The sequence below is a fragment of the Cervus elaphus genome, chromosome X, assembly GCF_910594005.1.
Source record: "Cervus elaphus chromosome X, mCerEla1.1, whole genome shotgun sequence".
NCBI classification, from domain to species: Eukaryota; Metazoa; Chordata; class Mammalia; order Artiodactyla; family Cervidae; genus Cervus; species Cervus elaphus.
The window spans coordinates 21,643,858-21,714,727 of NC_057848.1; positions in this window are offsets into that span (position 1 = coordinate 21,643,858).

A 70,870-nucleotide genomic window follows, 5' to 3' on the forward strand; every position below is an offset into this window, starting at 1 on the left:
CTCTTGAGGTGCTTGTGGTAAGGTGGTGTTCCTCTGGAGTTGAAGCCAGGGACTATCCTCTCATCTCGAGTTGATTTTTGGTCCACGGAGCTCTTTCGTGTTGCTACAGTGAACTCAGGATCCCTCTAGCCTTGAAACAGTGTTCTTGGGGTTTCTCTGGAGTGCCATCAAGGAAATCAAGGCTCCTTTCATGTTTGATGTGCAATACGGAATTGCTCTGCATGCAGTGCAGGAGAATCAGGCCTCATCTCGCGGCGAGGGGGAAGTCTCATGGTTTTTCTCGAGTTGCGGCGGGAACCTGGGGTATATTCTCGAGTTATGACGGGGATGGCCCTTCCACACACGTGTTTGTTCAGCGACGTCAGGACTCCTGCTAGTTGCGAGGGACAACTCGGGATTCTCCTCGAGGCTTGGCAGGGCAATTGGGACGCCTCTCCAGCTGAGGCGGGAGACCAAGGGTCCCTTTCCTTGTGCCACAGGAATCCTGGGACTCCTATCAAGTTTCACGAGGAGTCAGGCATCGTCTCTTTTGGAGGCACTGATCTCCGCGTACCTCTGGTGTTTTCAAAGGATGTGAGGCCTCCGGTCGCGATGAGGTGGGGAACTAGATCTTTCTCTGAGGTCTCCACAGAGGATTCAGACATCCTTTCGTCTTGGGAGATGCAAGACGCGCCTGCATTCAAGTCACTGCAGGAATATCCGGCCTTATTATGAGTCAGGGCATCGTGGTGTCCATTCCACTTGAGGCCGCAAACTCAGGGTCCCTCTCACATACCTAGAGCTGAGAGAAGCCTCCTCTTGAGGTGCTTGTGGTAAGGTGGTATTCCTCTGGAGTCGAAGCCAGGGACTATCCTTTCATCTCGAGTTGATTTTTGGGCCACGGTGCTCTTTCGTGTGGCTACAGTGACCTCAGGATCCCTCTAGCCTTGAAACAGTGTTCTTGGGGTTTCTCTGGAGAGCCATCAAGGAAATCAAGGCTCCTTTCATGTGTGATGTGCAACACGGAATTGCTCTGCACGCACTGCAGGGGAATCGGGCCTCATCTCGTGGCAAGGCGGAAGTCTCATGGTTTTTCTCGAGTTGCGGCGGGAACCTGGGGTATATTCTCGAGTTACGACGGGGATGGCCCTTCCACCCACGTGTTTGTTCAGCGACGTCAGGACTCCTGCCTAGTTGCGAGGGACAACTCGGGATTCTCCTCGAGGCTTGGCAGGGCAATTGGGACGCCTCTCCAGCTGAGGCGGGAGACCAAGGGTCCCTTTCCTCGTGCCACAGGAATCCTGGGACTCCTATCAAGTTTCACGAGGAGTCAGGCATCATCTCTTTTGGAGGCACTGATCTCCGCGTACCTCTGGAGTTTTCAAAGGATGTGAGGCCTCCGGTCGCGATGAGGTGGGGAACTAGATCTTTCTCTGAGGTCTCCACAGGGGATTCAGACAACCTTTCGTCTTGGGAGATGCAAGACGCGCCTGCATTCAAGTCACTGCAGGAATATCCGGCCTTATTTTGAGTCAGGGCATCGCGGTGTCCATTCCACTTGAGGCCGCAAACTCAGGGTCCCTCTCACATACCTAGAGCTGAGAGAAGCCTCCTCTTGAGGTGCTTGTGTTAAGGTGGTATTCCTCTGGAGTCGAAGCCAGGGACTATCCTCTCATCTCGAGTTGATTTTTGGGCCACGGTGCTCTTTCGTGTGGCTACAGTGACCTCAGGATCCCTCTAGCCTTGAAACAGTGTTCTTGGGGTTTCTCTGGAGTGCCATCAAGGAAATCAAGGCTCCTTTCATGTGTGATGTGCAACACGGAATTGGTCTGCACGCAGTGCAGGGGAATCGGGCCTCATCTCGCGGCGAGGGGGAAGTCTCATGGTTTTTCTCGAGTTGCGGCGGGAACCTGGGGTATATTCTCGAGTTAAGACGGGGATGGCCCTTCCACCCACGTGTTTGTTCAGCGACGTCAGGACTCCTGCCTAGTTGCGAGGGACAACTCGGAATTCTCCTCGAGGCTAGGCAGGGAAATTGGGACGCTTCTCCAGCTGAGGCGGGAGACCAGGGGTCCCTTTCCACGTGCCACAGGAATCCTGGGACTTCTATCAAGTTTCTCGAGGAGTCAGACATCGTCTCCTTTGGAGGCATTGATCTCCGCGTACCTCTGAAGTTTTCAAAGGATGTGAGGCCTCCAGTCGCGATGAGGTGGGGAACTAGGTCTTTTTCTGTGGTCTCCACAGGGGATTCAGACATCCTTTCGTCTTGGGAGATGCAAGACGAGCCTGCATTCAAGTCACTGCAGGGATATCCGGCCTTATTTCGAGTCAGGGCATCGCAGTGTCCATTCCAATTGAGGCCGCAAAATCAGCACATAGCTAGAGCTGAGAGAAGCCTCCTCTTGAGGTGCTTGTGGTAAAGTGGTATTCCTCTGGAGTCGAAGCCAGGGACTAACCTTTAATCTCGAGTTGATTGTTGGTCCACGGAGCTCTTTCCTGTTGCTACAGTGACCTGAGGATCCCGTTAGCCTTGAAACAGTGTTCTTGGGGTTTCTCTGGAGTGCCATCAAGGAAATCAAGGCTCCTTTCATGTGTGATGTGCAACACGGAATTGCTCTGCACGCAGTGCAGGGGAATCGTGCCTCATCTCGCGGCGAGGGGGAAGTCTCATGGTTTTTCTCAAGTTGCGGCGGGAACCTGGGGTATATTCTCGAGTTGCGACGGGGATGGCCCTTCCAACCACGTGTTTGTTCAGCGACGGCAGGACTCCTGCCTAGTTGCGACGGATAACTCGGGATTCCCCTCGAGGCTTGGCAGGGCAATTGGGACGCCTCTCCAGCTGAGGCGGGAGACCAAGGGTCCCTTTCCACGTGCCACAGGAATCCTGGGACTCCTATCAAGTTTCACGAGGAGTCAGGCATCGTCTCCTTTGGAGGCACTGATCTCCGCGTACCTCTGGAGTTTTCAAAGCATGTGAGGCCTCCGGTCGCGATGAGGTGGGGAACTAGGTCTTTCTCTGTGGTCTCCACAGGGGATTCAGGTATCCTATCGTTTTGGGAGATGCAAGACGAGCCTGCATTCAAGTCACTGCAGGGATATCCGGCCTTATTTCGAGTCAGGGCATCGCAGTGTCCATTCCACTTGAGGCCGCAAACTCAGGGTCCCTCTGACATACCTAGAGCTGAGAGAAGCCTCCTCTTGAGGTGCTTGTGGTAAGGTGGTATTCCTCTGGAGTCGAAGCCAGGGACTAACCTCTCATCTCGAGTTGATTCTTGGTCCACGGAGCTCTTTCGTGTTGCTACAGTGACCTCAGGATCCCTCTAGCCTTGAAACAGTGTTCTTGGGGTTTCTCTGGAGTGCCATCAAGGAAATCAACGCTCCTTTCATGTTTGATGTGCAACACGGAATTGCTCTGCATGCCGTGCAGGGGAATCGGGCCTCATCTCGCGGCGAGGGGGAAGTCTCATGGTTTTTCTCGAGTTGCGGCGGGAACCTGGGGTATATTCTCGAGTTACGACGGGGATGGCCCTTCCACCCACGTGTTTGTTCAGCGAAGTCAGGACTCCTGCCTAGTTGCGAGGGCCAACTCGGGATTCTCCTTGAGGCTTGGCAGGGCAATTGGGACGCCTCTCCAGCTGAGGCGGGAGACCAAGTGTCCCTTTCCACGTGTCACAGGAATCCTGGGACTCCTATCAAGTTTCACGAGGAGTCAGGCATCGTCTCCTTTGGAGGCACTGATCTCCGAGTACCTCTGGAGTTTTCAAAGGATGTGAGGCCTCCGGTCGCGATGATGTGGGGAACTAGGTCTTTCTCTGTAGTCTCCACAGGGAATTAAGACACCCTTTCATCTTGGGAGATGCAAGACGAGCCTGCATTCAAGTCACTGCAGGGATATCCGGCCTTATTTCGAGTCAGGGCATCGCGGTGTCCATTCCACTTGAGGCCGCAAACTCAGGGTCCCTCTCACATACCTAGAGCTGAGAGAAGCCTCCTCTTGAGGTGCTTGTGGTAAGGTGGTGTTCCTCTGGAGTTGAAGCCAGGGACTATCCTCTCATCTCGAGTTGATTTTTGGTCCACGGAGCTCTTTCGTGTTGCTACAGTGAACTCAGGATCCCTCTAGCCTTGAAACAGTGTTCTTGGGGTTTCTCTGGAGTGCCATCAAGGAAATCAAGGCTCCTTTCATGTTTGATGTGCAATACGGAATTGCTCTGCATGCAGTGCAGGAGAATCAGGCCTCATCTCGCGGCGAGGGGGAAGTCTCATGGTTTTTCTCGAGTTGCGGCGGGAACCTGGGGTATATTCTCGAGTTATGACGGGAATGGCCCTTCCACACACGTGTTTGTTCAGCGACGTCAGGACTCCTGCTAGTTGCGAGGGACAACTCGGGATTCTCCTCGAGGCTTGGCAGGGCAATTGGGACGCCTCTCCAGCTGAGGCGGGAGACCAAGGGTCCCTTTCCTTGTGCCACAGGAATCCTGGGACTCCTATCAAGTTTCACGAGGAGTCAGGCATCGTCTCTTTTGGAGGCACTGATCTCCGCGTACCTCTGGTGTTTTCAAATGATGTGAGGCCTCCGGTCGCGATGAGGTGGGGAACTAGATCTTTCTCTGAGGTCTCCACAGAGGATTCAGACATCCTTTCGTCTTGGGAGATGCAAGACGCGCCTGCATTCAAGTCACTGCAGGAATATCCGGCCTTATTATGAGTCAGGGCATCGCGGTGTCCATTCCACTTGAGGCCGCAAACTCAGGGTCCCTCTCACATACCTAGAGCTGAGAGAAGCCTCCTCTTGAGGTGCTTGTGGTAAGGTGGTATTCCTCTGGAGTCGAAGTCAGGGACTAAACTCTCATCTCGAGTTGATTTTTGGGCCACGGTGCTCTTTCGTGTGGCTACAGTGACCTCAGGATCCCTCTAGCCTTGAAACAGTGTTCTTGGGGTTTCTCTGGAGTGCCATCAAGGAAATCAAGGCTCCTTTCATGTGTGATGTGCAACACGGAATTGCTCTGCACGCACTGCAGGGGAATCGGGCCTCATCTCGTGGCAAGGCGGAAGTCTCATGGTTTTTCTCGAGTTGCGGCGGGAACCTGGGGTATATTCTCGAGTTACGACGGGGATGGCCCTTCCACCCACGTGTTTGTTCAGCGACGTCAGGACTCCTGCCTAGTTGCGAGGGACAACTCGGGATTCTCCTCGAGGCTTGGCAGGGCAATTGGGACGCCTCTCCAGCTGAGGCGGGAGACCAAGGGTCCCTTTCCTCGTGCCACAGGAATCCTGGGACTCCTATCAAGTTTCACGAGGAGTCAGGCATCATCTCTTTTGGAGGCACTGATCTCCGCGCACCTCTGGAGTTTTCAAAGGATGTGAGGCCACCGGTCGCGATGAGGTGGGGAACTAGATCTTTCTCTGAGGTCTCCACAGGGGATTCAGACAACCTTTCGTCTTGGGAGATGCAAGACGCGCCTGCATTCAAGTCACTGCAGGAATATCCAGCCTTATTTTGAGTCAGGGCATCGCGGTGTCCATTCCACTTGAGGCCGCAAACTCAGGGTCCCTCTCACATACCTAGAGCTGAGAGAAGCCTCCTCTTGAGGTGCTTGTGTTAAGGTGGTATTCCTCTGGAGTCGAAGCCAGGGACTATCCTCTCATCTCGAGTTGATTTTTGGGCCACGGTGCTCTTTCGTGTGGCTACAGTGACCTCAGGATCCCTCTAGCCTTGAAACAGTGTTCTTGGGGTTTCTCTGGAGTGCCATCAAGGAAATCAAGGCTCCTTTCATGTGTGATGTGCAACACGGAATTGGTCTGCACGCAGTGCAGGGGAATCGGGCCTCATCTCGCGGCGAGGGGGAAGTCTCATGGTTTTTCTCGAGTTGCGGCGGGAACCTGGGGTATATTCTCGAGTTAAGACGGGGATGGCCCTTCCACCCACGTGTTTGTTCAGCGACGTCAGGACTCCTGCCTAGTTGCGAGGGACAACTCGGAATTCTCCTCGAGGCTAGGCAGGGCAATTGGGACGCTTCTCCAGCTGAGGCGGGAGACCAGGGGTCCCTTTCCACGTGCCACAGGAAACCTGGGACTTCTATCAAGTTTCTCGAGGAGTCAGGCATCGTCTCCTTTGGAGGCATTGATCTCCGCGTACCTCTGAAGTTTTCAAAGGATGTGAGGCCTCCAGTCGCGATGAGGTGGGGAACTAGGTCTTTTTCTGTGGTCTCCACAGGGGATTCAGACATCCTTTCGTCTTGGGAGATGCAAGACGAGCCTGCATTCAAGTCACTGCAGGGATATCCGGCCTTATTTCGAGTCAGGGCATCGCAGTGTCCATTCCAATTGAGGCCGCAAAATCAGCACATAGCTAGAGCTGAGAGAAGCCTCCTCTTGAGGTGCTTGTGGTAAAGTGGTATTCCTCTGGAGTCGAAGCCAGGGACTAACCTCTAATCTCGAGTTGATTGTTGGTCCACGGAGCTCTTTCCTGTTGCTACAGTGACCTCAGGATCCCGTTAGCCTTGAAACAGTGTTCTTGGGGTTTCTCTGGAGTGCCATCAAGGAAATCAAGGCTCCTTTCATGTGTGATGTGCAACACGGAATTGCTCTGCACGCAGTGCAGGGGAATCGTGCCTCATCTCGCGGCGAGGGGGAAGTCTCATGGTTTTTCTCAAGTTGCGGCGGGAACCTGGGGTATATTCTCGAGTTGCGACGGGGATGGCCCTTCCAACCACGTGTTTGTTCAGCGACGGCAGGACTCCTGCCTAGTTGCGACGGATAACTCGGGATTCCCCTCGAGGCTTGGCAGGGCAATTGGGACGCCTCTCCAGCTGAGGCGGGAGACCAAGGGTCCCTTTCCACGTGCCACAGGAATCCTGGGACTCCTATCAAGTTTCACGAGGAGTCAGGCATCGTCTCCTTTGGAGGCACTGATCTCCGCGTACCTCTGAAGTTTTCAAAGGATGTGAGGCCTCCGGTCGCGATGAGGTGGGGAACTAGGTCTTTCTCTGTGGTCTCCACAGGGGATTCAGACATCCTTTCGTCTTGGGAGATGCAAGACGAGCCTGCATTCAAGTCACTGCAGGGATATCCGGCCTTATTTCGAGTCAGGGCATCGCAGTGTCCATTCCACTTGAGGCCGCAAACTCAGGGTCCCTCTCACATAGCTAGAGCTGAGAGAAGCCTCCTCTTGAGGTGCTTGTGGTAAGGTGGTATTCCTCTGGAGTCGAAGCCAGGGACTAACCTCTCATCTCGAGTTGATTTTTGGTCCACGGAGCTCTTTCGTGTTGCTACAGTGACCTCAGAATCCCGCTAGCCTTGAAACAGTGTTCTTGGGGTTTCTCTGGAGTGCCATCAAGAAAATTAAGGCTCCTTACATGTGTGATGTGCAACACGGAATTGCTCTGCATGCAGTGCAGGGGAATCGGGCCTCATCTCGCGGCGAGGGGAAAGTCTCATGGTTTTTGTCGAGTTGCGGCGGGAACCTGGGGTTTATTCTCGAGTTATGATGGGGAATGCCCTTCCACCCACGTGTTTGTTCAGCGACGTCAGGACTCCTGCCTAGTTGCGAGGGACAACTCGGGATTCTCCTCGAGGCTTGGCAGGGCAATTGGGACGCCTCTCCAGCTGAGGCGGGAGACCAGGGGTCCCTTTCCACGTGCCACAGGAATCCTGGGACTTCTATCAAGTTTCTCGAGGAGTCAGGCATCTTCTCCTTTGGAGGCATTGATCTCCGCGTACCTCTGGAGATTTCAAAGGATGTGAGGCCTCTGGTCGCGATGAGGTGGGGAACTAGGTCTTTTTCTGTGGTCTCCACAGGGGATTCGGACATCCTTTCGTCTTGGGAGATGCAAGACGAGCCTGCATTCAAGTCACTGCAGGGATATCCGGCCTTATTTCAAGTCAGGGCATCGCGGTGTCCATTCCAATTGAGGCCGCAAAATCAGCACATAGCTAGAGCTGAGAGAAGCCTCCTCTTGAGGTGCTTGTGGTAAAGTGGTATTCCTCTGGAGTCGAAGCCAGGGACTAACCTCTAATCTCGAGTTGATTGTTGGTCCACGGAGCTCTTTCCTGTTGCTACAGTGACCTCAGGATCCCGTTAGCCTTGAAACAGTGTTCTTGGGGTTTCTCTGGAGTGCCATCAAGGAAATCAAGGCTCCTTTCATGTGTGATGTGCAACACGGAATTGCTCTGCACGCAGTGCAGGGGAATCGTGCCTCATCTCGCGGCGAGGGGGAAGTCTCATGGTTTTTCTCAAGTTGCGGCGGGAACCTGGGGTATATTCTTGAGTTACGACGGGGATGGCCCTTCCAACCACGTGTTTGTTCAGCGACGGCAGGACTCCTGCCTAGTTGCGACGGACAACTCGGGATTCTCCTCGAGGCTTGGCAGGGCAATTGGGACGCCTCTCCAGCTGAGGCGGGAGACCAAGGGTCCCTTTCCACGTGCACAGGAATCCTGGGACTCCTATCAAGTTTCACGAGGAGTCAGGCATCGTCTCCTTTGGAGGCACTGATCTCCGCGTACCTCTGGAGTTTTCAAAGGATGTGAGGCCTCCGGTCGCGATGATGTGGGGAACTAGATCTTTCTCTGAGGTCTCCACAGGGGATTTAGACATCCTTTCGTCTTGGGAGAGGCAAGACGCGCCTGCATTCAAGTCACTGCAGGGATATCCGGCCTTATTTCGAGTCAGGGCATCGCGGTGTCCATTCCACTTGAGGCCGCAAACTCAGGGTCCCTCTCACATACGTAGAGCTGAGAGAAGCCTCCTCTTGAGGTGCTTGTGTTAAGGTGGTATTCCTCTAGAGTCGAAGCCAGGGACTAACCTCTCATCTCGAGTTGATTTTTGGGCCACGATGCACTTTCGTGTTGCTACAGTGACCTCAGGATCCCTCTAGCCTTGAAACAGTGTTCTTGGGGTTTCTCTGGAGTGCCATCAAGGAAATTATGGCTCCTTTCATGTGTGATGTGCAACACGGAATTGTTCTGCACGCAGTGCAGGGGAATCGGGCCTCATCTCGCGGCGAGGGGGAAGTCTCATGGTTTTTCTCGAGTTGCGGCGGGAACCTGGGGTATATTCTCGAGTTACGACGGGGATGGCCCTTCCACACACGTGTTTGTACAGCGACGTCAGGACTCCTGCCTAGTTGCAAGGAACAACTCGGGATTCTCCTCGAGGCTTGGGAAGGCAATTGGGACGCCTCTCCAGCTGAGGCGGGAGACCAAGGGTCCCTATCCACGTGCCACAGGAATCCTGGGACTCCTATCAAGTTTCATGAGGAGTCAGGCATCGTCTCCTTTGGAGGCACTGATCTCCGCGTACCTCTGGAGTTTTCAAAGGATGTGAGGCCTCCGGTCGCCATGAGGTGGGAAACTAGGTCTTTCTCTGTGGTCTCCACAGGGGATTCAGACATTCGTTCATTTTGGGAGATGCAAGACGAGCCTGCATTCAAGTCACTGCAGGGATATCCGGCCTTATTTCGCGTCAGGGCATCGCAGTGTCCATTCCACTTGAAGCCGCAAAATCAGGGTCCCTCTCACATACCTAGAGCTGAGAGAAGCCTCCTCTTGAGGTGCTTGTGGTGAGGTGGTATGCCTTTGGAGTCGAATCCAGGGACTAACCTCTCATCTCGAGTTGATTCTTGGTCCACGGAGCTCTTTCGTGTTGCTACAGTGACCTCAGGATCCCTCTAGCCTTGAAACAGTGTTCTTGGGGTTTCTCTGGAGTGCCATCAAGGAAATCAAGGCTCCTTTCATGTGTGATGTGAAACACGGAGTTGCTCTCCACGCAGTACAGGGGAATCGGGCCTCATCTGGCGGCGAGGGGGAAGTCTCATGGTTTTTCTCGAGTTGCGGCGGGAACCTGGGGTATATTCTCGAGTTACGACGGGGATGGCCCTTCCACCCACGTGTTTGTTCAGCGACGTCAGGACTCCTGCCTAGTTGCGAGGGACAAATCGGGATTCTACTCGAGGCTTGGCAGGGCAATTGGGACGCCTCTCCAGCTGAGGCGGGAGACCAAGTGTCCCTTTCCACGTGCCACAGGAATCCTGGGATCCTATCAAGTTTCACGAGGAGTCAGGCATCGTCTCCTTTGGAGGCACTGATCTCCGCGTACCTCTGGAGTTTTCAAAGGATATGAGGCCTCCGGTCGCGATGAGGTGTGGAACTATGTCTTTCTCTGTGGTCTACACAGGTGATTCAGAGATCCTTTCATTTTGGGAGATGCAAGACGAGCCTGCATTCAAGTCACTGTAGGGATATGCGGCCTTATTTAGAGTCAGGGCATCGCGGTGTCCATTCCACTTGAGGCCGCAAACTCAGGGTCCCTCTCACATACCTAGAGCTGAGAGAAGCCTCCTCTTGAGGTGCTTGTGGTAAGGTGGTGTTCCTCTGGAGTCGAAGCCAGGGACTATCCTCTCATCTCGAGTTGATTTTTGGTCCACGGAGCTCTTTCGTGTTGCTACAGTGACCTCAGGATCCCTCTAGCCTTGAAACAGTGTTCTTGGGGTTTCTCTGGAGTGCCATCAAGGAAATCAATGCTCCTTTCATGTTTGATGTGCAATACGGAATTGCTCTGCATGCAGTGCAGGAGAATCGAGCCTCATCTCGCGGCGAGGGGGAAGTCTCATTGTTTTTCTCGAGTTGCGGCGGGAACCTGGGGTATATTCTCGAGTTATGACGGGGATGGCCCTTCCACCCACGTGTTTGTTCAGCGACGTCAGGACTCCTGCTAGTTGCGAGGGACAACTCGGGATTCTCCTCGAGGCTTGGCAGGGCAATTGGGACGCCTCTCCAGCTGAGGCGGGAGACCAAGGGTCCCTTTCCTTGTGCCACAGGAATCCTGGGATTCCAATCAAGTTTCACGAGGAGTCAGGCATCGTCTCTTTTGGAGGCACTGATCTCCGCGTACCTCTGGTGTTTTCAAAGGATGTGAGGCCTCCGGTCGCGATGAGGTGGGGAACTAGATCTTTCTCTGAGGTCTTCACAGAGGATTCAGACATCCTTTCGTCTTGGGCGATGCAAGACGCGCCTGCATTCAAGTCACTGCAGGAATATCCGGCCTTATTATGAGTCAGGGCATCGCGGTGTCCATTCCACTTGAGGCCGCAAACTCAGGGTCCCTCTCACATACCTAGAGCTGAGAGAAGCCTCCTCTTGAGGTGCTTGTGGTAACGTGGTATTCCTCTGGAGTCGAAGCCAGGGACTATCCTTTCATCTCGAGTTGATTTTTGGGCCACAGTGCTCTTTCGTGTGGCTACAGTGACCTCAGGATCCCTCTAGCCTTGAAACAGTGTTCTTGGGGTTTCTCTGGAGTGCCATCAAGGAAATCAAGGCTCCTTTCATGTGTGATGTGCAACACGGAATTGCTCTGCACGCACTGCAGGGGAATCGGGCCTCATCTCGTGGCAAGGCGGAAGTCTCATGGTTTTTCTCGAGTTGCGGCGGGAACCTGGGGTATATTCTCGAGTTATGACGGGGATGGCCCTTCCACCCACGTGTTTGTTCAGCGACGTCAGGACTCCTGCCTAGTTGCTAGGGACAACTCGGGATTCTCCTCGAGGCTTGGCAGGGCAATTGGGACGCCTCTCCAGCTGAGGCGGGAGACCAAGGGTCCCTTTCCTTGTGCCACAGGAATCCTGGGACTCCTATCAAGTTTCACGAGGAGTCAGGCATCGTCTCTTTTGGAGGCACTGATCTCCGCGTACCCCTGGAGTTTTCAAAGGATGTGAGGCCTCCGGTCTCGATGAGGTGGGGAACTAGATCTTTCTCTGAGGTCTCCACAGGGGATTCAGACATCCTTTCGTCTTGGGAGATGCAAGACGCGCCTGCATTCAAGTCACTGCAGGAATATCTGGCCTTATTTTAAGACAGGGCATCGCGGTGTCCATTCCACTTGAGGCCGCAAACTCAGGGTCCCTCTCACATACCTAGAGCTGAGAGAAGCCTCCTCTTGAGGTGCTTGTGTTAAGGTGGTATTCCTCTGGAGTCGAAGCCAGGGACTATCCTCTCATCTCGAGTTGATTTTTGGGCCACGGTGCTCTTTCGTGTGGCTACAGTGACCTCAGGATCCCTCTAGCCTTGAAACAGTGTTCTTGGGGTTTCTCTGGAGTGCCATCAAGGAAATCAAGGCTCCTTTCATGTGTGATGTGCAACACGGAATTGCTCTGCACGCAGTGCAGGGGAATCGGGCCTCATCTCGCGGCGAGGGGGAAGTCTCATGGTTTTTCTCGAGTTGCGGCGGGAACCTGGGGTATATTCTCGAGTTAAGACGGGGATGGCCCTTCCACCCACGTGTTTGTTCAGCGACGTCAGGACTCCTGCCTAGTTGCGAGGGACAACTCGGAATTCTCCTCGAGGCTTGGCAGGGCAATTGGGACGCCTCTCCAGCTGAGGCGGGAGACCAGGGGTCCCTTTCCACGTGCCACAGGAATCCTGGGACTTCTATCAAGTTTCTCGAGGAGTCAGGCATCGTCTCCCTTGGAGGCATTGATCTCCGCGTACCTCTGGAGTTTTCAAAGAATGTGAGGCCTCCGGTCGCGATGAGGTGGGGAACTAGGTCTTTTTCTGTGGTCTCCACAGGGGATTCAGACATCCTTTCGTCTTGGGAGATGCAAGACGAGCCTGCATTCAAGTCACTGCAGGGATATCCGGACTTATTTCGAGTCAGGGCATCGCGCTGTCCATTCCAATTGAGGCCGCAAAATCAGCACATAGCTAGAGCTGAGAGAAGCCTCCTCTTGAGGTGCTTGTGGTAAAGTGGTATTCCTCTGGTGTCGAAGCCAGGGACTAACCTCTAATCTCGAGTTGATTGTTGGTCCACGGAGCTCTTTCCTGTTGCTACAGTGACCTCAGGATCCCGTTAGCCTTGAAACAGTGTTCTTGGGGTTTCTCTGGAGTGCCATCAAGGAAATCAAGGCTCCTTTCATGTGTGATGTGCAACACGGAATTGCTCTGCACGCAGTGCAGGGGAATCGGGCCTCATCTCGCGGCGAGGGGGAAGTCTCATGGTTTTTCTCAAGTTGCGGCGGGAACCTGGGGTATATTCTCGAGTTGCGACGGGGATGGCCCTTCCAACCACGTGTTTGTTCAGCGACGGCAGGACTCCTGCCTAGTTGCGACGGACAACTCGGGATTCTCCTCGAGGCTTGGCAGGGCAATTGGGACGCCTCTCCAGCTGAGGCGGGAGACCAAGGGTCCCTTTCCACGTGCCACAGGAATCCTGGGACTCCTATCAAGTTTCACGAGGAGTCAGGCATCGTCTTCTTTGGAGGCACTGATCTCCGCGTACCTCTGAAGTTTTCAAAGGATGTGAGGCCTCCGGTCGCGATGAGGTGGGGAACTTGGTCTTTCTCTGTGGTCTCCACAGGGGATTCAGACATCCTTTCGTCTTGGGAGATGCAAGACGAGCCTGCATTCAAGTCACTGTAGGGATATCCGGCCTTATTTCGAGTCAGGGCATCGCGGTGTCCATTCCACTTGAGGCCGCAAACTCAGGGTCCCTCTCACATACCTAGAGCTGAGAGAAGCCTCCTCTTGAGGTGCTTGTGGTAAGGTGGTATTCCTCTGGAGTCGAAGCCAGGGACTAACCTCTCATCTCGAGTTGATTTTTGGTCCACGGAGCTCTTTCGTGTTGCTACAGTGACCTCAGGATCCCGCTAGCCTTGAAACAGTGTTCTTGGGGTTTCTCTGGAGTGCCATCAAGGAAATTAAGGCTCCTTACATGTGTGATGTGCAACACGGAATTGCTCTGCACGCAGTACAGGGGAATCGGGCCTCATCTCGCGGCGAGGGGAAAGTCTCATGGTTTTTGTCGAGTTGCGGCGGAAACCTGGGGTATATTCTCGAGTTACGATGGGGATGGCCCTTCCACCCACGTGTTTGTTCAGCGACGTCAGGACTCCTGCCTAGTTGCGAGGGACAACTCGGGATTCTCCTCGAGGCTTGGCAGGGCAATTGGGACGCCTCTCCAGCTGAGGCGGGAGACCAGGGGTCCCTTTCCACGTGCCACAGGAATCCTGGGACTTCTATCAAGTTTCTCGAGGAGTCAGGCATCGTCTCCTTTGGAGGCATTGATCTCCGCGTACCTCTGGAGATTTCAAAGGATGTGAGGCCTCTGGTCGCGATGAGGTGGGGAACTAGGTCTTTTTCTGTGGTCTCCACAGGGGATTCGGACATCCTTTCGTCTTGGGAGATGCAAGACGAGCCTGCATTCAAGTCACTGCAGGGATATCCGGCCTTATTTCGAGTCAGGGCATCGCGGTGTCCATTCCAATTGAGGCCGCAAAATCAGCACATAGTTAGAGCTGAGAGAAGCCTCCTCTTGAGGTGCTTGTGGTAAAGTGGTATTCCTCTGGAGTCAAAGCCAGGGACTAACCTGTAATCTCGAGTTGATTGTTGGTCCACGGAGCTCTTTCCTGTTGCTACAGTGACCTCAGGATCCCGTTAGCCTTGAAACAGTGTTCTTGGGGTTTCTCTGGAGTGCCATCAAGGATATTAAGGCTCCTTTCATGTATGATGTGCAACACGGAATTGCTCTGCACGCAGTGCAGGGGAATCGTGCCTCATCTCGCGGCGAGGGGGAAGTCTCATGGTTTTTCTCAAGTTGCGGCGGGAACCTGGGGTATATTCTCGAGTTACGACGGGGATGGCCCTTCCACACACGTGTTTGTTCAGCGAAGTCAGGACTCCTGCCTAGTTGCGACGGACAACTCGGGATTCTCCTCGAGGCTTGGCAGGGCAATTGGGACGCCTCTCCAGCTGAGGTGGGAGACCAAGGGTCCCTTTCGACGTGCACAGGAATCCTGGGACTCCTATCAAGTTTCACGAGGAGTCAGGCATCGTCTCCTTTGGAGGCACTGATCTCCGCGTACCTCTGGAGTTTTCAAAGGATGTGAGGCCTCCAGTCGCGATGATGTGGGGAACTAGATCTTTCTCTGAGGTCTCCACAGGGGATTTAGACATCCTTTCGTCTTGGGAGAGGCAAGACGCGCCTGCATTCAAGTCACTGCAGGGATATCCGGCCTTATTTCGAGTCAGGGCATCGCGGTGTCCATTCCACTTGAGGCCGCAAACTCAGGGTCCCTCTCACATACCTAGAGCTGAGAGAAGCCTCCTCTTGAGGTGCTTATGTTAAGGTGGTATTCCTCTAGAGTCGAAGCCAGGGACTATCCTCTCATCTCGAGTTGATTTTTGGTCCAAGGAGCTCTTTCGTGTTGCTACAGTGACCTCAGGATCCCTCTAGCCTTGAAACAGTGTTCTTGGGGTTTCTCTGGAGTGCCATCAAGGAAATTAAGGCTCCTTTCATGTGTGATGTGCAACACGGAATTGCTCTGCACGCAGTGCAGGGGAATCGGGCCTCATCTCACGGCGAGGGGGAAGTCTCATGGTTTTTCTCGAGTTGCGGCGGGAACCTTTGGTATATTCTCGAGTTACGACGGGGATGGCCCTTCCACACACCTGTTTGTTCAGCGACGTCAGGACTCCTGCCTAGTTGCCAGGGACAACTCGGGATTCTCCTCGAGGCTTGGGAGGGCAATTGGGACGCCTCTCCAGCTGAGGCGGGAGACCAAGGGTCCCTATCCACGTGCCACAGGAATCCTGGGACTCCTATCAAGTTTCATGAGGAGTCAGGCATCGTCTCCTTTGGAGGCACTGATCTCCGCGTACCTCTGGAGTTTTCAAAGGATGTGAGGCCTCCGGTCGCCATGAGGTGGGAAACTAGGTCTTTCTCTGTGGTCTCCACAGGGGATTCAGACATTCGTTCATTTTGGGAGATGCAAGACGAGCCTGCATTCAAGTCACTGCAGGGATATCCGGCCTTATTTCGCGTCAGGGATTAGCAGTGTCCATTCCACTTGAAGCCGCAAAATCAGGGTCCCTCTCACATACCTAGAGCTGAGAGAAGCCTCCTCTTGAGGTGCTTGTGGTAAGGTGGTATGCCTTTGGAGTCGAATCCAGGGACTAACCTCTCATCTCGAGTTGATTCTTGGTCCACGGAGCTCTTTCGTGTTGCTACAGTGACCTCAGGATCCCTCTAGCCTTGAAACAGTGTTCTTGGGGTTTCTCTGGAGTGCCATCAAGGAAATCAAGGCTCCTTTCATGTGTGATGTGAAACACGGAGTTGCTCTCCACGCAGTACAGGGGAATCGGGCCTCATCTGGCGGCGAGGGGGAAGTCTCATGGTTTTTCTCGAGTTGCGGCGGGAACCTGGGGTATATTCTCGGGTTACGACGGGGATGGCCCTTCCACCCACGTGTTTCTTCAGCGACGTCAGGACTCCTGCCTAGTTGCGAGGGACAAATCGGGATTCTCCTCGAGGCTTGGCAGGGCAATTGGGACGCCTCTCCAGCTGAGGCGGGAGACCAAGGGTCCCTTTCCTTGTGCCACAGGAATCCTGGGACTCCTATCAAGTTTCACGAGGAGTCAGGCATCGTCTCTTTTGGAGACACTGATCTCCGCGTACCTCTGGTGTTTTCAAAGGATGTGAGGCCTCCGGTCGCGATGAGGTGGGGAACTAGATCTTTCTCTGAGGTCTCCACAGAGGATTCAGACATCCTTTCGTCTTGAGAGATGCAAGACGCGCCTGCATTCAAGTCACTGCAGGAATATCCGGCCTTATTATGAGTCAGGGCATCGCGGTGTCCATTCCACTTGAGGCCGCAAACTCAGGGTCCCTCTCACATACCTAGAGCTGAGAGAAGCCTCCTCTTGAGGTGCTTGTGTTAAGGTGGTATTCCTCTGGAGTCGAAGCCAGGGACTATCCTTTCATCTCGAGTTGATTTTTGGGCCACGGTGCTCTTTCGTGTGGCTACAGTGACCTCAGGATCCCTCTAGCCTTGAAACAGTGTTCTTGGGGTTTCTCTGGAGTGCCATCAAGGAAATCAAGGCTCCTTTCCTGTGTGATGTGCAACACGGCATTGCTCTGCATGCAGTGCAGGGGAATCGGGCCTCATCTCGTGGCAAGGCGGAAGTCTCTTGGTTTTTCTCGAGTTGCGGCGGGAACATGGGGTATATTCTCGAGTTACGACGGGGATGGCCCTTCCACCCACGTGTTTGTTCAGCGACGTCAGGACTCCTGCCTAGTTGCGAGGGACAACTCGGGATTCTCCTCGAGGCTTGGCAGGGCAATTGGGACGCCTCTCCAGCTGAGGCGGGAGACCAAGGGTCCCTTTCCTTGTGCCACAGGAATCCTGGGACTCCTATCAAGTTTCACGAGGAGTCAGGCATCGTCTCTTTTGGAGGCAATGATCTCCGCGTACCTCTGAAGTTTTCAAAGGATGTGAGGCCTCCGGTCGCGATGAGGTGGGGAACTAGGTCTTTTTCTGTGGTCTGCACAGGGGATTCAGACATCCTTTCGTCTTGGGAGATGCAAGACGCGCCTGCATTCAAGTCACTGCAGGGATATCCGGCCTTATTTCGAGTCAGGGCATCGCGGTGTCCATTCCAATTGAGGCCGCAAAATCAGCACATAGCTAGAGCTGAGAGAAGCCTCCTCTTGAGGTGCTTGTGGTAAAGTGGTATTCCTCTGGAGTCGAAGCCAGGGACTAACCTCTCATCTCGAGTTGATTGTTGGTCCACGGAGCTCTTTCCTGTTGCTACAGTAACCTCAGGATCCCGTTAGCCTTGAAACAGTGTTCTTGGGGTTTCTCTGGAGTGCCATCAAGGAAATCAAGGCTCCTTTCATGTGTGATGTGCAACACGAAATTGCTCTGCACGCAGTGCAGGGGAATCGTGCCTCATCTCGCGGCGAGGGGGAAGTCTCATGGTTTTTCTCAAGTTGCGGCGGGAACCTGGGGTATATTCTCGAGTTGCGACGGGGATGGCCCTTCCAACCACGTGTTTGTTCAGCGACGTTAGGACTCCTGCCTAGTTGCGAGGGACAACTCGGGATTCTCCTCGAGGCTTGGCAGGGCAATTGGGACGCCTCTCCAGCTGAGGCGGGAGACCAGGGGTCCCTTTCCACGTGCCACAGGAATCCTGGGACTTCTATCAAGTTTCTCGAGGAGTCAGGCATCGTCTCCTTTGGAGGCACTGATCTCCGCGTACCTCTGGAGTTTTCAAAGGATGTGAGGCCTCTCGTCGCGATGAGGTGTGGAACTAGGTCTTTTTCTGTGGTCTCCACAGGGGATTCGCACATCCTTTCGTCTTGGGAGATGCAAGACGAGCCTGCATTCAAGTCACTGCAGGGATATCCGGCCTTATTTCGAGTCAGGGCATCGCGGTGTCCATTCCAATTGAGGCCGCAAAATCAGCACATAGCTAGAGCTGAGAGAAGCCTCCTCTTGAGGTGCTTGTGGTAAAGTGGTGTTCCTCTGGAGTCGAAGCCAGGGACTAACCTCTAATCTCGAGTTGATTGTTGGTCCACGGAGCTCTTTCGTGTTGCTACAGTGACCTCAGGATCCCGTTAGCCTTGAAACAGTGTTCTTGGGGTTTCTCTGGAGTGCCATCAAGGAAATCAAGGCTCCTTTCATGTGTGATGTGCAACACGGAATTGCTCTGCACGCAGTGCAGGGAAATCGTGCCTCATCTCGCGGCGAGGGGGAAGTCTCATGGTTTTTCTCAAATTGCGGCGGGAACCTGGGGTATATTCTCGAGTTACGATGGGGATGGCCCTTCCAACCACGTGTTTGTTCAGCGACGGCAGGGCTCCTGCCTAGTTGCGACGGACAACTCGGGATTCTCCTCGAGGCTTGGCAGGGCAATTGGGACGCCTCTCCAGCTGAGGCGGGAGACCAAGGGTCCCTTTCCACGTGCGCAGGAATCCTGGGACTGCTATCAAGTTTCACGAGGAGTCAGGCATCTTCTCCTTTGGAGGCACTGATCTCCGCGTACCTCTGGAGTTTTCAAAGGATGTGAGGCCTCCGGTCGCGATGATGTGGGGAACTAGATCTTTCTCTGAGGTCTCCACAGGGGATTTAGACATCCTTTCGTCTTGGGAGAGGCAAGACGCGCCTGCATTCAAGTCACTGCAGGGATATCCGGCCTTATTTCGAGTCAGGGCATCGCGGTGTCCATTCCACTTGAGGCCGCAAACTCAGGGTCCCTCTCACATACCTAGAGCTGAGAGAAGCCTCCTATTGAGGTGCTTGTGTTAAGGTGGTATTCCTCTGGAGTCGAAGCCAGGGACTATCCTCTCATCTCGAGTTGATTTTGGTCCACGATGCTCTTTCGTGTTGCTACAGTGACCTCAGGATCCATCTAGCCTTGAAACAGTGTTCTTGGGGTTTCTCTGGAGTGCCATCAAGGAAATTAAGGCTCCTTTCATGTGTGATGTGCAACACGGAATTGCTCTGCACGCAGTGCAGGGGAATCGGGCCTCATCTCGCGGCGAGGGGGAAGTCTCATGGTTTTTCTCGAGTTGCGGTGGGAACCTGGGGTATATTCTCGAGTTACGACGGGGATGGCCCTTCCACACACGTGTTTGTTCAGCGACGTCAGGACTCCTGCCTAGTTGCAAGGGACAACTCGGGATTCTCCTCGAGGCTTGGCAGGGCAATTGGGACGCCTCTCCAGCTGAGGCGGGAGACCAAGGGTACCTATCCACGTGCCACAGGAATCCTGGGACTCCTATCAAGTTTCATGAGGAGTCAGGCATCGTCTCCTTTGGAGGCACTGATCTCCGCGTACCTCTGGAGTTTTCAAAGGATGTGAGGCATCCGGTCGCCATGAGGTGGGAAACTAGGTCTTTCTCTGTGGTCTCCACAGGGGATTCAGACATTCGTTCATTTTGGGAGATGCAAGACGAGCCTGCATTCAAGTCACTGCAGGGATATCCGGCCTTATTTCGCGTCAGGGCATCGCAGTGTCCATTCCACTTGAAGCCGCAAACTCAGGGTCCCTCTCACATACCTAGAGCTTGAGAAGCCTCCTCTTGAGGTGCTTGTGGTAAGATGGTATGCCTTTGGAGTCGAATCCAGGGACTAACCTCTCATCTCGAGTTGATTCTTGGTCCACGGAGCTCTTTCGTGTTGCTACAGTGACCTCAGGATCCCTCTAGCCTTGAAACAGTGTTCTTGGGGTTTCTCTGGAGTGCCATCAAGGAAATCAAGGCTCCTTTCATGTGTGATGTGAAACACGGAGTTGCTCTCCACGCAGTACAGGGGAATCGGGCCTCATCTGGCGGCGAGGGGGAAGTCTCATGGTTTTTCTCGAGTTGCGGCGGGAACCTGGGGTATATTCTCGAGTTACGACGGGGATGGCCCTTCCACCCACGTGTTTCTTCAGCGACGTCAGGACTCCTGCCTAGTTGCGAGGGACAAATCGGGATTCTCCTCGAGGCTTGGCAGGGCAATTGGGACGCCTCTCCAGCTGAGGCGGGAGACCAAGTGTCCCTTTCCACGTGCCACAGGAATCCTGGGATCCTATCAAGTTTCACGAGGAGTCAGGCATCGTCTCCTTTGGAGGCACTGATCTCCGCGTACCTCTGGAGTTTTCAAAGGATATGAGGCCTCCGGTCGCGATGAGGTGGGGAACAAGATCTTTCTCTGAGGTCTCCACAGGGGATTCAGACATCCTTTCGTCTTGGGAGATGCAAGACGCGCCTGCATTCAAGTCACTGCAGGAATATCCGGCCTTATTTTGAGTCAGGGCATCGCGGTGTCCATTCCACTTGAGGCCGCAAACTCAGGGTCCCTCTCACATAGCTAGAGCTGAGAGAAGCCTCCTCTTGAGGTGCTTGTGGTAAGGTGGTATTCCTCTGGAGTCGAAGCCAGGGACTAACCTGTCATCTCGAGTTGATTTTTGGTCCACGGTGCTCTTTCATGTTGCTACAGTGACCTCAGGATCCCTCTAGCCTTGAAACAGTATTCTTGGGGTTTCTCTGGAGTGCCATCAAGGAAATCAAGGCTCCTTTCATGTGTGATGTGCAACACGGAATTGCTCTGCACGCAGTGCAGGGGAATCGGGCCTCATCTCGCGGCGAGGGGGAAGTCTCATGGTTTTTCTCGAGTTGCGGCGGGAACCTGGGGTATATTCTCGAGTTTCGACGGGGATGGCCCTTCCACCCACGTGTTTGTTCAGCAACGTCAGGACTCCTGCCTAGTTGCGAGGGACAACTCGGGATTCTCCTCGAGGCTTGGCAGGGCAATTGGGACGCCTCTCCAGCTGAGGCGGGAGACCAAGGGTCCCTTTCCACGTGCCACAGGAATCCTGGGACTCCTATCAAGTTTCACGAGGAGTCAGGCATCGTCTCCTTTGGAAGCACTGATGTCCGCGTACCTCTGGAGTTTTCAAAGCATGTTAGGTCTCCGGTCGCCATGAGGTGGGGATCTAGGTCTTTCTCTGTGGTCTCCACAGGGGATTCAGACATCCTTTCATCTTGGGAGATGCAAGCCGAGCCTGCATTCAAGTCACTGCAGGGATATCCGGCCTTATTTCGCATCAGGGCATCGCAGTTTCCATTCCACTTGAGGCCGCAAAATCAGGGTCCCTCTCACATACCTAGAGCTGAGAGAAGCCTCCTCTTGAGGTGCTTGTGGTAAGGTGGTATTCCTCTGGAGTCGAAGCCAGGGACTAACCTCTCATCTCGAGTTGATTTTTGGTCTACGGTGCTCTTTCGTGTTGCTACAGTGACCTCAGGATCCCTCTAGCCTTGAAACAGTGTTCTTGGGGTTTCTCTGGAGTGCCATCAAGGAAATCAAGGCTCCTTTCATGTGTGATGTGCAACACGGAATTGCTCTGCACGCAGTGCAGGGGAATCGGGCCTCATCTCGCGGCGAGGGGGAAGTCTCATGGTTTTTCTCGAGTTGCGGCGGGAACCTGGGGTATACTCTCGAGTTACGACGGGGATGGCCCTTCCAACCACGTGTTTGTTCAGTGACGTCTGGACTCCTGCCTAGTTGCGAGGGACAACTCGGGATTCTCCTCGAGGCTTGTCAGGGCAATTGGGACGCCTCTCCAGTTGAGGCGGGAGACCAAGGGTCCCTTTCCACGTGCCACAGGAATCCTGGGACTCCTATCAAGTTTCACGAGGAGTCAGGCATCGTCTCCTTTGGAGGCTCTGATCTCCGCGTACCTCTGGAGTTTTCAAAGAATGTAAGGCCTACGATCGCGATGAGGTGGGGAACTAGGTCATTCTCTGTTGTCTCCACAGGAGATTCAGACATCCTTTCATCTTGGGAGATGCAAGACGAGCCTGCATTCAAGTCACTGCAGGGATATCCGGCCTTATTTTGAGTCAGGGCATCGCGGTGTCCATTCCACTTGAGGCCGCAAACTCAGGGTCCCTCTCACATAGCTAGAGCTGAGAGAAGCCTCCTCTTGAGGTGCTTGTGGTAAGGTGGTATTCCTCTGGAGTCGAAGCCAGGGACTAACCTCTCATCTCAAGTTGAATTTTGGTCCATGGAGGTCTTTCGTGTTGCTACAGTGACCTCAGGATCCCTCTAGCCTTGAAACAGTGTTCTTGGGGTTTCTCTGGAGTGCCATCAAGGAAATCAAGACTCCTTTCATGTGTGATGTGCAACACGGAATTGCTCTGCACACAGTGCAGGGGAATCGGGCCTCATCTCGCGACGAGGAGGAAGTCTCATGGTTTTTCTCGAGTTGCGGCGGGAACCTGCGGTATATTCTCGAGTTACGATGGGGATGGCCCTTCCGCCCACGTGTTTGTTCAGCGTCGTCAGGACTCCTGCCTAGTTGCGAGGGACAACTCGGGATTCTCCTCGAGGCTTGGCAGGGCAATTGGGACGCCTCTCCAGCTGAGGCGGGAGACCAAGGGTCCCTTTCCACGTGCCACAAGTATCCTGGGACTCCTATCAAGTTTCACGAGGAGTCAGGCATCGTCTCCTTTGGAGGCACTGATCTCCGCGTACCTCTGGAGTTTTCAGAGGATGTGAGGCCTCCGGTTGCGATGAGGTGGGGAACTAGGTCTTTCTCTGTTGTCTCCACAGGGGATTCAGAAATCCTTTCGTCTTGGGAGATGCAAGACGAGCCTGCATTCAAGTCACTGCAGGGATATCCGGCCTTATTTCGAGTCAGGGCATCGCGGTGTCCATTCCACTTGAGGCCGCAAACTCAGGGTCCCTCTCACATACCTAGAGCTGAGAGAAGCCTCCTCTTGAGGTGCTTGTGGTAAGGTGGTATACCTCTGAAGTCGAAGCCAGGGACTAACCTCTCATGTCGAGTTGATTTTTGGTCCATGGAGCTCTTTGGAGTTGCTACAGTGACCTCAGGATCCCTGTAGCCTTGAAACAGTGTTCTTGGGGTTGCGCTGGAGTGCCATCAAGGAAATCAAGGCTCCTTTCATGTGTGATGTGCAACACGGAATTAGTCTGCACGCAGTGCAGGGGAATCGGGCCTCATCTCGCAGCGAGGGGGAAGTCTCATGGTTTTTCTCAAGTTGCGGAGGGAATCTGGGGTATATTCTCGAATTACGATGGGGATGGCCCTTCCACACACGTGTTTCTTCCGTGACGTCAGGACTCCTGCATAGATGCGAGGGACAACTCGGGATTCTCCTCGATGCTTGGCAGGGAAATTGGAACGCCTCTCCAGCTGAGGCGGGAGACCAAGGCTCCCTTTCCACGTGGCACAGGAATCCTGGGGCTCCTATCAAGTTTCACGAGGAGTCAGGCATCGTCTCCTTTGGAGGCACTGATCTCCGCGTACCTCTGGAGTTTTCAAAGGATGTGAGGCCTCCGGTTGCCATGAGGTGGGGAACTAGGTCTTTCTCTGTGGTCTCCACAGGGGATTCAGACATCCTTTCGTCTTGGGAGATGGAAGACAAGCCTGCATTCAAGTCACTGCAGGGATATCCGGCCTTATTACGAGCCAGGGCATCGCGGTGTCCATTCCACTTGAGGCCGCAAACTCAGGGTCCCTCTCACATAGCTAGAGCTGAGAGAAGCCTTCACTTGAGGTGCTCGTGGTAAGGTGGTATTCCTGTGGAGTCGAAGCCAGGGACTAACCTCTCATCTCGAGTTGATTTTTGGTCCACGGAGATCTTTCATGTTGCTACAGTGACCTCAGGATCCCTCTAGCCTTGAAACAGTTTTCTTGGGGTTTCTCTGGAGTGCCACCAAGGAAATCAAGGCTCCTTTCATGTGTGATGCGCAACACGGAATTGCTCTGCACGCATTGCAGGGAAATCGGGCCTCATCTCGCAGCGAGGGGGAAGTCTCATGGTTTTTCTCGAGTTGCGGCGGTAACCTGGGGTATATTCTCGAGTTACGACGGGGATGGCCCTTCCACCCACGTGATTGTTCAGCGACGTCAGGACTCCTGCCTAGTTGCGAGGGACAATTCGGGATTCTCCTCGAGGCTTGGCAGGGCAATTGGGACGCCTCTCCAGCTGAGGCGGGAGACCAAGGGTAACTTTCCACGTGCCACAGGAATCCTGGGACGCCTATCAAGTTTCACGAAGAGTCAGGCATCGTCTCCTTTGGAGGCACTGATCTCCGCGTACCTCTGGAGTTTTCAAAGGATGTGAGGCCTCCGGTCGCCATGAGGTGGGGAACTAGGTCTTTCTCTGTGGTCTCCACAGGGGATTCACACATCCTTTCATCTTGGGAGATGCAAGACGAGCCTGCATTCAAGTCACTGCAGGGACATCTGGCCTTATTTTCCGTCAGCGCATCGCAGTGTCCATTCCACTTGAGTCCGCAAAATCAGGGTCCCACTCACATACCTAAAGCTGAGAGAAGCCTCCTCTTGAGGTGCTTGTGGTAAGGTGGTGTTCCTCTGGAGTCGAAGCCAGGGACTAACCTCTCATCTCGAGTTGATTTTTGGTCCACGGAGCTCTTTCGTGTTGCTACAGTGACCTCAGGATCCCTCTAGCCTTGAAACAGTGTTCTTTGGGTTTCTCTGGAGTACCATCAAGGAAATCAAGGCTCCTTTCATGTGTGATGTGCAACACCGAATTGCTCTGCACGCAGTGCAGGGGAATCGGTCGTCATCTCGCGGCGAGGGGGAAGTCTCATGGTTTTTCTCGAGTTGCGGCGGAAACCTGGGGTATATTCTCGAGTTAAGACGGAGATGGCCCTTCCACACACGTGTTTGTTCAGCGACGTCAGGACTCCTGCTTAGTTGCGAGGGACAACTCAGGATTCTCCTCGAGGCTTGGCAGGGCAATTGGGACGCCTCTCCAGCTGAGGCGGGAGACCAAGGGTCCCTTTCCACGTACCACAGGAATCCTGGGACTCCTATGACGTTTCACGAGGAGTCAGGCATCGTCTCCTTTGGAGGCACTGATCTCCGCGCACCTCTGGAGTTTTCAAAGGATGTGAGGCCTCTGCTCGCCATGAGGTGGGGAACTAGGTCTTTCTCTGTGGTCTCCACAAGGGATTCAGACATCCTTTCATCTTCGGAGATGCAAGCCGAGCCTGCATTCAAGTCACTGCGGGGATATCCGGGCTTATTTCGCATCCGGCATCGCAGTGTCCATTCCACTTGAGGCCGCACAATCAGGGTCCCTCTCACATACCTAGAGCTGAGAGAAGCCTCCTCTTGAGGTGCTTGTGGTAAGGTGGTATTCCTCTGGAGTCGAAGCCAGGGACTAACCTCTCATCTCGAGTTGATTTTTGGTCCACGGAGCTCTTTCGTGTTGCTACAGTGACCTCAGGATCCCGCTAGCCTTGAAACAGTGTTCTTGGGGATTCTCTGGAGGGCCATCAAGGAAATTAAGGCTCCTTTCATGTGTGATGTGCAACACGGAATTGCTCTGCACGCAGTGCAGGGGAATCTGGCCTCATCTCGCGGCGAGGGGGAAATCTCATGGTTTTTCTCGAGTTGCGGCGGGAACCTGGGGTATATTCTCCAGTTAAGACGGAGATGGCCCTTCCACACACGTGTTTGTTCAGCGACGTCAGGACTCCTGCTTAGTTGCGAGGGACAACTCGGGATTCTCCTCAAGGCTTGGCAGGGCTATTGGGACGCCTCACCAGCTGAGGCGGGAGACCAAGGATTCCTTTCCACGTGCCACAGTAATCCTGGGACTCCTATCAAGTTTCACGAGGAGTCAGGCATCATCTCCTTTGGAGGCACTGATCTCCGCGTACCTCTGGAGTTTTCAAAGGATGTGAGGCCTCCGGTCGCGATGAGGTGGGGAACTAGGTCTTTCTCTGTGGTCTCCACAGGGGATTCAGACATCCTTTCATCTTGGGAGATGCAAGACAAGCCTGCATTCAAGTCACTGCAGGGATATCCGGCCTTATTTCGCGTCAGGGCATCGCGGTGTCCATTCCACTTGAGGCCGCAAACTCAGGGTCCCTCTCACATAGCTACAGCTGAGAGAAGCCTCCTCTTGAGGTGCTTGTGGTAAGGTGGTATTCCTCTGGAGTCGAAGCCAGGGACTAACCTCTCATCTCGAGTTGATTTTTGGGCCACGGAGAGCTTTCGTGTTGCTACAGTGACCTCAGGATCCCTCTAGCCTTGAAACAGTGTTCTTGGGGTTTCTCTGGAGTGCCACCAAGGAAATCAAGGCTCCTTTCATGTGTGATGGGCAACACGGAATTGCTCTGCTCGCAGTGCAGGGGAATCGGGCCTCATCTCGCGGCGAGGGGGAAGCCTCATGGTTTTTCTCGAGTTGCGGCGGGAACCTGGGGTATATTCGCGAGTTACGACGGGGATGGCCCTTCCACCCACGTATTTGTTCAGCGACGTCAGGACTCCTGCCTAGTTGCGAGGGACAACTCGGGATTCTCCTCGAGGCTTGGCAGGGCAATTGGGACGCCTCTCCAGCTGAGACGGGAGACTAAGGTTCCCTTTCCATGTGCCACAGGAATCCTGGGACTCCTATCAAGTTTTAAGAGGAGTCAGGCATCGTCTCCTTTGGAGGCACTGATCTCCGCGTACCTCTGGAGTTTTCAAAGGATGTGAGGCCTCCGGTCGCGATGAGGTGGGGAACAAGGTCTTTCTCTGTGGTCTCCACAGGGGATTCAGACATCCCTTCGTCTTGGGAGATGCAAGACGAGGCTGCATTCAAGTCACTGCAGGGATATCCGGCCTTATTTCGAGTCAGGGCATCTGGGTGTCCATTCCACTTGAGGCCGCAAACTCAGGGTCCCTCTCACATACCTAGAGCTGAGAGAAGCCTCCTCTTGAGGTGCTTGTGGTTAGGTGGTATTCCTCTGGAGTCGAAGCCAGGGACTAACCTCTCATCTCGAGTTGATTTTTGGTCCACGGAGATCTTTCGTGTTGCTACAGTGACCTCAGGATCCCTCTAGCCTGGAAACAGTGTTCTTGAGCTTTCTCTGGAGTGCCACCAAGGAAATTAAGGCTTCTTTCATATGTGATGTGCAACACGGAATTGCTCTGCACGCAGTGCAGGGGAATCGGGGCTCATCTCGCGGCGAGGGGGAAGTCTCATGGTTTTTCTCGAGTTGCGGCGGGATCCTGGGGTATATTCTCGAGTTACGACGGGGATGGCCTTTCCACACACGTGTTTGTTCAGCTACGGCAGGACTCCTGCCTAGTTGCGAGGGACAACTCGGGATTCTCCTCGAGGCTTGGCAGGGAAATTGGGACGCCTCTCCAGCTGAGGCGGGAGACCAAGGGTCCCTTTCCACGTTCCACAGGAATCCTGGGACGCCTATCAAGTTTCACGAGGAGTCAGGCATCGTCTCCTTTGGAGGCACTGATCTCTGCGTACCTCTGGAGTTTTCAAAGGATGTGAGGCCTCTGGTCGCGATGAGGTGGGTAACTAGGTCTTTCTCTGTGGTCTCCAAAGGGGATTCAGACATCCTTTCGTCTTGGGAGATGCAAGATGAGCCTGCATTCAAGTCACTGCAGGGATATCCGGCCTTATTTCGAGTCAGGGCATCGTGGTGTCCATTCCACATGAGGCCGCAAACTCAGGGTCCCTCTCACATACCAAGAGCTGAGAGAAGCCTCCTCTTGAGGTGCTTGTGGTAAGGTGGTATTCCTCTGGAGTCGAAGCCAGGGACTAACCTCTCATCTCGAGTTGATTTGTGGTCCACGGAGCTCTTTCGTGTTGCAAGAGTGACCTCAGGATCCCTCTAGCCTTGAAACAGTGTTCTTGGGTTTTCTCTGGAGTGCCACCAAGGAAATCAAGGCTCCTTTCATGTGTGATGCGCAACACGGAATTGCTCTGCACGCATTGCAGGGAAATCGGGCCTCATCTCGCAGCGAGGGGGAAGTCTCATGGTTTTTCTCGAGTTGCGGCGGTAACCTGGGGTATATTCTCGAGTTACGACGGGGATGGCCCTTCCACCCACGTGATTGTTCAGCGACGTCAGGACTCCTGCCTAGTTGCGAGGGACAATTCGGGATTCTCCTCGAGGCTTGGCAGGGCAATTGGGACGCCTCTCCAGCTGAGGCGGGAGACCAAGGGTAACTTTCCACGTGCCACAGGAATCCTGGGACGCCTATCAAGTTTCACGAAGAGTCAGGCATCGTCTCCTTTGGAGGCACTGATCTCCGCGTACCTCTGGAGTTTTCAAAGGATGTGAGGCCTCCGGTCGCCATGAGGTGGGGAACTAGGTCTTTCTCTGTGGTCTCCACAGGGGATTCACACATCCTTTCATCTTGGGAGATGCAAGACGAGCCTGCATTCAAGTCACTGCAGGGACATCTGGCCTTATTTTCCGTCAGCGCATCGCAGTGTCCATTCCACTTGAGTCCGCAAAATCAGGGTCCCACTCACATACCTAAAGCTGAGAGAAGCCTCCTCTTGAGGTGCTTGTGGTAAGGTGGTGTTCCTCTGGAGTCGAAGCCAGGGACTAACCTCTCATCTCGAGTTGATTTTTGGTCCACGGAGCTCTTTCGTGTTGCTACAGTGACCTCAGGATCCCTCTAGCCTTGAAACAGTGTTCTTTGGGTTTCTCAGGAGTACCATCAGGGAAATCAAGGCTCCTTTCATGTGTGATGTGCAACACCGAATTGCTCTGCACGCAGTGCAGGGGAATCGGTCGTCATCTCGCGGCGAGGGGGAAGTCTCATGGTTTTTCTCGAGTTGCGGCGGAAACCTGGGGTATATTCTCGAGTTAAGACGGAGATGGCCCTTCCACACACGTGTTTGTTCAGCGACGTCAGGACTCCTGCTTAGTTGCGAGGGACAACTCAGGATTCTCCTCGAGGCTTGGCAGGGCAATTGGGACGCCTCTCCAGCTGAGGCGGGAGACCAAGGGTCCCTTTCCACGTACCACAGGAATCCTGGGACTCCTATGACGTTTCACGAGGAGTCAGGCATCGTCTCCTTTGGAGGCACTGATCTCCGCGCACCTCTGGAGTTTTCAAAGGATGTGAGGCCTCTGCTCGCCATGAGGTGGGGAACTAGGTCTTTCTCTGTGGTCTCCACAAGGGATTCAGACATCCTTTCATCTTCGGAGATGCAAGCCGAGCCTGCATTCAAGTCACTGCGGGGATATCCGGGCTTATTTCGCATCCGGCATCGCAGTGTCCATTCCACTTGAGGCCGCACAATCAGGGTCCCTCTCACATACCTAGAGCTGAGAGAAGCCTCCTCTTGAGGTGCTTGTGGTAAGGTGGTATTCCTCTGGAGTCGAAGCCAGGGACTAACCTCTCATCTCGAGTTGATTTTTGGTCCACGGAGCTCTTTCGTGTTGCTACAGTGACCTCAGGATCCCGCTAGCCTTGAAACAGTGTTCTTGGGGATTCTCTGGAGGGCCATCAAGGAAATTAAGGCTCCTTTCATGTGTGATGTGCAACACGGAATTGCTCTGCACGCAGTGCAGGGGAATCTGGCCTCATCTCGCGGCGAGGGGGAAATCTCATGGTTTTTCTCGAGTTGCGGCGGGAACCTGGGGTATATTCTCCAGTTAAGACGGAGATGGCCCTTCCACACACGTGTTTGTTCAGCGACGTCAGGACTCCTGCTTAGTTGCGAGGGACAACTCGGGATTCTCCTCGAGGCTTGGCAGGGCTATTGGGACGCCTCACCAGCTGAGGCGGGAGACCAAGGATTCCTTTCCACGTGCCACAGTAATCCTGGGACTCCTATCAAGTTTCACGAGGAGTCAGGCATCATCTCCTTTGGAGGCACTGATCTCCGCGTACCTCTGGAGTTTTCAAAGGATGTGAGGCCTCCGGTCGCGATGAGGTGGGGAACTAGGTCTTTCTCTGTGGTCTCCACAGGGGATTCAGACATCCTTTCATCTTGGGAGATGCAAGACAAGCCTGCATTCAAGTCACTGCAGGGATATCCGGCCTTATTTCGCGTCAGGGCATCGCGGTGTCCATTCCACTTGAGGCCGCAAACTCAGGGTCCCTCTCACATAGCTACAGCTGAGAGAAGCCTCCTCTTGAGGTGCTTGTGGTAAGGTGGTATTCCTCTGGAGTCGAAGCCAGGGACTAACCTCTCATCTCGAGTTGATTTTTGGGCCACGGAGAGCTTTCGTGTTGCTACAGTGACCTCAGGATCCCTCTAGCCTTGAAACAGTGTTCTTGGGGTTTCTCTGGAGTGCCACCAAGGAAATCAAGGCTCCTTTCATGTGTGATGGGCAACACGGAATTGCTCTGCTCGCAGTGCAGGGGAATCGGGCCTCATCTCGCGGCGAGGGGGAAGCCTCATGGTTTTTCTCGAGTTGCGGCGGGAACCTGGGGTATATTCGCGAGTTACGACGGGGATGGCCCTTCCACCCACGTATTTGTTCAGCGACGTCAGGACTCCTGCCTAGTTGCGAGGGACAACTCGGGATTCTCCTCGAGGCTTGGCAGGGCAATTGGGACGCCTCTCCAGCTGAGACGGGAGACTAAGGTTCCCTTTCCATGTGCCACAGGAATCCTGGGACTCCTATCAAGTTTCACGAGGAGTCAGGCATCGTCTCCTTTGGAGGCACTGATCTCCGCGTACCTCTGGAGTTTTCAAAGGATGTGAGGCCTCCGGTCGCGATGAGGTGGGGAACAAGGTCTTTCTCTGTGGTCTCCACAGGGGATTCAGACATCCCTTCGTCTTGGGAGATGCAAGACGAGGCTGCATTCAAGTCACTGCAGGGATATCCGGCCTTATTTCGAGTCAGGGCATCTGGGTGTCCATTCCACTTGAGGCCGCAAACTCAGGGTCCCTCTCACATACCTAGAGCTGAGAGAAGCCTCCTCTTGAGGTGCTTGTGGTTAGGTGGTATTCCTCTGGAGTCGAAGCCAGGGACTAACCTCTCATCTCGAGTTGATTTTTGGTCCACGGAGATCTTTCGTGTTGCTACAGTGACCTCAGGATCCCTCTAGCCTGGAAACAGTGTTCTTGAGGTTTCTCTGGAGTGCCACCAAGGAAATTAAGGCTTCTTTCATATGTGATGTGCAACACGGAATTGCTCTGCACGCAGTGCAGGGGAATCGGGGCTCATCTCGCGGCGAGGGGGAAGTCTCATGGTTTTTCTCGAGTTGCGGCGGGATCCTGGGGTATATTCTCGAGTTACGACGGGGATGGCCTTTCCACACACGTGTTTGTTCAGCTACGGCAGGACTCCTGCCTAGTTGCGAGGGACAACTCGGGATTCTCCTCGAGGCTTGGCAGGGAAATTGGGACGCCTCTCCAGCTGAGGCGGGAGACCAAGGGTCCCTTTCCACGTTCCACAGGAATCCTGGGACGCCTATCAAGTTTCACGAGGAGTCAGGCATCGTCTCCTTTGGAGGCACTGATCTCTGCGTACCTCTGGAGTTTTCAAAGGATGTGAGGCCTCTGGTCGCGATGAGGTGGGTAACTAGGTCTTTCTCTGTGGTCTCCAAAGGGGATTCAGACATCCTTTCGTCTTGGGAGATGCAAGATGAGCCTGCATTCAAGTCACTGCAGGGATATCCGGCCTTATTTCGAGTCAGGGCATCGTGGTGTCCATTCCACATGAGGCCGCAAACTCAGGGTCCCTCTCACATACCAAGAGCTGAGAGAAGCCTCCTCTTGAGGTGCTTGTGGTAAGGTGGTATTCCTCTGGAGTCGAAGCCAGGGACTAACCTCTCATCTCGAGTTGATTTGTGGTCCACGGAGCTCTTTCGTGTTGCAAGAGTGACCTCAGGATCCCTCTAGCCTTGAAACAGTGTTCTTGGGTTTTCTCTGGAGTGCCATCAAGGAAATCAAGGCTCCTTTCATGTGTGATGTGCAACACGGAATTGCTCTGCACGCAGTGCAGGGGAATCGGGCCTCATCTCCCGGCGAGGGGGAAGTCTCATGTTTTTTCTCGAGTTGCGGCGGGAACCTGGGGTATATTCTCGAGTTACGACCTGGATGGCCCTTCCACACACGTGTTTGTTCAGCGACGTTAGGACTCCTGCCTAGTTGCGAGGGACAACTCGGGATTCTCCTCGAGGCTTGGCAGGGCATTTGGGATGCCTCTCCAGCTGAGGCGGGAGACCAAGGGTCCCTTTCCATGTGCCAAAGGAATCCTGGGACTCCTATCAAGTTTCACGAGGAGTCAGGCATCGTCTACTTTGGAGGCACTGATCTGTGCGTACCTCTGGAGTTTTCAAAGGATGTAAGGCCTCACGTCGCGATTAGGTGGGGAACTAGGTCTTTCTCTGTGGTCTCCACAGGGGATTCAGACATCCTTTCGTCTTGGGAGATGCAAGACGAGCCTGCATTCAAGTCACTGCAGGGATATCCGGCCTTATTTCGAGTCAGTGCATCGCGTTGTCCATTCCACTTGAGGCCGCAAACTCAGGGTCCCTCTCACATACCTAGAGCTGAGAGAAGCCTCCTCTTGAGGTGCTTGTGGTAAGGTGGTATTCCTCTGGAGTCGAAACCAGGGACTAACCTCTCATCTCGAGTTGATTTTTGGTCCACGGAGCTCTTTCGTGTTGCTACAGTGACCTCAGGATCCCTCTAGCATTGAAACAGTGTTCTTGGGGTTTCTCTGGAGTGCCATCAAGGAAATCAAGGCTCCTTTCATGTGTAATGTGCAACACGGAATTGCTCTGCATGCAATGCAGGGGAATCGGGCCTCATCTCGCGGCGAGGGGGAAATCTCATGGTTTTTCTCGAGTTGCGGCGGGAACCTGGGGTATATTCTCGAGTTACGACGGGGATGGCCCTTCCACCCACGTGTTTGTTCAGCAACGTCAGGACTCCTGCCTAGTTGCGAGGGACAACTCGGGATTCTCCTCGAGGCTTGGCAGGGCAATTGGGACGCCTTTCCAGCTGAAGCGGGAGACCAAGGGTCCCTTTCCACGTGCCACAGGAATCCTGGGACTCCTATCAAGTTTCACGAGGAGTCAGGCATCGTCCCCTTTGGAGGCACTGATCTCCGCGTACCTCTGGAGTTTTCAAAGCATGTTAGGCCTCCGGTCGCCATGAGGTGGGGAACTAGGTCTTTCTCTGTGGTCTCCACAGGGGATTCAGACATCCTTTCGTCTTGGGAGATGCAAGCCGAGCCTGCATTCAAGTCACTGCGGGGATATATGGCCTTATTTCGCATCAGGGCATCGCAGTGTCCATTCCACTTAAGGCCGCAAACTCAGGGTCCCTCTCACATACCTAGAGCTGAGAGAAGCCTCCTCTTGAGGTGCTTGTGGTAAGGTGGTATTTCTCTGGAGTCGAAGCCAGGGACTAACCTCTCATCTCGAGTTGATTTTTGGTCCACGGAGCTCGTTCGTGTTGCTACAGTGACCTCAGGATCCCTCTAGGCTTGAAACAGTGTTCTTGGGGTTTCTCTGGAGTGCCATCAAGGAAATCAAGGCTCCTTTCATGTTTGATGTGCAACACGGAATTGCTCTGCATTCAGCGCAGGGGAATCGGGCCTCATCTCACGGCGAGGGGGAAGTCTCATGGTATTTCTCGAGTTGCGGCGGGATCCTGGGGTATATTCTCGAGTTATGACGGGGATGGCCCTTGCACCTTCGTGTTTCTTCAGCGACGTCAGGACTCCTGCCTAGTTGCGAGGGACAACTCGGGATTCTCCTCGAGGCTTGGCAGGGCAATTGGGACGCCTCTCCAGCTGAGGCGGGAGACCAAGGGTCCCATTCCACGTGCCACAGGAATCCAGGGACTCCTATGAAGTTTCACGAGGAGTCAGGCATCGTCTCCTTTGGAGGCACTGATCTCCGCGTACCTCTCGAGTTTTCAAAGGATGTGAGGCCTCCGATCGCGATGAGGTGGGGAACTAGGTCTTTCTCTGTGGTCTCCACAGGGGATTTAGACATCCTTTCGTCTTGGGAGATGCAAGACGAGCCTGCATTCAAGTCACTGCAGGGATATCCGGCCTTATTTCGAACCAGGGCATCGCGGTGTCCATTCCAATTGAGGCTGCAAACTCAGGGTACCTCTCACATACCTAGAGCTGAGAGAAGCCTCCTCTTGAGGTGCTTGTGGTAAGGTGGTATTCCTCTGGAGTCGATGCCAGGGACTAACCTCTCATCTCGAGTTGATTTTTGGTCCATGGAGATCTTTCGTGTCGCTACAGTGAACTCAGGATCCCTCTAGCCTTGAAACAGTATTCTTGGGGTTTCTCTGGAGTGCCACCAAGGAAATCAAGGCTCCTTTCATGTGTGATGTGCAACACGGAATTGCTCTGCACGTAGTGCAGGAGAATCGGGCCTCATCTCGCGGCGAGGGGGAAGTCTCATGGTTTTTCTCGAGTTGCGGCGGGAACCTGGGGTATATTCTCGAGTTACGACGGGGATGGGCCTTCCACACACGTGTTTGTTCAGCGACGGCAAGACTCCTGCCTAGTTGCGAGGGACAACTCGGGATTCTCCTCGAGGCTTGGCAGGGCAATTGGGACCCCTCTCCAGCTGAGGCGGGAAACCAAGGGTCCCTTTCCACGTGCCACAGGAATCCTGGGACTCCTATCAAATTTCACGAGGAGTCAGGCATCGTCTCCTTTGGAGGCACTGATCTCTGCGTACTTCTGGAGTTTTCAAAGGATGTGAGGCCTCCGGTCGCGATGAGGTGGGGAACTAGGTCTTTCTCTGTGGTCTCCACAGGGGATTCAGGTATCCTTTCGTTTTGGAAGATGCAAGACGAGCCTGCATTCAAATCACTGCAGGGATATCCGGCCTTATTTCGAGTCAGGGCATCGCGGTGTCCATTCCACTTGAGGCCGCAAACTCAGGGTCCCTCTCACATACCTAGAGCTGAGAGAAGCCTCCTCTTGAGGTGCTTGTGGTAAGGTGGTATTCCTCTGGAGTCGAAGCCAGGGACTAACCTCCCATCTCGAGTTGATTTTTGGTCCATGGAGCTCTTTCGTGTTGCGACAGTGACCTCAGGATCCCTCTAGCCTTGAAACAGTGTTCTTGGGGTTTCTCTGGAGTGCCACCAAGGAAATCAAGGCTCCTTTCATGTGTGATGTGCAACACGGAATTGCTCTGCACGCAGTGCAGGGGAATCGGGCCTCATCTCGCGGCGAGGGGGAAGTCTCATGGTTTTTCTCGAGTTGCGGCGGGAACCTGGGGTATATTCTCGAGTTACGACGGGGATGGCCCTTCCACACACCTGTTTGTTCAGCGACGGCAGGACTCCTGCCTAGTTGCGAGGGACAACTCGGGATTCTCCTCGAGGCTTTGCAGGGCAATTGGGACCCCTCTCCAGCTGATGCGGGAAACCAAGGGTCCCTTTCCACGTGCCACAGGAATCCTGGGACTCCTATCAAGTTTCACGAGGAGTCACGAATCGTCTCCTTTGGAGGGACTGATCTCTGCGTACCTCTGGAGTTTTCAAAGGATGTGAGGCCTCCGGTCGCGATGAGGTGGGGAACTAGGTCTTTCTCTGTGGTCTCCACAGGGGATTCAGGTATCCTTTCGTTTTGGGAGATGCAAGACGAGCCTGCATTCAAGTCACTGCAGGAATATCCGGCCTTATTTCGAGTCAGGGCATCGCAGTGTCCATTCCACTTGTGGCCGCAAACTCAGGGTCCCCCTCACATACCTATAGCTGAGAGAAGCCTCCTCTTGAGGTGCTTGTGGTAAGGTGGTATTCCTCTGGAGTCGAAGCCAGGGACTAACCTCTCATCTCGAGTTGATTTTTGGTCCACGGAGCTCTTTCGTGTTGCTACAGTGACCTCAGGATCCCTCTAGCCTTGAAACAGTGTTCTTGGGGTTTCTCTGGAGTGCCATCAAGGAAATCAAGGCTCCTTTCATGTGTGATGTGCAACACGGAATTGCTCTGCATGCAGTGCAGGGGAATCGGGCCTCATCTCGCGGCGAGGGGGAAATCTCATGGTTTTTCTCGAGTTGCGGCGGGAACCTGGGGTATATTCTCGAGTTACGACGGGGATGGCCCTTCCACCCACGTGTTTGTTCAGCGACGTCAGGACTCCTGCCTAGTTGCGAGGGACAACTCGGGATTCTCCTCGAGGCTTGGCAGGGCAATTGGGATGCCTCTCCAGCTGAGGCGGGAGACCAAGGGTCCCTTTCCACGTTCCACAGGAATCCTGGGACTCCTATCAAGTTTCACGAGGAGTCAGGCATCGTCTCCTTTGGAGGCACTGATCTCCGCGTACCTCTGGAGTTTTCAAAGGATATAAGGAATCCGGTCGCGATGAGGTGGGGAACTAGGTGTTTCTCTGTGGTCTCCACAGGGGATTCAGACATCCTTTCGTCTTGGGAGATGCAAGACGAGCCTGCATTCAAGTCACTGCAGGGATATCCGGCCTTATTTCGAGCCAGGGCATCGCGGTGTCCATTCCACTTGAGGCCGCAAACTCAGGGTCCCTCTCACATACCTAGAGCTGAGAGAGAAGCCTCCTCTTGAGGTGCTTGTGGTAAGGTGGTATTCCTCTGGAGTCGAAGCCAGGGACTAACCTCTCATCTCGAGTTGATTTTTGGACCACGGAGCTCTTTCGTGTTGCTACAGTGACGTCTGGATCCCTCTAGCCTTGAAACAGTGTTCTTGGGGTTTCTCTGGAGTGCCACCAAGGAAATCAAGGCTCCTTTCATGTGTGATGTGCAACACGGAATTTCTCTGCTCGCAGTGCAGGGGAATCGGGCCTCATCTCGCGGAGAGGGGGAAGTCTCATGGTTTTTCTCGAGTTGCAGCGGGAACCTGGGGTATATTCTCGAGTTACGACGGCGATGGCCCTTCCACACACATGTTTGTTCAGCGACGTCAGGACTCCTGCCTAGTTGCGAGGGACAACTCGGGATTCTCCTCGAGGCTTGGCAGGGCAACTGGGACGCCTCTCCAGCTGAGGCGGGAGACCAAGGGTCCCTTTCCATGTACCACAGGAATCCTGGGACTCCTATCAAGTTTCATGAGGAGTCAGGCATCGTCTCCTTTGGAGGCACTGATCTCCGCTGACGTCTGGAGTTTTCTAAGGATGTGAGGCCTCCGGTCGCGATGAGGTGGGGAACTAGGTCTTTCTCTGTGGTCTCCACAGGGGATTCAGACATCCTTTCATCTTGGGAGATGCAAGACAAGCCTGCATTCAAGTCACTGCAGGGATATCCGGCCTTATTTCGCGTCAGGGCATCGCGGTGTCCATTCCACTTGAGGCCGCAAACTCAGGGTCCCTCTCACATACCTAGAGCTGAGAGAAGCCTCCTCTTGAGGTGCTTGTGGTAAGGTGGTATTCCTCTGGAGTCGAAGCCAGGGACTAACCTCTCATCTCGAGTTGATTTTTGGGCCACGGAGAGCTTTCGTGTTGCTACAGTGACCTCAGGATCCCTCTAGCCTTGAAACAGTGTTCTTGGGGTTTCTCTGGAGTGCCACCAAGGAAATCAAGGCTCCTTTCCTGTGTGATGTGCAACACGGAATTGCTCTGCTCGCAGTGCAGGGGAATCGGGCCTCATCTCGCGGCGAGGGGGAAGTCTCATGGTTTTTCTCGAGTTGCGGCGGGAACCTGGGGTATATTCGCGAGTTACGACGGGGATGGCCCTTCCACCCACGTATTTGTTCAGCGACGTCAGGACTCCTGCCTAGTTGCGAGGGACAACTCGGGATTCTCCTCGAGGCTTGGCAGGGCAATTGGGACGCCTCTCCAGCTGAGACGGGAGACTAAGGTTCCCTTTCCATGTGCCACAGGAATCCTGGGACTCCTATCAAGTTTCACGAGGAGTCAGGCATCGTCTCCTTTGGAGGCACTGATCTCCGCGTACCTCTGGAGTTTTCAAAGGATGTGAGGCCTCCGGTCGCGATGAGGTGGGGAACAAGGTCTTTCTCTGTGGTCTCCACAGGGGATTCAGACATCCCTTCGTCTTGGGAGATGCAAGACGAGGCTGCATTCAAGTCACTGCAGGGATATCCGGCCTTATTTCGAGTCAGGGCATCTGGGTGTCCATTCCACTTGAGGCCGCAAACTCAGGGTCCCTCTCACATACCTAGAGCTGAGAGAAGCCTCCTCTTGAGGTGCTTGTGGTTAGGTGGTATTCCTCTGGAGTCGAAGCCAGGGACTAACCTCTCATCTCGAGTTGATTTTTGGTCCACGGAGATCTTTCGTGTTGCTACAGTGACCTCAGGATCCCTCTAGCCTGGAAACAGTGTTCTTGAGGTTTCTCTGGAGTGCCACCAAGGAAATTAAGGCTTCTTTCATATGTGATGTGCAACACGGAATTGCTCTGCACGCAGTGCAGGGGAATCGGGGCTCATCTCGCGGCGAGGGGGAAGTCTCATGGTTTTTCTCGAGTTGCGGCGGGATCCTGGGGTATATTCTCGAGTTACGACGGGGATGGCCTTTCCACACACGTGTTTGTTCAGCTACGGCAGGACTCCTGCCTAGTTGCGAGGGACAACTCGGGATTCTCCTCGAGGCTTGGCAGGGAAATTGGGACGCCTCTCCAGCTGAGGCGGGAGACCAAGGGTCCCTTTCCACGTTCCACAGGAATCCTGGGACGCCTATCAAGTTTCACGAGGAGTCAGGCATCGTCTCCTTTGGAGGCACTGATCTCTGCGTACCTCTGGAGTTTTCAAAGGATGTGAGGCCTCTGGTCGCGATGAGGTGGGTAACTAGGTCTTTCTCTGTGGTCTCCAAAGGGGATTCAGACATCCTTTCGTCTTGGGAGATGCAAGATGAGCCTGCATTCAAGTCACTGCAGGGATATCCGGCCTTATTTCGAGTCAGGGCATCGTGGTGTCCATTCCACATGAGGCCGCAAACTCAGGGTCCCTCTCACATACCAAGAGCTGAGAGAAGCCTCCTCTTGAGGTGCTTGTGGTAAGGTGGTATTCCTCTGGAGTCGAAGCCAGGGACTAACCTCTCATCTCGAGTTGATTTGTGGTCCACGGAGCTCTTTCGTGTTGCTACAGTGACCTCAGGATCCCTCTAGCATTGAAACAGTGTTCTTGGGGTTTCTCTGGAGTGCCATCAAGGAAATCAAGGCTCCTTTCATGTGTAATGTGCAACACGGAATTGCTCTGCATGCAATGCAGGGGAATCGGGCCTCATCTCGCGGCGAGGGGGAAATCTCATGGTTTTTCTCGAGTTGCGGCGGGAACCTGGGGTATATTCTCGAGTTACGACGGGGATGGCCCTTCCACCCACGTGTTTGTTCAGCAACGTCAGGACTCCTGCCTAGTTGCGAGGGACAACTCGGGATTCTCCTCGAGGCTTGGCAGGGCAATTGGGACGCCTTTCCAGCTGAAGCGGGAGACCAAGGGTCCCTTTCCACGTGCCACAGGAATCCTGGGACTCCTATCAAGTTTCACGAGGAGTCAGGCATCGTCCCCTTTGGAGGCACTGATCTCCGCGTACCTCTGGAGTTTTCAAAGCATGTTAGGCCTCCGGTCGCCATGAGGTGGGGAACTAGGTCTTTCTCTGTGGTCTCCACAGGGGATTCAGACATCCTTTCGTCTTGGGAGATGCAAGCCGAGCCTGCATTCAAGTCACTGCGGGGATATATGGCCTTATTTCGCATCAGGGCATCGCAGTGTCCATTCCACTTAAGGCCGCAAACTCAGGGTCCCTCTCACATACCTAGAGCTGAGAGAAGCCTCCTCTTGAGGTGCTTGTGGTAAGGTGGTATTTCTCTGGAGTCGAAGCCAGGGACTAACCTCTCATCTCGAGTTGATTTTTGGTCCACGGAGCTCGTTTGTGTTGCTACAGTGACCTCAGGATCCCTCTAGGCTTGAAACAGTGTTCTTGGGGTTTCTCTGGAGTGCCATCAAGGAAATCAAGGCTCCTTTCATGTTTGATGTGCAACACGGAATTGCTCTGCATTCAGCGCAGGGGAATCGGGCCTCATCTCACGGCGAGGGGGAAGTCTCATGGTATTTCTCGAGTTGCGGCGGGATCCTGGGGTATATTCTCGAGTTATGACGGGGATGGCCCTTGCACCTTCGTGTTTCTTCAGCGACGTCAGGACTCCTGCCTAGTTGCGAGGGACAACTCGGGATTCTCCTCGAGGCTTGGCAGGGCAATTGGGACGCCTCTCCAGCTGAGGCGGGAGACCAAGGGTCCCTTTCCACGTGCCACAGGAATCCAGGGACTCCTATGAAGTTTCACGAGGAGTCAGGCATCGTCTCCTTTGGAGGCACTGATCTCCGCGTACCTCTCGAGTTTTCAAAGGATGTGAGGCCTCCGATCGCGATGAGGTGGGGAACTAGGTCTTTCTCTGTGGTCTCCACAGGGGATTTAGACATCCTTTCGTCTTGGGAGATGCAAGACGAGCCTGCATTCAAGTCACTGCAGGGATATCCGGCCTTATTTCGAGCCAGGGCATCGCGGTGTCCATTCCAATTGAGGCTGCAAACTCAGGGTACCTCTCACATACCTAGAGCTGAGAGAAGCCTCCTCTTGAGGTGCTTGTGGTAAGGTGGTATTCCTCTGGAGTCGATGCCAGGGACTAACCTCTCATCTCGAGTTGATTTTTGGTCCATGGAGATCTTTCGTGTCGCTACAGTGAACTCAGGATCCCTCTAGCCTTGAAACAGTATTCTTGGGGTTTCTCTGGAGTGCCACCAAGGAAATCAAGGCTCCTTTCATGTGTGATGTGCAACACGGAATTGCTCTGCACGTAGTGCAGGGGAATCGGGCCTCATCTCGCGGCGAGGGGGAAGTCTCATGGTTTTTCTCGAGTTGCGGCGGGAACCTGGGGTATATTCTCGAGTTACGACGGGGATGGGCCTTCCACACACGTGTTTGTTCAGCGACGGCAAGACTCCTGCCTAGTTGCGAGGGACAACTCGGGATTCTCCTCGAGGCTTGGCAGGGCAATTGGGACCCCTCTCCAGCTGAGGCGGGAAACCAAGGGTCCCTTTCCACGTGCCACAGGAATCCTGGGACTCCTATCAAGTTTCACGAGGAGTCAGGCATCGTCTCCTTTGGAGGCACTGATCTCTGCGTACTTCTGGAGTTTTCAAAGGATGTGAGGCCTCCGGTCGCGATGAGGTGGGGAACTAGGTCTTTCTCTGTGGTCTCCACAGGGGATTCAGGTATCCTTTCGTTTTGGAAGATGCAAGACGAGCCTGCATTCAAATCACTGCAGGGATATCCGGCCTTATTTCGAGTCAGGGCATCGCGGTGTCCATTCCACTTGAGGCCGCAAACTCAGGGTCCCTCTCACATACCTAGAGCTGAGAGAAGCCTCCTCTTGAGGTGCTTGTGGTAAGGTGGTATTCCTCTGGAGTCGAAGCCAGGGACTAACCTCCAATCTCGAGTTGATTTTTGGTCCATGGAGCTCTTTCGTGTTGCGACAGTGACCTCAGGATCCCTCTAGCCTTGAAACAGTGTTCTTGGGGTTTCTCTGAAGTGCCACCAAGGAAATCAAGGCTCCTTTCATGTGTGATGTGCAACACGGAATTGCTCTGCACGCAGTGCAGGGGAATCGGGCCTCATCTCGCGGCGAGGGGGAAGTCTCATGGTTTTTCTCGAGTTGCGGCGGGAACCTGGGGTATATTCTCGAGTTACGACGGGGATGGCCCTTCCACACACCTGTTTGTTCAGCGACGGCAGGACTCCTGCCTAGTTGCGAGGGACAACTCGGGATTCTCCTCGAGGCTTTGCAGGGCAATTGGGACCCCTCTCCAGCTGATGCGGGAAACCAAGGGTCCCTTTCCACGTGCCACAGGAATCCTGGGACTCCTATCAAGTTTCACGAGGAGTCACGAATCGTCTCCTTTGGAGGGACTGATCTCTGCGTACCTCTGGAGTTTTCAAAGGATGTGAGGCCTCCGGTCGCGATGAGGTGGGGAACTAGGTCTTTCTCTGTGGTCTCCACAGGGGATTAAGGTATCCTTTCGTTTTGGGAGATGCAAGACGAGCCTGCATTCAAGTCACTGCAGGAATATCCGGCCTTATTTCGAGTCAGGGCATCGCAGTGTCCATTCCACTTGTGGCCGCAAACTCAGGGTCCCCCTCACATACCTATAGCTGAGAGAAGCCTCCTCTTGAGGTGCTTGTGGTAAGGTGGTATTCCTCTGGAGTCGAAGCCAGGGACTAACCTCTCATCTCGAGTTGATTTTTGGTCCACGGAGCTCTTTCGTGTTGCTACAGTGACCTCAGGATCCCTCTAGCCTTGAAACAGTGTTCTTGGGGTTTCTCTGGAGTGCCATCAAGGAAATCAAGGCTCCTTTCATGTGTGATGTGCAACACGGAATTGCTCTGCATGCAGTGCAGGGGAATCGGGCCTCATCTCGCGGCGAGGGGGAAATCTCATGGTTTTTCTCGAGTTGCGGCGGGAACATGGGGTATATTCTCGAGTTACGACGGGGATGGCCCTTCCACCCACGTGTTTGTTCAGCGACGTCAGGACTCCTGCCTAGTTGCGAGGGACAACTCGGGATTCTCCTCGAGGCTTGGCAGGGCAATTGGGATGCCTCTCCAGCTGAGGCGGGAGACCAAGGGTCCCTTTCCACGTTCCACAGGAATCCTGGGACTCCTATCAAGTTTCACGAGGAGTCAGGCATCGTCTCCTTTGGAGGCACTGATCTCCGCGTACCTCTGGAGTTTTCAAAGGATATAAGGAATCCGGTCGCGATGAGGTGGGGAACTAGGTGTTTCTCTGTGGTCTCCACAGGGGATTCAGACATCCTTTCGTCTTGGGAGATGCAAGACGAGCCTGCATTCAAGTCACTGCAGGGATATCCGGCCTTATTTCGAGCCAGGGCATCGCGGTGTCCATTCCACTTGAGGCCGCAAACTCAGGGTCCCTCTCACATACCTAGAGCTGAGAGAGAAGCCTCCTCTTGAGGTGCTTGTGGTAAGGTGGTATTCCTCTGGAGTCGAAGCCAGGGACTAACCTCTCATCTCGAGTTGATTTTTGGACCACGGAGCTCTTTCGTGTTGCTACAGTGACGTCAGGATCCCTCTAGCCTTGAAACAGTGTTCTTGGGGTTTCTCTGGAGTGCCACCAAGGAAATCAAGGCTCCTTTCATGTGTGATGTGCAACACGGAATTTCTCTGCTCGCAGTGCAGGGGAATCGGGCCTCATCTCGCGGAGAGGGGGAAGTCTCATGGTTTTTCTCGAGTTGCAGCGGGAACCTGGGGTATATTCTCGAGTTACGACGGCGATGGCCCTTCCACACACATGTTTGTTCAGCGACGTCAGGACTCCTGCCTAGTTGCGAGGGACAACTCGGGATTCTCCTCGAGGCTTGGCAGGGCAACTGGGACGCCTCTCCAGCTGAGGCGGGAGACCAAGGGTCCCTTTCCATGTACCACAGGAATCCTGGGACTCCTATCAAGTTTCATGAGGAGTCAGGCATCGTCTCCTTTGGAGGCACTGATCTCCGCTGACGTCTGGAGTTTTCTAAGGATGTGAGGCCTCCGGTCGCGATGAGGTGGGAAACTAGGTCTTTCTCTGTGGTCTCCACATGGGATTCAGACATCCTTTCGTCTTGGGAGATGCAAGACGAGTCTGCATTCAAGTCACTGCAGGGATATCCGGCCTTATTTCGAGTCAGGGCATCGCGGTGTTCATTCCACTTGAGGCCGCAAACTCAGGGTCCCTCTCACATACCTAGAGCTGAGAGAAGCCTCCTCTTGAGGTGCTTGTGGTAAGGTGGTATTCCTCTGGAGTCGAAGCCAGGGACTAACCTCTCATCTCGAGTTGATTTTTGGTCCAGGGAGCTCTTTCGTGTTGCTACAGTGACCTCAGGATCCCTCTAGCCTTGAAACAGTGTTCTTGGGTTTTCTCTGGAGTGCCATCAAGGAAATCAAGGCTCCTTTCATGTGTGATGTGCAACACGGAATTGCTCTGCACGCAGTGCAGGGGAATCGGGCCTCATCTCGCGGCGAGGGGGAAGTCTCATGTTTTTTCTCGAGTTGCGGCGGGAACCTGGGGTATATTCTCGAGTTACGACCTGGATGGCCCTTCCACACACGTGTTTGTTCAGCGACGTTAGGACTCCTGCCTAGTTGCGAGGGACAACTCGGGATTCTCCTCGAGGCTTGGCAGGGCATTTGGGATGCCTCTCCAGCTGAGGCGGGAGACCAAGGGTCCCTTTCCATGTGCCAAAGGAATCCTGGGACTCCTATCAAGTTTCACGAGGAGTCAGGCATCGTCTACTTTGGAGGCACTGATCTCTGCGTACCTCTGGAGTTTTCAAAGAATGTAAGGCCTCACGTCGCGATTAGGTGGGGAACTAGGTCTTTCTCTGTGGTCTCCACAGGGGATTCAGACATCCTTTCGTCTTGGGAGATGCAAGACGAGCCTGCATTCAAGTCACTGCAGGGATATCCGGCCTTATTTCGAGTCAGTGCATCGCGTTGTCCATTCCACTTGAGGCCGCAAACTCAGGGTCCCTCTCACATACCTAGAGCTGAGAGAAGCCTCCTCTTGAGGTGCTTGTGGTAAGGTGGTATTCCTCTGGAGTCGAAACCAGGGACTAACCTCTCATCTCGAGTTGATTTTTGGTCCACGGAGCTCTTTCGTGTTGCTACAGTGACCTCAGGATCCCTCTAGCATTGAAACAGTGTTCTTGGGGTTTCTCTGGAGTGCCATCAAGGAAATCAAGGCTCCTTTCATGTGTAATGTGCAACACGGAATTGCTCTGCATGCAATGCAGGGGAATCGGGCCTCATCTCGCGGCGAGGGGGAAATCTCATGGTTTTTCTCGAGTTGCGGCGGGAACCTGGGGTATATTCTCGAGTTACGACGGGGATGGCCCTTCCACCCACGTGTTTGTTCAGCAACGTCAGGACTCCTGCCTAGTTGCGAGGGACAACTCGGGATTCTCCTTGAGGCTTGGCAGGGCAATTGGGACGCCTCTCCAGCTGAGGCGGGAGACCAAGGGTTCCTTTCCACGTGCCACAGGAATCCAGGGACTCCTATGAAGTTTCACGAGGAGTCAGGCATCGTCTCCTTTGGAGGCACTGATCTCCGCGTACCTCTCGAGTTTTCAAAGGATGTGAGGCCTCCGATCGCGATGAGGTGGGGAACTAGGTCTTTCTCTGTGGTCTCCACAGGGGATTTAGACATTCTTTCGTCTTGGGAGATGCAAGACGAGCCTGCATTCAAGTCACTGCAGGGATATCCGGCCTTATTTCGAGCCAGGGCATCGCGGTGTCCATTCCAATTGAGGCTGCAAACTCAGGGTACCTCTCACATACCTAGAGCTGAGAGAAGCCTCCTCTTGAGGTGCTTGTGGTAAGGTGGTATTCCTCTGGAGTCGATGCCAGGGACTAACCTCTCATCTCGAGTTGATTTTTGGTCCATGGAGATCTTTCGTGTTGCTACAGTGACCTCAGGATCCCTCTAGCCTTGAAACAGTATTCTTGGGGTTTCTCTGGAGTGCCACCAAGGAAATCAAGGCTCCTTTCATGTGTGATGTGCAACACGGAATTGCTCTGCACGCAGTGCAGGGGAATCGGGCCTCATCTCGCGGCGAGGGGGAAGTCTCATGGTTTTTCTCGAGTTGCGGCGGGAACCTGGGGTATATTCTCGAGTTACGACGGGGATGGGCCTTCCACACACGTGTTTGTTCAGCGACGGCAAGACTCCTGCCTAGTTGCGAGGGACAACTCGGGATTCTCCTCGAGGCTTGGCAGGGCAATTGGGACCCCTCTCCAGCTGAGGCGGGAAACCAAGGGTCCCTTTCCACGTGCCACAGGAATCCTGGGACTCCTATCAAGTTTCACGAGGAGTCACGAATCGTCTCCTTTGGAGGCACTGATCTCTGCGTACTTCTGGAGTTTTCAAAGGATGTGAGGACTCCGGTCGCGATGAGGTGGGGAACTAGGTCTTTCTCTGTGGTCTCCACAGGGGATTCAGGTATCCTTTCGTTTTGGAAGATGCAAGACGAGCCTGCATTCAAATCACTGCAGGGATATCCGGCCTTATTTCGAGTCAGGGCATCGCGGTGTCCATTCCACTTGAGGCCGCAAACTCAGGGTCCCTCTCACATACCTAGAGCTGAGAGAAGCGTCCTCTTGAGGTGCTTGTGGTAAGGTGGTATTCCTCTGGAGTCGAAGCCAGGGACTAACCTCTCATCTCGAGTTGATTTTTGGTCCATGGAGCTCTTTCCTGTTGCGACAGTGACCTCAGGATCCCTCTAGCCTTGAAACAGTGTTCTTGGGGTTTCTCTGGAGTGCCACCAAGGAAATCAAGGCTCCTTTCATGTGTGATGTGCAACACGGAATTGCTCTGCACGCAGTGCAGGGGAATCGGGCCTCATCTCGCGGCGAGGGGGAAGTCTCATGGTTTTTCTCGAGTTGCGGCGGGAACCTGGGGTATATTCTCGAGTTACGACGGGGATGGCCCTTCCACACACCTGTTTGTTCAGCGACGGCAGGACTCCTGCCTAGTTGCGAGGGACAACTCGGGATTCTCCTCGAGGCTTGGCAGGGCAATTGGAATGCCTCTCCAGCTGAGGCGGGAGACCAAGTGTCCCTTTCCACGTGCCACAGGAATCCTGGTACTCCTATCAAGTTTCACGAGGAGTCACGAATCGTCTCCTTTGGAGGGACTGATCTCTGCGTACCTCTGGAGTTTTCAAAGGATGTGAGGCCTCCGGTCGCGATGAGGTGGGGAACTAGGTGTTTCTCTGTGGTCTCCACAGGGGATTCAGACATCCTTTCGTCTTGGGAGATGCAAGACGAGCCTGCATTCAAGTCACTGCAGGGATATCCGGCCTTATTTCGAGTCAGGGCATCGCGGTGTCCATTCCACTTGAGGCCGCAAACTCAGGGTCCCTCTCACATACCTAGAGCTGAGAGAGAAGCCTCCTCTTGAGGTGCTTGTGGTAAGGTGGTATTCCTCTGGAGTCGAAGCCAGGGACTAACCTCTCATCTCGAGTTGATTTTTGGACCACGGAGCTCTTTCGTGTTGCTACAGTGACGTCAGGATCCCTCTAGCCTTGAAACAGTGTTCTTGGGGTTTCTCTGGAGTGCCACCAAGGAAATCAAGGCTCCTTTCATGTGTGATGTGCAACACGGAATTTCTCTGCTCGCAGTGCAGGGGAATCGGGCCTCATCTCGCGGAGAGGGGGAAGTCTCATGGTTTTTCTCGAGTTGCGGCGGGAACCTGGGGTATATTCTCGAGTTACGACGGCGATGGCCCTTCCACCCACGTGTTTGTTCAGCGACGTCTGGACTCCTGCCTAGTTGCGAGGGACAACTCGGGATTCTCCTCGAGGCTTGGCAGGGCAATTGGGACGCCTCTCCAGCTGAGGCGGGAGACCAAGGGTCCCTTTCCATGTACCACAGGAATCCTGGGACTCCTATCAAGTTTCACGAGGAGTCAGGCATCGTCTCCTTTGGAGGCACTGATCTCCGCTGACGTCTGGAGTTTTCTAAGGATGTGAGGCCTCCGGTCGCGATGAGGTGGGAAACTAGGTCTTTCTCTGTGGTCTCCACATGGGATTCAGACATCCTTTCGTCTTGGGAGATGCAAGACGAGTCTGCATTCAAGTCACTGCAGGGATATCCGGCCTTATTTCGAGTCAGGGCATCGCGGTGTTCATTCCACTTGAGGCCGCAAACTCAGGGTCCCTCTCACATACCTAGAGCTGAGAGAAGCCTCCTCTTGAGGTGCTTGTGGTAAGGTGGTATTCCTCTGGAGTCGAAGCCAGGGACTAACCTCTCATCTCGAGTTGATTTTTGGTCCAGGGAGCTCTTTCGTGTTGCTACAGTGACCTCAGGATCCCTCTAGCCTTGAAACAGTGTTCTTGGGTTTTCTCTGGAGTGCCATCAAGGAAATCAAGGCTCCTTTCCTGTGTGATGTGCAACACGGAATTGCTCTGCACGCAGTGCAGGGGAATCGGGCCTCATCTCCCGGCGAGGGGGAAGTCTCATGTTTTTTCTCGAGTTGCGGCGGGAAACTGGGATATATTCTCGAGTTACGACCTGGATGGCCCTTCCACACACGTGTTTGTTCAGCGACGTTAGGACTCCTGCCTAGTTGCGAGGGACAACTCGGGATTCTCCTCGAGGCTTGGCAGGGCATTTGGGATGCCTCTCCAGCTGAGGCGGGAGACCAAGGGTCCCTTTCCATGTGCCAAAGGAATCCTGGGACTCCTATCAAGTTTCACGAGGAGTCAGGCATCGTCTACTTTGGAGGCACTGATCTCTGCGTACCTCTGGAGTTTTCAAAGAATGTAAGGCCTCACGTCGCGATTAGGTGGGGAACTAGGTCTTTCTCTGTGGTCTCCACAGGGGATTCAGACATCCTTTCGTCTTGGGAGATGCAAGACGAGCCTGCATTCAAGTCACTGCAGGGATATCCGGCCTTATTTCGAGTCAGTGCATCGCGTTGTCCATTCCACTTGAGGCCGCAAACTCAGGGTCCCTCTCACATACCTAGAGCTGAGAGAAGCCTCCTCTTGAGGTGCTTGTGGTAAGGTGGTATTCCTCTGGAGTCGAAGCCAGGGACTAACCTCTCATCTCGAGTTGATTTTTGGTCCACGGAGCTCTTTCTTGTTGCTACAGTGACCTCAGGATCCCTCTAGCATTGAAACAGTGTTCTTGGGGTTTCTCTGGAGTGCCATCAAGGAAATCAAGGCTCCTTTCATGTGTAATGTGCAACATGGAATTGCTCTGCATGCAATGCAGGGGAATCGGGCCTCATCTCACGGCGAGAGGGAAATCTCATGGTTTTTCTCGAGTTGCGGCGGGAACCTGGGGTATATTCTCGAGTTACGACGGGGATGGCCCTTCCACCCACGTGTTTGTTCAGCAACGTCAGGACTCCTGCCTAGTTGCGAGGGACAACTCGGGATTCTCCTCGAGGCTTGGCAGGGCAATTGGGACGCCTTTCCAGCTGAAGCGGGAGACCAAGGGTCCCTTTCCACGTGCCACAGGAATCCTGGGACTCCTATCAAGTTTCACGAGGAGTCAGGCGTCGTCTCCTTTGGAGGCACTGATCTCCGCGTACCTCTGGAGTTTTCAAAGCATGTTAGGCCTCCGGTCGCGATGAGGTGGGGAACTAGGTCTTTCTCTGTGGTCTCCACAGGGGATTCAGACATCCTTTCGTCTTGGGAGATGCAAGCCGAGCCTGCATTCAAGTCACTGCGGGGATATATGGCCTTATTTCGCATCAGGGCATCGCAGTGTTCATTCCACTTAAGGCCGCAAACTCAGGGTCCCTCTCACATACCTAGAGCTGAGAGAAGCCTCCTCTTGAGGTGCTTGTGGTAAGGTGGTATTTCTCTGGAGTCGAAGCCAGGGACTAACCTCTCATCTCGAGTTGATTTTTGGTCCACGGAGCTCTTTCGTGTTGCTACAGTGACCTCAGGATCCCTCTAGGCTTGAAACAGTGTTCTTGGGGTTTCTCTGGAGTGCCATCAAGGAAATCAAGGCTCCTTTCATGTTTGATGTGCAACACGGAATTGCTCTGCATTCAGCGCAGGGGAATCGGGCCTCATCTCACGGCGAGGGGGAAGTCTCATGGTATTTCTCGAGTTGCGGCGGGATCCTGGGGTATATTCTCGAGTTATGACGGGGATGGCCCTTGCACCTTCGTGTTTCTTCAGCGACGTCAGGACTCCTGCCTAGTTGCGAGGGACAACTCGGGATTCTCCTCGAGGCTTGGCAGGGCAATTGGGACGCCTCTCCAGCTGAGGCGGGAGACCAAGGGTCCCTTTCCACGTGCCACAGGAATCCAGGGACTCCTATGAAGTTTAAAGAGGAGTCAGGCATCGTCTCCTTTGGAGGCACTGATCTCCGCGTACCTCTCGAGTTTTCAAAGGATGTGAGGCCTCCGATCGCGATGAGGTGGGGAACTAGGTCTTTCTCTGTGGTCTCCACAGGGGATTTAGACATCCTTTCGTCTTGGGAGATGCAAGACGAGCCTGCATTCAAGTCACTGCAGGGATATCCGGCCTTATTTCGAGCCAGGGCATCGCGGTGTCCATTCCAATTGAGGCTGCAAACTCAGGGTACCTCTCACATACCTAGAGCTGAGAGAAGCCTCCTCTTGAGGTGCTTGTGGTAAGGTGGTATTCCTCTGGAGTCGATGCCAGGGACTAACCTCTCATCTCGAGTTGATTTTTGGTCCATGGAGATCTTTCGTGTTGCTACAGTGACCTCAGGATCCCTCTAGCCTTGAAACAGTATTCTTGGGGTTTCTCTGGAGTGCCACCAAGGAAATCAAGGCTCCTTTCATGTGTGATGTGCAACACGGAATTGCTCTGCACGCAGTGCAGGGGAATCGGGCCTCATCTCGCGGCGAGGGGGAAGTCTCATGGTTTTTCTCGAGTTGCGGCGGGAACCTGGGGTATATTCTCGAGTTACGACGGGGATGGGCCTTCCACACACGTGTTTGTTCAGCGACGGCAAGACTCCTGCCTAGTTGCGAGGGACAACTCGGGATTCTCCTCGAGGCTTGGCAGGGCAATTGGGACCCCTCTCCAGCTGAGGCGGGAAACCAAGGGTCCCATTCCACGTTCCACAGGAATCCTGGGACTCCTATCAAGTTTCACGAGGAGTCACGAATCGTCTCCTTTGGAGGCACTGATCTCTGCGTACTTCTGGAGTTTTCAAAGGATGTGAGGCCTCCGGTCGCGATGAGGTGGGGAACTAGGTCTTTCTCTGTGGTCTCCACAGGGGATTCAGGTATCCTTTCGTTTTGGAAGATGCAAGACGAGCCTGCATTCAAATCACTGCAGGGATATCCGGCCTTATTTCGAGTCAGGGCATCGCGGTGTCCATTCCACTTGAGGCCGCAAACTCAGGGTCCCTCTCACATACCTAGAGCTGAGAGAAGCGTCCTCTTGAGGTGCTTGTGGTAAGGTGGTATTCCTCTGGAGTCGAAGCCAGGGACTAACCTCTCATCTCGAGTTGATTTTTGGTCCATGGAGCTCTTTCGTGTTGCTACAGTGACCTCAGGATCGCTCTAGCCTTGAAACAGTGTTCTTGGGGTTTCTCTGGAGTGCCACCAAGGAAATCAAGGCTCCTTTCATGTGTGATGTGCAACACGGAATTGCTCTGCACGCAGTGCAGGGGAATCGGGCCTCATCTCGCGGCGAGGGGGAAGTCTCATGGTTTTTCTCGAGTTGCGGCGGGAACCTGGGGTATATTCTCGAGTTACGACGGGGATGGCCCTTCCACACACCTGTTTGTTCAGCGACGGCAGGACTCCTGCCTAGTTGCGAGGGACAACTCGGGATTCTCCTCGAGGCTTTGCAGGGCAATTGGGACCCCTCTGCAGCTGATGCGGGAAACCAAGGGTCCCTTTCCACGTGCCACAGGAATCCTGGGACTCCTATCAAGTTTCACGAGGAGTCACGAATCGTCTCCTTTGGAGGGACTGATCTCTGCGTACCTCTGGAGTTTTCAAAGGATGTGAGGCCTCCGGTCGCGATGAGGTGGGGAACTAGGTCTTTCTCTGTGGTCTCCACAGGGGATTCAGGTATCCTTTCGTTTTGGGAGATGCAAGACGAGCCTGCATTCAAGTCACTGCAGGAATATCCAGCCTTATTTCGAGTCAGGGCATCGCAGTGTCCATTCCACTTGAGGCCGCAAACTCAGGGTCCCCCTCACATACCTATAGCTGAGAGAAGCCTCCTCTTGAGGTGCTTGTGGTAAGGTGGTATTCCTCTGGAGTCGAAGCCAGGGACTAACCTCTCATCTCGAGTTGATTTTTGGACCACGGAGCTCTTTCGTGTTGCTACAGTGACCTCAGGATCCCTCTAGCCTTGAAACAGTGTTCTTGGGGTTTCTCTGGAGTGCCATCAAGGAAATCAAGGCTCCTTTCATGTGTGATGTGCAACACGGAATTGGTCTGCATGCAGTGCAGGGGAATCGGGCCTCATCTCGCGGCGAGGGGGTAATCTCATGGTTTTTCTCGAGTTGCGGCGGGAACCTGGGGTATATTCTCGAGTTACGACGGGGATGGCCCTTCCACCCACGTGTTTGTTCAGCGACGTCAGGACTCCTGCCTAGTTGCGAGGGACAACTCGGGATTCTCCTCGAGGCTTGGCAGGGCATTTAGGATGCCTCTCCAGCTGAGGCGGGAGACCAAGGGTCCCTTTCCACGTTCCACAGGAATCCTGGGACTCCTATCAAGTTTCACGAGGAGTCAGGCATCGTCTCCTTTGGAGGCACTGATCTCCGCGTACCTCTGGAGTTTTCAAAGGATATAAGGAATCCGGTCGCGATGAGGTGGGGAACTAGGTGTTTCTCTGTGGTCTCCACAGGGGATTCAGACATCCTTTCGTCTTGGGAGATGCAAGACGAGCCTGCATTCAAGTCACTGCAGGGATATCCGGCCTTATTTCGAGTCAGGGCATCGCGGTGTCCATTCCACTTGAGGCCGCAAACTCAGGGTCCCTCTCACATACCTAGAGCTGAGAGAGAAGCCTCCTCTTGAGGTGCTTGTGGTAAGGTGGTATTCCTCTGGAGTCGAAGCCAGGGACTAACCTCTCATCTCGAGTTGATTTTTGGACCACGGAGCTCTTTCGTGTTGCTACAGTGACGTCAGGATCCCTCTAGCCTTGAAACAGTGTTCTTGGGGTTTCTCTGGAGTGCCACCAAGGAAATCAAGGCTCCTTTCATGTGTGATGTGCAACACGGAATTTCTCTGCTCGCAGTGCAGGGGAATCGGGCCTCATCTCGCGGCGAGGGGGAAGTCTCATGGTTTTTCTCGAGTTGCGGCGGGAACCTGGGGTATATTCTCGAGTTACGACGGCGATGGCCCTTACACCCACGTGTTTGTTCAGCGACGTCAGGACTCCTGCCTAGTTGCGAGGGACAACTCGGGATTCTCCTCGAGGCTTTACAGGGCAATTGGGACCCCTCTCCAGCTGATGCGGGAAACCAAGGCTCCCTTTCCACGTGCCACAGGAATCCTGGGACTCCTATCAAGTTTCACGAGGAGTCACGAATCGTCTCCTTTGGAGGGACTGATCTCTGCGTACCTCTGGAGTTTTCAAAGGATGTGAGGCCTCCGGTCGCGATGAGGTGGGGAACTAGGTCTTTCTCTGTGGTCTCCACAGGGGATTCAGGTATCCTTTCGTTTTGGGAGATGCAAGACGAGCCTGCATTCAAGTCACTGCAGGAATATCCGGCCTTATTTCGAGTCAGGGCATCGCAGTGTCCATTCCACTTGTGGCCGCAAACTCAGGGTCCCTCTCACATACCTAGAGCTGAGAGAAGCCTCCTCTTGAGGTGCTTGTGGTAAGGTGGTATTCCTCTGGAGTCGAAGCCAGGGACTAACCTCTCATCTCGAGTTGATTTTTGGTCCACGGAGCTCTTTCGTGTTGCTACAGTGACCTCAGGATCCCTCTAGCCTTGAAACAGTGTTCTTGGGGTTTCTCTGGAGTGCCATCAAGGAAATCAAGGCTCCTTTCATGTGTGATGTGCAACACGGAATTGCTCTGCACGCAGTGCAGGGGAATCGGGCCTCATCTCGCGGCGAGGGGGAAATCTCATGGTTTTTCTCGAGTTGCGGCGGGAACCTGGGGTATATTCTCGAGTTACGACGGGGATGGCCCTTCCACCCACGTGTTTGTTCAGCGACGTCAGGACTCCTGCCTAGTTGCGAGGGACAACTCGGGATTCTCCTCGAGGCTTGGCAGGGCAATTGGGATGCCTCTCCAGCTGAGGCGGGAGACCAAGGGTCCCTTTCCACGTGCCACAGGAATCCTGGGACTCCTATCAAGTTTCACGAGGAGTCAGGCATCGTCTCCTTTGGAGGCACTGATCTCCGCGTCCCTCTGGAGTTTTCAAAGGATATAAGGAATCCGGTCGCGATGAGGTGGGGAACTAGGTGTTTCTCTGTGGTCTCCACAGGGGATTCAGACATCCTTTCGTCTTGGGAGATGCAAGACGAGCCTGCATTCAAGTCACTGCAGGGATATCCGGCCTTATTTCGAGTCAGGGCATCGCGGTGTCCATTCCACTTGAGGCCGCAAACTCAGGGTCCCTCTCACATACCTAGAGCTGAGAGAGAAGCCTCCTCTTGAGGTGCTTGTGGTAAGGTGGTATTCCTCTGGAGTCGAAGCCAGGGACTAACCTCTCATCTCGAGTTGATTTTTGGACCACGGAGCTCTTTCGTGTTGCTACAGTGACGTCAGGATCCCTCTAGCCTTGAAACAGTGTTCTTGGGGTTTCTCTGGAGTGCCACCAAGGAAATCAAGGCTCCTTTCATGTGTGATGTGCAACACGGAATTTCTCTGCTCGCAGTGCAGGGGAATCGGGCCTCATCTCGCGGAGAGGGGGAAGTCTCATGGTTTTTCTCGAGTTGCGGCGGGAACCTGGGGTATATTCTCGAGTTACGACGGCGATGGCCCTTCCACCCACGTGTTTGTTCAGCGACGTCAGGACTCCTGCCTAGTTGCGAGGGACAACTCGGGATTCTCCTCGAGGCTTGGCAGGGCAATTGGGACGCCTCTCCAGCTGAGGCGGGAGACCAAGGGTCCCTTTCCATGTACCACAGGAATCCTGGGACTCCTATCAAGTTTCACGAGGAGTCAGGCATCGTCTCCTTTGGAGGCACTGATCTCCGCTGACGTCTGGAGTTTTCTAAGGATGTGAGGCCTCCGGTCGCGATGAGGTGGGAAACTAGGTCTTTCTCTGTGGTCTCCACATGGGATTCAGACATCCTTTCGTCTTGGGAGATGCAAGACGAGTCTGCATTCAAGTCACTGCAGGGATATCCGGCCTTATTTCGAGTCAGGGCATCGCGGTGTTCATTCCACTTGAGGCCGCAAACTCAGGGTCCCTCTCACATACCTAGAGCTGAGAGAAGCCTCCTCTTGAGGTGCTTGTGGTAAGGTGGTATTCCTCTGGAGTCGAAGCCAGGGACTAACCTCTCATCTCGAGTTGATTTTTGGTCCAGGGAGCTCTTTCGTGTTGCTACAGTGACCTCAGGATCCCTCTAGCCTTGAAACAGTGTTCTTGGGTTTTCTCTGGAGTGCCATCAAGGAAATCAAGGCTCCTTTCATGTGTGATGTGCAACACGGAATTGCTCTGCACGCAGTGCAGGGGAATCGGGCCTCATCTCCCGTCGAGGGGGAAGTCTCATGTTTTTTCTCGAGTTGCGGCGGGAACCTGGGGTATATTCTCGAGTTACGATGGGGATGGCCCTTCCACACACGTGTTTGTTCAGCGACGTTAGGACTCCTGCCTAGTTGCGAGGGACAACTCGGGATTCTCCTCGAGGCTTGGCAGGGCATTTGGGATGCCTCTCCAGCTGAGGCCGGAGACCAAGGGTCCCTTTCCATGTGCCAAAGGAATCCTGGGACTCCTATCAAGTTTCACGAGGAGTCAGGCATCGTCTACTTTGGAGGCACTGATCTCTGCGTACCTCTGGAGTTTTCAAAGGATGTAAGGCCTCACGTCGCGATTAGGTGGGGAACTAGGTCTTTCTCTGTGGTCTCCACAGGGGATTCAGACATCCTTTCGTCTTGGGAGATGCAAGACGAGCCTGCATTCAAGTCACTGCAGGGATATCCGGCCTTATTTCGAGTCAGTGCATCGCGTTGTCCATTCCACTTGAGGCCGCAAACTCAGGGTCCCTCTCACATACCTAGAGCTGAGAGAAGCCTCCTCTTGAGGTGCTTGTGGTAAGGTGGTATTCCTCTGGAGTCGAAACCAGGGACTAACCTCTCATCTCGAGTTGATTTTTGGTCCACGGAGCTCTTTCCTGTTGCGACAGTGACCTCAGGATCCCTCTAGCATTGAAACAGTGTTCTTGGGGTTTCTCTGGAGTGCCATCAAGGAAATCAAGGCTCCTTTCATGTGTAATGTGCAACACGGAATTGCTCTGCATGCAATGCAGGGGAATCGGGCCTCATCTCGCGGCGAGGGGGAAATCTCATGGTTTTTCTCGAGTTGCGGCGGGAACCTGGGGTATATTCTCGAGTTACGACGGGGATGGCCCTTCCACCCACGTGTTTGTTCAGCAACGTCAGGACTCCTGCCTAGTTGCGAGGGACAAATCGGGATTCTCCTCGAGGCTTGGCAGGGCAATTGGGACGCCTTTCCAGCTGAAGCGGGAGACCAAGGGTCCCTTTCCACGTGCCACAGGAATCCTGGGACTCCTATCAAGTTTCACGAGGAGTCAGGCATCGTCTCCTTTGGAGGCACTGATCTCCGCGTACCTCTGGAGTTTTCAAAGCATGTTAGGCCTCCGGTCGCCATGAGGTGGGGAACTAGGTATTTCTCTGTGGTCTCCACAGGGAATTCAGACATCCTTTCGTCTTGGGAGATGCAAGCCGAGCCTGCATTCAAGTCACTACGGGGATATATGGCCTTATTTCGCATCAGGGCATCGCAGTGTCCATTCCACTTAAGGCCGCAAATTCAGGGTCCCTCTCACATACCTAGAGCTGAGAGAAGCCTCCTCTTGAGGTGCTTGTGGTAAGGTTGTATTTCTCTGGAGTCGAAGCCAGGGACTAACCTCTCATCTCGAGTTGATTTTTGGTCCACGGAGCTCTTTCGTGTTGCTACAGTGACCTCAGGATCCCTCTAGGCTTGAAACAGTGTTCTTGGGGTTTCTCTGGAGTGCCATCAAGGAAATCAAGTCTCCTTTCATGTTTGATGTGCAACACGGAATTGCTCTGCATTCAGCGCAGGGGAATCGGGCCTCATCTCACGGCGAGGGGGAAGTCTCATGGTATTTCTCGAGTTGCGGCGGGATCCTGGGGTATATTCTCGAGTTATGACGGGGATGGCCCTTGCACCTTCGTGTTTCTTCAGCGACGTCAGGACTCCTGCCTAGTTGCGAGGGACACCTCGGGATTCTCCACGAGGCTTGGCAGGGTAATTGGGACGCCTCTCCAGCTGAGGCGGGAGACCAAGTGTCCCTTTCCACGTGCCACAGGAATCCAGGGACTCCTATGAAGTTTCACGAGGAGTCAGGCATCGTCTCCTTTGGAGGCACTGATCTCCGCGTACCTCTCGAGTTTTCAAAGGATGTGAGGCCTCCGATCGCGATGAGGTGGGAAACTAGGTCTTTCTCTGTGGTCTCCACAGGGGATTTAGACATCCTTTCGTCTTGGGAGATGCAAGACGAGCCTGCCTTCAAGTCACTGCAGGGATATCCGGCCTTATTTCGAACCAGGGCATCGCGGTGTCCATTCCAATTGAGGCTGCAAACTCAGGGTACCTCTCACATACCTAGAGCTGAGAGAAGCCTCCTCTTGAGGTGCTTATGGTAAGGTGGTATTCCTCTGGAGTCGATGCCAGGGACTAACCTCTCATCTCGAGTTGATTTTTGGTCCATGGAGATCTTTCGTGTTGCTACAGTGACCTCAGGATCCCTCTAGCCTTGAAACAGTATTCTTGGGGTTTCTCTGGAGTGCCACCAAGGAAATCAAGGCTCCTTTCATGTGTGATGTGCAACACGGAATTGCTCTGCACGCAGTGCAGGGGAATCGGACCTCATCTCGCGGCGAGGGGGAAGTCTCATGGTTTTTCTCGAGTTGCGGCGGGAACCTGGGGTATATTCTCGAGTTACGACGGGGATGGGCCTTCCACACACGTGTTTGTTCAGCGACGGCAAGACTCCTGCCTAGTTGCGAGGGACAACTCGGGATTCTCCTCGAGGCTTGGCAGGGCAATTGGGACCCCTCTCCAGCTGAGGCGGGAAACCAAGGGTCCCTTTCCACGTGCCACAGGAATCCTGGGACTCCTATCAAGTTTCACGAGGAGTCACGAATCGTCTCCTTTGGAGGCACTGATCTCTGCGTACTTCTGGAGTTTTCAAAGGATGTGAGGACTCCGGTCGCGATGAGGTGGGGAACTAGGTCTTTCTCTGTGGTCTCCACAGGGGATTCAGACATCCTTTCATCTTGGGAGATGCAAGACGAGCCTGCATTCAAGTCACTGCAGGGATATCCGGCCTTATTTCGAGTCAGGGCATCGCGGTGTCCATTCCACTTGAGGCCGCAAACTCAGGGTCCCTCTCACATACCTAGAGCTGAGAGAAGCCTCCTCTTGAGGTGCTTGTGGTAAGGTGGTATTCCTCTGGAGTCGAAGCCAGGGACTAACCTCTCATCTCGAGTTGATTTTTGGTCCACGGAGCTCTTTCGTGTTGCTACAGTGACCTCAGTATCCCTCTAGCCTTGAAACAGTGTTCTTGGGGTTTCTCTGGAGTGCCATCAAGGAAATCAAGGCTCCTTTCATGTGTGATGTGCAACACGGAATTGCTCTGCACGCAGTGCAGGGGAATCGGGCCTCATCTCGCGGCGAGGGGGAAATCTCATGGTTTTTCTCGAGTTGCGGCGGGAACCTGGGGTATATTCTCGAGTTAAGACGGGGATGGCCCTTCCACCCACGTATTTGTTCAGCAACGTAAGGACTCCTGCCTAGTTGCGAGGGACAACTCGAGATTCTCCTCGAGGCTTGGCAGGGCAATTGGGACGCCTCTCCAGCTGAGGCGGGAGAACAAGGGTCCCTTTCCACGTGCCACAGGAATCCTGGGACTCCTATCAAGTTTCACGAGGAGTCAGGCATCGTCTCCTTTGGAGGCACTGATCTCCGCGTACCTCTGGAGTTTTCAAAGCATGTTAGGCCTCCGGTTGCCATGAGGTGGGGAACTAGGTCTTTCTCTGTGGTGTCCACAGGGGATTCAGACATCCTTTCATGTTGGGAGATGCAAGCCGAGCCTGCATTCAAGTCACTGCAGGGATATCCGGCTTTATTTCGAGTCAGGGCATCGCGGTGTCCATTCCACTTGAGGCCGCAAACTCAGGGTCCCTCTCACATAGCTAGAGCTGAGAGAAGCCTCCTCTTGAGGTGCTTGTGGTAAGGTGGTATTCCTCTGGAGTCGAAGCCAGGGACTAACCTCTCATCTTGAGTTGATTTTTGGTCCACGGAGCTCTTTCGTGTTGCTACAGTGACCTCAGGATCCCTCTAGCCTTGAAACAGTGTTCTTGGGGTTTCTCTGGAGTGCCGTCAAGGAAATCAAGGCTCCTTTCATGTGTGATGTGCAACACGGAATTGCTCTGCATGCAGTGCATGGGAATCGGGCCTCATGTCACGGCGAGGGGGAAGACTCATGTTTTTTTTCAAGTTGCGGCGAGAACCTGAGGTATATTCTCGAGTTACGACTGGGATGGCCCTTCCATCCACGTGTTTGTTCAGCGACGTCAGGACTCCTGCCTAGTTGCGAGGGACAACTCGGGATTCTCCTCGAGGCTTGGCAGGGCAATTGGGACGCCTCTCCAGCTGAGGCGGGAGACGAAGGGTCCCTTTCCACGTGCCACAGGAATCCTGGGACTCCTATCAAGTTTCACGAGGAGTCAGGCATCGTCTCCTTTGGAGGCACTGATCTCCGTGTACCTCTGGAGTTTTCAAAGGATGTGAGGCCTCTGGTCACGTTGAGGTGGGGAACTAGGTCTTTCTCTGTGGTCTCCACAGGGGATTCAGACATCCTTTCATCTTCGGAGATGCAAGACGAGCCTGCATTCAAGTCACTGCAGGGATATCCGGCGTTTTTTCGCGTCAGGGCATCGCAGTGTCCATTCCACTTGAGGCCGCAAACTCAGGGTCCCTCTCACATACCTAGAGCTGAGAGAAGCCTCCTCTTGAGGTGCTTGTGGTAAGGTGGTATTCCTCTGGAGTCGAAGCCAGGGACTAACCTCTCATCTGGAGTTGATTTTTGGTCCACGGAGCTCTTTCGTGTTGCTACAGTGACCTCAGGATCACTCTAGCCTTGAAACAGTGTTCTTTTTGTTTTTCTGGAGTGCCATCAAGGAAATCAAGGCTCCTTTCATGTTTGATGTGCAACACGGAATTGCTCTGCTCGCAGTGCAGGGGAATCGGGCCTCATCTCGCGGCGAGGGGGAAGTCTCATGGTTTTCTCGAGTTGCGGCGGGAACCTGGGGTATATTCTCGAGTTACGCCGGGGATGGCCCTTCCACACACGTGTTTCTTCAGCGACGCCAAGACTCTTGCCTAGTTGCGAGGGACAACTCGGGATAGTCCTAGAGGCTTGGCAGGGCAATTGGGACGCCTCTCCAGCTGAGGCGTGAGACCAAGGGTCCCTTTCCACGTGCCACAGGAATCCTGGGACTCCTATAAAGTTTCACGAGGAGTCAGGCATCGTCTCCTTTGGAGGCACTGATCTCCGCGTACCTCTGGAGTTTTCAAAGGATGTGTGGCCTCCGTTCACGAAGAGGTGGGAAACTAGATCTTTCTCTGTGGTCTCCACAGGGGATTCAGACATCCTTTCGTCTTGGGATATGCAAGACGAGCCTGTATTCAAGTCACTGCAGGGATATCCGGCCTTATTTCGAGTCAGGGCATCGCGGTGTCCATTCCACTAGAGGCCGCAAACTCAGGGTCCCTCTCACATACTTAGAGTTGAGAGAAGCCTCCTCTTGAGGTGCTTGTGGTAATGTGGTATTCCTCTGGAGTCGAAGTCAGGGACTAAACTCTCATCTCGAGTTGAATTTTGGTCCACGGAGCTCTTTCGTGTTGCTATAGTGACCTCAGGATCCCTTTAGCCTTGAAACATTGTTCTTGGGGTTTCTCTGAAGTGCCATCAAGGAAATCAAGGCTCTTTTCATGTGTGATGTGCAACACGGAATTGCTCTGCACGCAGTACAGGGGAATCGGGCCTCATCTCAAGGCGAGGGGTAAGTCTCATGATTTTTCTCGAGTTGCGGCGGGAACATGGGGTATATTCTCAAATTACGACGGGGATGGCCCTTCCACCCACGTGTTTGTTCAGCGACGTCAGGACTCCTGCCTAGTTGCGAGGGACAACTCGGGATTCTTCTCGAGGCTTGGCAGGGCAATTGGGACGCCTCTCCAGTTGAGGCGGGAGACCAAGGGTCCCTTTCCACGTGCCACAGGAATCCTGGGACTCCTATCAAGTTTCATGAGGAGTCAGGCATCGTCTCCTTTGGAGGCACTGATCTCCGCGTACCTCTGGAGTTTTCAAAGGATGTGAGGCCTCCGGTCGCGATGAGGTGGAGAACGCGGTCTTTCTCTGTGGTCTCCACAGGGGATTCAGACATCCTTTCGTCTTGGGAGATGATGGACGAGCCTGCATTCAAGTCACTGCAGGGATATCCGGCCTTATTTCGAGTCAAGGCATCGTGGTGTACATTCCACATGAGGCCGCAAACTCAGGGTCCCTCTCACATTCCTAGAGCTGAGAGAAGCCTCCTCTTGAGGTGCTTGTGGTAAGGTGGTATTCCTCTGGAGTCGAAGCCATGGACTAACCTCTCATCTCGAGTTGATTTTTGGCCCACGGATCTGTTTCTTGTTGCTGCAGGGACCTCAGGATCCCTCTAGCCTTGAAACAGTGTTCTTGGGGTTTCTCTGGAGTGCCATCAAGGAAATCAAGGCTCCTTTCATGTGTGATGTGCAACACGGTATTGCTCTGCACACAGTGCAGGGGAAGCGGTCCTCATCTCGCGGCGAGGGGGAAGTCTCATGGTTTTTCTCGAGTTGCGGCGGGAACCTGGGGTATATTCTCGAGTTACAACGGGGATGGTCCTTCCACTCACGTGTTTGTTCAGAGACGTCAGGACTCCTGCCTAGTTGCGAGGGACAACTCGGAATTCTCCTCGAGGCTTGGCAGGGCAATTGGGACGCCTCTCCTGCTGAGGCGGGAGACCAAGGGTCCCTTTCCACGTGCCACAGGAATCCTGGGACTCCTATCAAGTTTCACGAGGAGTCAGGCATCGTCTCCTTTGGAGGCACTGATCTCCGCATACCTCTGGAGTTTTCAAAGGATGTGAGGCCTCTGGTCGTGATGTGGTGGGGAATTAGGTCTTTCCTCTGTGGTCTCCACAGGGGATTCAGACATCCTTTCGTCTTGGGAAATGCAAGACGAGCCTGCATTCAATTCACTGCAGGGATATCCGGGCTTATTTCGAGTCAGGGCATCGCGGTGTCCATTCCACTTGAGGCCGCAAACTCAGGGTCCCTCTCACATACCTAGAGCTGAGAGAAGCCTCCTCTTGAGGTGCTTGTGGTAAGGTGGTATTCCTCTGGAGTCGAAGCCAGGGACTAACCTCTCATCTCGAGTTGATTTTTGGTCCACGGAGCACTTTCCTGTTGCTGCAGTGACCTCAGGATCCCTCTAGGCTTGAAACAGTGTTCTTTTGGTTTCTCTGGAGTGCCATCAAGGAAATCAAGGCTCCTTTCATGTGTGATGTGCAACACGGAATTGCTCTGCATGCAGTGCAGGGGAATCGGGCCTCATCTCGCGGCGAGGGGGAAGTCTCATGGTTTTTCTCGAGTTGCGGCGGGAACCTGGGGTATATTCTCGAGTTACGACGGGGATGGCCCTTCCACGCACGTGTGTGTTTAGCGACGTCAGGACTCCTGCCTAGTTGCGAGGGACAACTTGGGATTCTCCTCGAGGCGTGGCAGGGCAATTGGGATGCCTATCCAGCTGAGGCGGGAGACCAAGGGTCCCTTTCCACGTGGCACAGGAATCCTGGGACTCCTATCAAGTTTCACGAGGAGTCAGGCATCGTCTCCTTTCGAGGCACTGATCTCCGCGTACCTCTGGAGTTTTCAAAGGATGTGAGGCCTCTGGTCGCCATGAAGTGGGGAACTAGGTCGTTATCTGTGGTCTCCACAGGGGATTCAGACATCCTTTCGTCTTGGGAGATGCAAGACGAGCCTGCATTCAAGTCACTGCAGGGATATCCGGCCTTATTTCGAGTCAGGGCATCGTGGTGTCCATTCCACTTGAGGCCGCAAACTCAGGGTCACTCTCACATAGCTAGAGCTGAGAGAAGCCTCCTCTTGAGGTGCTTGTGGTAAGGTGGTATTCCTCTGGAGTCGAAGCCAGGGACTAACCTTTCATCTCGAGTTGATTTTTGGTCCACGGAGCTCTTTCGTGTTGCTACAGTGACCTCGGGATCCCTCTAGACTTGAAACAGTGTTCTTCGGGTTTCTCTGGAGTGCCATCAAGGAAATCAAGGCTCCTTTCATGTGTGATGTGCAACACGGAATTGCTCTGCACGCAGTGCAGGGGAATCGGGCCTCATCTCCCGGCGAGGGGGAAATCTCATGGTTTTTCTCGAGTTGCGGCGGGAACCTGGGGTATATTCTCGAGTTACGACGGGGCTGGCCCTTCCACCCACGTGTTTGTTCAGCAACGTCAGGACTCCTGCCTAGTTGCGAGGGAAAACTCGGGATTCTCCTCGAGGCTTGGCAGGGCAATTGGGACGCCTTTCCAGCTGAAGCGGGAGACCAAGGGTCCCTTTCCACGTGCCACAGGAATCCTGGGACTCCTATCAAGTTTCACGAGGAGTCAGGCATCGTCTCCTTTGGAGGCACTGATCTCCGCGTACCTCTGGAGTTTTCAAAGCATGTTAGGCCTCCGGTCGCCATGAGGTGGGGAACTAGGTCTTTCTCTGTGGTCTCCACAGGGGATTCAGACATCCTTTCGTTTTGGGAGATGCAAGCCGAGCCTGCATTCAAGTCACTGCGGGGATATATGGCCTTATTTCGCATCAGGGCATCGCAGTGTACATTCCACTTAAGGCCGCAAACTCAGGGTCCCTCTCACATACCTAGAGCTGAGAGAAGCCTCCTCTTGAGGTGCTTGTGGTAAGGTGGTATTTCTCTGGAGTCGAAGCCAGGGACTAACCTCTCATCTCGAGTTGATTTTTGGACCACGGAGCTCTTTCGTGTTGCTACAGTGACGTCAGGATCCCTCTAGCCTTGAAACAGTGTTCTTGGGGTTTCTCTGGAGTGCCACCAAGGAAATCAAGGCTCCTTTCATGTGTGATGTGCAACACGGAATTTCTCTGCTCGCAGTGCAGGGGAATCGGGCCTCATCTCGCGGCGAGGGGGAAGTCTCATGGTTTTTCTCGAGTTGCGGCGGGAACCTGGGGTATATTCTCGAGTTACGACGGCGATGGCCCTTACACCCACGTGTTTGTTCAGCGACGTCAGGACTCCTGCCTAGTTGCGAGGGACAACTCGGGATTCTCCTCGAGGCTTTACAGGGCAATTGGGACCCCTCTCCAGCTGATGCGGGAAACCAAGGGTCCCTTTCCACGTGCCACAGGAATCCTGGGACTCCTATCAAGTTTCACGAGGAGTCACGAATCGTCTCCTTTGGAGGGACTGATCTCTGCGTACCTCTGGAGTTTTCAAAGGATGTGAGGCCTCCGGTCGCGATGAGGTGGGGAACTAGGTCTTTCTCTGTGGTCTCCACAGGGGATTCAGGTATCCTTTCGTTTTGGGAGATGCAAGACGAGCCTGCATTCAAGTCACTGCAGGAATATCCGGCCTTATTTCGAGTCAGGGCATCGCAGTGTCCATTCCACTTGTGGCCGCAAACTCAGGGTCCCTCTCACATACCTAGAGCTGAGAGAAGCCTCCTCTTGAGGTGCTTGTGGTAAGGTGGTATTCCTCTGGAGTCGAAGCCAGGGACTAACCTCTCATCTCGAGTTGATTTTTGGTCCACGGAGCTCTTTCGTGTTGCTACAGTGACCTCAGGATCCCTCTAGCCTTGAAACAGTGTTCTTGGGGTTTCTCTGGAGTGCCATCAAGGAAATCAAGGCTCCTTTCATGTGTGATGTGCAACACGGAATTGCTCTGCATGCAGTGCAGGGGAATCGGGCCTCATCTCGCGGCGAGGGGGAAATCTCATGGTTTTTCTCGAGTTGCGGCGGGAACCTGGGGTATATTCTCGAGTTACGACGGGGATGGCCCTTCCACCCACGTGTTTGTTCAGCGACGTCAGGACTCCTGCCTAGTTGCGAGGGACAACTCGGGATTCTCCTCGAGGCTTGGCAGGGCAATTGGGATGCCTCTCCAGCTGAGGCGGGAGACCAAGGGTCCCTTTCCACGTGCCACAGGAATCCTGGGACTCCTATCAAGTTTCACGAGGAGTCAGGCATCGTCTCCTTTGGAGGCACTGATCTCCGCGTCCCTCTGGAGTTTTCAAAGGATATAAGGAATCCGGTCGCGATGAGGTGGGGAACTAGGTGTTTCTCTGTGGTCTCCACAGGGGATTCAGACATCCTTTCGTCTTGGGAGATGCAAGACGAGCCTGCATTCAAGTCACTGCAGGGATATCCGGCCTTATTTCGAGTCAGGGCATCGCGGTGTCCATTCCACTTGAGGCCGCAAACTCAGGGTCCCTCTCACATACCTAGAGCTGAGAGAGAAGCCTCCTCTTGAGGTGCTTGTGGTAAGGTGGTATTCCTCTGGAGTCGAAGCCAGGGACTAACCTCTCATCTCGAGTTGATTTTTGGACCACGGAGCTCTTTCGTGTTGCTACAGTGACGTCAGGATCCCTCTAGCCTTGAAACAGTGTTCTTGGGGTTTCTCTGGAGTGCCACCAAGGAAATCAAGGCTCCTTTCATGTGTGATGTGCAACACGGAATTTCTCTGCTCGCAGTGCAGGGGAATCGGGGCCTCATCTCGCGGAGAGGGGGAAGTCTCATGGTTTTTCTCGAGTTGCGGCGGGAACCTGGGGTATATTCTCGAGTTACGACGGCGATGGCCCTTCCACCCACGTGTTTGTTCAGCGACGTCAGGACTCCTGCCTAGTTGCGAGGGACAACTCGGGATTCTCCTCGAGGCTTGGCAGGGCAATTGGGACGCCTCTCCAGCTGAGGCGGGAGACCAAGGGTCCCTTTCCATGTACCACAGGAATCCTGGGACTCCTATCAAGTTTCACGAGGAGTCAGGCATCGTCTCCTTTGGAGGCACTGATCTCCGCTGACGTCTGGAGTTTTCTAAGGATGTGAGGCCTCCGGTCGCGATGAGGTGGGAAACTAGGTCTTTCTCTGTGGTCTCCACATGGGATTCAGACATCCTTTCGTCTTGGGAGATGCAAGACGAGTCTGCATTCAAGTCACTGCAGGGATATCCGGCCTTATTTCGAGTCAGGGCATCGCGGTGTTCATTCCACTTGAGGCCGCAAACTCAGGGTCCCTCTCACATACCTAGAGCTGAGAGAAGCCTCCTCTTGAGGTGCTTGTGGTAAGGTGGTATTCCTCTGGAGTCGAAGCCAGGGACTAACCTCTCATCTCGAGTTGATTTTTGGTCCAGGGAGCTCTTTCGTGTTGCTACAGTGACCTCAGGATCCCTCTAGCCTTGAAACAGTGTTCTTGGGTTTTCTCTGGAGTGCCATCAAGGAAATCAAGGCTCCTTTCATGTGTGATGTGCAACACGGAATTGCTCTGCACGCAGTGCAGGGGAATCGGGCCTCATCTCCCGTCGAGGGGGAAGTCTCATGATTTTTCTCGAGTTGCGGCGGGAACCTGGGGTATATTCTCGAGTTACGATGGGGATGGCCCTTCCACACACGTGTTTGTTCAGCGACGTTAGGACTCCTGCCTAGTTGCGAGGGACAACTCGGGATTCTCCTCGAGGCTTGGCAGGGCATTTGGGATGCCTCTCCAGCTGAGGCGGGAGACCAAGGGTCCCTTTCCATGTGCCAAAGGAATCCTGGGACTCCTATCAAGTTTCACGAGGAGTCAGGCATCGTCTACTTTGGAGGCACTGATCTCTGCGTACCTCTGGAGTTTTCAAAGGATGTAAGGCCTCACGTCGCGATTAGGTGGGGAACTAGGTCTTTCTCTGTGGTCTCCACAGGGGATTCAGACATCCTTTCGTCTTGGGAGATGCAAGACGAGCCTGCATTCAAGTCACTGCAGGGATATCCGGCCTTATTTCGAGTCAGTGCATCGCGTTGTCCATTCCACTTGAGGCCGCAAACTCAGGGTCCCTCTCACATACCTAGAGCTGAGAGAAGCCTCCTCTTGAGGTGCTTGTGGTAAGGTGGTATTCCTCTGGAGTCGAAACCAGGGACTAACCTCTCATCTCGAGTTGATTTTTGGTCCACGGAGCTCTTTCGTGTTGCTACAGTGACCTCAGGATCCCTCTAGCATTGAAACAGTGTTCTTGGGGTTTCTCTGGAGTGCCATCAAGGAAATCAAGGCTCCTTTCATGTGTAATGTGCAACACGGAATTGCTCTGCATGCAATGCAGGGGAATCGGGCCTCATCTCGCGGCGAGGGGGAAATCTCATGGTTTTTCTCGAGTTGCGGCGGGAACCTGGGGTATATTCTCGAGTTACGACGGGGATAGCCCTTCCACCCACGTGTTTGTTCAGCAACGTCAGGACTCCTGCCTAGTTGCGAGGGACAACTCGGGATTCTCCTCGAGGCTTGGCAGGGCAATTGGGACGCCTTTCCAGCTGAAGCGGGAGACCAAGGGTCCCTTTCCACGTGCCACAGGAATCCTGGGACTCCTATCAAGTTTCACGAGGAGTCAGGCATCGTCTCCTTTGGAGGCACTGATCTCCGCGTACCTCTGGAGTTTTCAAAGCATGTTAGGCCTCCGGTCGCCATGAGGTGGGGAACTAGGTCTTTCTCTGTGGTCTCCACAGGGAATTCAGACATCCTTTCGTCTTGGGAGATGCAAGCCGAGCCTGCATTCAAGTCACTGCGGGGATATATGGCCTTATTTCGCATCAGGGCATCGCAGTGTCCATTCCACTTAAGGCCGCAAATTCAGGGTCCCTCTCACATACCTAGAGCTGAGAGAAGCCTCCTCTTGAGGTGCTTGTGGTAAGGTTGTATTTCTCTGGAGTCGAAGCCAGGGACTAACCTCTCATCTCGAGTTGATTTTTGGTCCACGGAGCTCTTTCGTGTTGCTACAGTGACCTCAGGATCCCTCTAGGCTTGAAACAGTGTTCTTGGGGTTTCTCTGGAGTGCCATCAAGGAAATCAAGTCTCCTTTCATGTTTGATGTGCAACACGGAATTGCTCTGCATTCAGCGCAGGGGAATCGGGCCTCATCTCACGGCGAGGGGGAAGTCTCATGGTATTTCTCGAGTTGCGGCGGGATCCTGGGGTATATTCTCGAGTTATGACGGGGATGGCCCTTGCACCTTCGTGTTTCTTCAGCGACGTCAGGACTCCTGCCTAGTTGCGAGGGACACCTCGGGATTCTCCACGAGGCTTGGCAGGGCAATTGGGACGCCTCTCCAGCTGAGGCGGGAGACCAAGTGTCCCTTTCCACGTGCCACAGGAATCCAGGGACTCCTATGAAGTTTCACGAGGAGTCAGGCATCGTCTCCTTTGGAGGCACTGATCTCCGCGTACCTCTCGAGTTTTCAAAGGATGTGAGGCCTCCGATCGCGATGAGGTGGGAAACTAGGTCTTTCTCTGTGGTCTCCACAGGGGATTTAGACATCCTTTCGTCTTGGGAGATGCAAGACGAGCCTGCCTTCAAGTCACTGCAGGGATATCCGGCCTTATTTCGAACCAGGGCATCGCGGTGTCCATTCCAATTGAGGCTGCAAACTCAGGGTACCTCTCACATACCTAGAGCTGAGAGAAGCCTCCTCTTGAGGTGCTTATGGTAAGGTGGTATTCCTCTGGAGTCGATGCCAGGGACTAACCTCTCATCTCGAGTTGATTTTTGGTCCATGGAGATCTTTCGTGTTGCTACAGTGACCTCAGGATCCCTCTAGCCTTGAAACAGTATTCTTGGGGTTTCTCTGGAGTGCCACCAAGGAAATCAAGGCTCCTTTCATGTGTGATGTGCAACACGGAATTGCTCTGCACGCAGTGCAGGGGAATCGGACCTCATCTCGCGGCGAGGGGGAAGTCTCATGGTTTTTCTCGAGTTGCGGCGGGAACCTGGGGTATATTCTCGAGTTACGACGGGGATGGGCCTTCCACACACGTGTTTGTTCAGCGACGGCAAGACTCCTGCCTAGTTGCGAGGGACAACTCGGGATTCTCCTCGAGGCTTGGCAGGGCAATTGGGACCCCTCTCCAGCTGAGGCGGGAAACCAAGGGTCCCTTTCCACGTGCCACAGGAATCCTGGGACTCCTATCAAGTTTCACGAGGAGTCACGAATCGTCTCCTTTGGAGGCACTGATCTCTGCGTACTTCTGGAGTTTTCAAAGGATGTGAGGACTCCGGTCGCGATGAGGTGGGGAACTAGGTCTTTCTCTGTGGTCTCCACAGGGGATTCAGGTATCCTTTCGTTTTGGAAGATGCAAGACGAGCCTGCATTCAAATCACTGCAGGGATATCCGGCCTTATTTCGAGTCAGGGCATCGCGGTGTCCATTCCACTTGAGGCCGCAAACTCAGGGTCCCTCTCACATACCTAGAGCTGAGAGAAGCCTCCTCTTGAGGTGCTTGTGGTAAGGTGGTATTCCTCTGGAGTCGAAGCCAGGGACTAACCTCTCATCTGGAGTTGATTTTTGGTCCACGGAGCTCTTTCGTGTTGCTACAGTGACCTCAGGATCCCTCTAGCCTTGAAACAGTGTTCTTGGGGTTTCTCTGGAGTGCCGTCAAGGAAATCAAGGCTCCTTTCATGTGTGATGTGCAACACGGAATTGCTCTGCATGCAGTGCATGGGAATCGGGCCTCATGTCACGGCGAGGGGGAAGACTCATGTTTTTTTTCAAGTTGCGGCGAGAACCTGAGGTATATTCTCGAGTTACGACTGGGATGGCCCTTCCATCCACGTGTTTGTTCAGCGACGTCAGGACTCCTGCCTAGTTGCGAGGGACAACTCGGGATTCTCCTCGAGGCTTGGCAGGGCAATTGGGACGCCTCTCCAGCTGAGGCGGGAGACGAAGGGTCCCTTTCCACGTGCCACAGGAATCCTGGGACTCCTATCAAGTTTCACGAGGAGTCAGGCATCGACTCCTTTGGAGGCACTGATCTCCGTGTACCTCTGGAGTTTTCAAAGGATGTGAGGCCTCTGGTCACGTTGAGGTGGGGAACTAGGTCTTTCTCTGTGGTCTCCACAGGGGATTCAGACATCCTTTCATCTTCGGAGATGCAAGACGAGCCTGCATTCAAGTCACTGCAGGGATATCCGGCGTTTTTTCGCGTCAGGGCATCGCAGTGTCCATTCCACTTGAGGCCGCAAACTCAGGGTCCCTCTCACATACCTAGAGCTGAGAGAAGCCTCCTCTTGAGGTGCTTGTGGTAAGGTGGTATTCCTCTGGAGTCGAAGCCAGGGACTAACCTCTCATCTGGAGTTGATTTTTGGTCCACGGAGCTCTTTCGTGTTGCTACAGTGACCTCAGGATCACTCTAGCCTTGAAACAGTGTTCTTTTTGTTTTTCTGGAGTGCCATCAAGGAAATCAAGGCTCCTTTCATGTTTGATGTGCAGCACGGAATTGCTCTGCTCGCAGTGCAGGGGAATCGGGCCTCATCTCGCGGCGAGGTGGAAGTCTCATGGTTTTCTCGAGTTGCGGCGGGAACCTGGGGTATATTCTCGAGTTACGCCGGGGATGGCCCTTCCACACACGTGTTTCTTCAGCGACGCCAAGACTCTTGCCTAGTTGCGAGGGACAACTCGGGATAGTCCTAGAGGCTTGGCAGGGCAATTGGGACGCCTCTCCAGCTGAGGCGTGAGACCAAGGGTCCCTTTCCACGTGCCACAGGAATCCTGGGACTCCTATCAAGTTTCATGAAGAGTCAGGCATCGTCTCCTTTGGAGGCACTGATCTCCGCGTACCTCTGGAGTTTTCAAAGGATGTGTGGCCTCCGGTCACGAAGAGGTGGGAAACTAGATCTTTCTCTGTGGTCTCCACAGGGGATTCAGACATCCTTTCGTCTTGGGATATGCAAGACGAGCCTGTATTCAAGTCACTGCAGGGATATCCGGCCTTATTTCGAGTCAGGGCATCGCGGTGTCCATTCCACTAGAGGCCGCAAACTCAGGGTCCCTCTCACATACTTAGAGTTGAGAGAAGCCTCCTCTTGAGGTGCTTGTGGTAATGTGGTATTCCTCTGGAGTCGAAGTCAGGGACTAAACTCTCATCTCGAGTTGATTTTTGGTCCACGGA